This window comes from Mytilus californianus, unplaced genomic scaffold, assembly GCF_021869535.1.
Source record: "Mytilus californianus isolate M0D057914Y unplaced genomic scaffold, xbMytCali1.0.p SCAF_2, whole genome shotgun sequence".
NCBI classification, from domain to species: Eukaryota; Metazoa; Mollusca; class Bivalvia; order Mytilida; family Mytilidae; genus Mytilus; species Mytilus californianus.
The window spans coordinates 17,574,889-17,635,836 of NW_026262668.1; the positions used below are offsets into that span (position 1 = coordinate 17,574,889).

At 32.8% G+C, this 60,948-nt stretch overlaps 2 protein-coding genes across 3 annotated transcripts; one reads left to right on the top strand and one right to left on the bottom strand.

The window, feature by feature from the left end:
• Window positions 1-26,798: 26,798 nt before the first annotated feature.
• LOC127729378 (membrane metallo-endopeptidase-like 1) lies at window positions 26,799-28,535 on the bottom strand. The gene has a single exon (XM_052237198.1). The coding sequence runs from the start codon at window positions 28,472-28,474 to the stop codon at window positions 26,828-26,830; it is 1,647 nt and encodes a 548-aa protein (XP_052093158.1). The 5' UTR covers window positions 28,475-28,535; the 3' UTR covers window positions 26,799-26,827.
• A 10,117-nt stretch (window positions 28,536-38,652) lies between these two features.
• LOC127729380 (uncharacterized) lies at window positions 38,653-51,747 on the top strand. Of its 2 annotated transcripts, none has more exons than XM_052237204.1 (10): window positions 38,653-38,700; window positions 39,674-39,984; window positions 41,007-41,174; window positions 41,636-41,808; window positions 42,655-42,825; window positions 43,983-44,095; window positions 44,450-44,507; window positions 45,159-45,389; window positions 47,232-47,364; window positions 48,587-51,747. In XM_052237204.1, exons 2-10 carry the CDS (start codon window positions 39,683-39,685, stop codon window positions 48,675-48,677), a joined length of 1,440 nt encoding a protein of 479 aa, XP_052093164.1. In that variant the 5' UTR covers window positions 38,653-38,700; window positions 39,674-39,682; the 3' UTR covers window positions 48,678-51,747. The 2 variants fall into 2 exon arrangements, with proteins under 2 accessions (XP_052093164.1, XP_052093163.1); XM_052237203.1 differs by lacking the exon at window positions 38,653-38,700 and adding an exon at window positions 38,852-39,017.
• Window positions 51,748-60,948: the final 9,201 nt, after the last annotated feature.

Below are 60,948 nucleotides of genomic sequence, written 5' to 3' on the forward strand. Positions count from 1 at the left end.
CTGCCTCAAATGGTCAGTTTAGAATTTTTGTCACAACAGTATCATCTCTAACCATATATCTGACATAATTTAGCTAATATATGAGCTGGAAGTGTTAAAACAAAGCCATATTTGCAATAGTTGTATGTATACAGATACCAGTCTGATGTATAAATTCACTTAAAATATTATAGAAATGACTGCTAACATCTAATTTTTGCATTACTTCCAAGCACAGTTATTGTTTTCTATAGAAGGACTTTTGAAATCATAAAATCATAGCATTTACAAGTTAAATTATTTGTTTTATGACCCAGGGGGTAGGCAATTTTTTCTGTTTTTTGCCCCTGGGGCCTCAAATTTCCTAAATTATTCTGCTGTTTCTAGCAGTATGAAATATTTAGTACATATTCAGGATAGAACACACTATTGTAAGTTTTGTTGAGATATTTTTGTATTTCTAGCTTGTATTTTTTATGCCGCTGTGACAAAAAAGCAGATTTAGGCGTTACGACTTATTTTTGGGTTATCAACAGGACAAAAACACCCCCACCAATAATATTCAGGAAGGATCTATGAGTTTCAATGACTGCGAAGAGTAAATATAAGCACTTCTTAACAATTTAACTTACAAATATGCATATATTATGAATTTATTTTGCATTCAGCGCTTTAAGTAAACTATGCATACTGTAAATTGTGAATTTATGCTGAGTCATCATAGTTAAAGCCCAGGATTTTCTCAATCTTCAAAAAATATTTATAAAACTTCATATTTGAGTTAATTTCTTTAAAGTATGTGAGATAAACCAAATTTGGCTAAATTCTGTATGTTCTCTTTTTCACCCAATATAGGTTGCATTTGTGTAAATATTGACAATGCAATTTCCCATAGGAACTCCTTTTACGGCTAAAACTGTATCACTTTTACTATGAAGTTTTGAAAATAATCATATCCTAGAATTGAAAGTTCATATGCACTACAATTTTTTTCAAAGGCCAAAATATAGGGTTGTGCGGCATATTTTCAACGTTTATATGCCCCGAACATCTAAGAGTTTAAACTAACACTAAATTTCTTAACTATCCCTACCTTGACTGTAGGATTATCACAGATTTCTATATAGACAATATGCATATGTATATTTACTGGTAACATTCCCAAGTTTTCTAAGACTTTCTCATCTTGCAATAGTATTAAAACATTTTACTTTTCTACACTCTACACAAATATTCCCCATTCCAAACTAAAAGACAAATTGAAAGAGTTGGTATTACTTTGTTTCATTAATAAGAATGGCGAACGTAGATACAAGTATCTTGTCTTGGGGAGGGATAAATCCTACTTTGTAAAGAATCACTCTGATTCAAACAAAAAATTCACTGAAACTGACATTATGAAGATGCTTGATTTCTTGATTGACAACATATTTGTTACGTTTGGAGGAAGTGTTTTTCAACAGACTGTCGAAATTCCAATGGGAACCAATTGTGTCCCTCTTCTTGCCGACTTGTTTCTTTATTATTATGAGGCTGACTTCATACAAGAACTTCTTAGGAAGAAAGATAAGAAGTAAGCAATATCCTTTAACTTTACGTTCCGCTATATAGATGATGTTCTCTCACTAAATAATACAAAATTTGGTGACTATGTTGAAAAAATCTATCCCATCGAACTAGAGATAAAGGATACTACAGATACAGTTAAGTCTGCCTCATATCTTGACTTACATCTAGAAATTGACAATGAGGGTCGGTTGAAAACAAAACTTTACGACAAAAGAGATGATTTCAGCTTCCCAATTGTGAACTTTCCATTTCTATGTAGCAACATTCCAGCAGCGCCTGCATACGGAGTATATATCTCCCAATTGATACGATATTCCCGGGCTTGTATTTCCTATCATGATTTCCTTGATAGAGGATTGCTGCTCACAAGGAAGCTATAAAACCAAGAGTTCCAAATGGTGAAGTTGAAATCATTCCTTCGTAAGTTTTACGGACGCCATCACGAGTTGGTTGACCGTTATGAAATAACCGTTTCACAGATGATATCGGATATGTTCCTTATGTCGTAACTACAATACCCTTCCCTTTTCACGAATGTGACCTACCGAATTAGACTATTCACCGGATTTATAATAACATAAGCAACACGAAGGGTGCCACATGTGGAGCAGGATCTGCTTACCATTCCGGAGCACCTGAGATCACCCCAGTTTTTGGTGGGGTTCGTGTTGTTTAGTCTTTAGTTTTCTATGTTGTGTCATCTGTACTATTATTTGTCTGTTTGTCTTTTTATTTTTGGCCATGGCGTTGTCAGTTTGTTTTCGATCTATTAGTTTGACTGTCCCTCTGGTATCTTTCGTCCCTCTTTTATGTCTCTATGAGATGAAACCTAGAGATCATAACTGGGAACCAGTATGTAAACAAAATTAATTATCTATGAATATTCTATATCTCCCCAAAAGAGGCGTGGTTTGAGAAACAGCTGTATTTACAAAGTGCAATCTACATGACCTACATCATTATATAAGATTGTTCCATAATTCTGAGAAATTTTTGTTAATTCTTTATTTTATTTATTCATAAAAATGGTATCAGTTTTCACTAATGAAACTAGTTAACCATGAAATTAGTCGTGCTGGAGACGGAGTCATATGAAGTAGGTAAAACTGAATGATAAAATGAAAGAAAAACATGCACTTGGTATAAACCGTGAAAAGATGACATTAACTGGTCACACATAAATGGTAAAAAAAAATATGATATTTAGATTTAGAAGTACCTCATGAAAATGATTGATTGTTATTTGCGTAAAGTCCAGCGGCAAATATTTCATTTATGTTCAGGAAGAGAACAACTAAAAATTTAATCAATAGGGACATGAAGTTCCTGTAGTAGCTCAATCGAAATGAAGTGAGATAAATACGGATATTTGGACTGCCATTAGAAAAAAAGTTTGTTTAAATGTTCCTTTGGTATCGTCCGCCTCTCTGTTGGATTGGCAAGAACTTGAGCCTTGCCAGAGGCTACCTGTCGACCCCTCAAAAATTTGATGCACGTATTCTTTAATTGCAGAAAGCGTGGCACTCTCTCTACTCGAAGCAATCGATTGAACGTATACCTTCTTAGGGACGAAAGATACTAGAGGGGCAGTCAAACTCATGTTCGAAAAACAAACTGACAACGCCATGGCCAAAAATAAAAAGACAAGCAGACAAATAATAGTACAGATGACACAACATAAAAAACTAAAGACTAAGCAACATGAACCCCACCAAAAATTGGGGGTGATCTCAGGTGCTCCGGAATGGTAAGCAGATCCTGCTCCACATGTGGCACCCTTCGTGTTGCTTATGTTATTATAAATCCGGTTAATAGTCTAATTCGGTAGGTCACATTCGTGAAAAGGGAAGGGTATTGTAGTTACGACATAAGGAACATATTTATACATCCTGTACAACCAAACAGACGCTCCCTTTGGAAATGGTTTTACTATCAAACTTTAAAATGACGAGTATAGACTTTTCTTACTTTGGACCTTACTTTTTACATATGGAAACCTGTATCTCAGCGTTAGGTAACAGGTACCTAAAAGGAGATTGCATGGATATTTTTATAGAATCAAAAAACTATAACACGATTCGCGAGGAACTGTTTATGAATATCATAAAACTATATTTGTAACTTTTATAATTTTCGAGGCAGAATAAATTAGTATTGATTTATTTTAGTTATTCCATATTGGTATTATCTAAGTATGTGTTTCAATATAAAATGGATTTTGAATATGCAAGGGATAGGTATCGAAAGATACTGTTTATAGACTGTGTATATGAGTATTGTATTGCATGTTAACCACCGACGGTAGGCATAGGCAGTAACTGTTTGAAAACTGTGTATAGAAGCATTGTATATGCATGTTAACCACCGACGGTAGGCATGGACAGAAGCTGTATCTAAACTATGTATAGGAGCACCGTATTGTATGTTAACCACCGACGGTAGGTACGGACAGTTACTGTTTGAAGACTTTGTATAGGAGCACTGTATGGTATGATAACCACTGACGGTAGGTATGGACAATTACTGTTTATAGACTGTTGATATGAGTACTGTAATGTATGTTAACCACTGACAGTAGGTATGGGAAGTAATTGTTTGAAGACTATGTAAGGGAACACTGTATTGCATGTTAACCACCGACGGTAGGTATGAACAGATACTGTATATAGACTATGTATAGGAGCACTGTATTGTATGTTGTACGACTTTGCCCCCTGCAGAGCTATAGAAAACAGTACATTAACGGGTGTTACACAGACACTTTTTAGATGATACACGGACACTTTTTAGTTGTTACACGGACACTATTTATGAATAGAATCACTCGTGCATGATCAGTGAGTTCATGGGCACTTTTAAATTTCAATTAGATTTGTACTATTTGTTTCACCGACATATGTCCTGTCTTTTTTATTAGAATATTTACGTTGGCATCAATAACTATATTTTTTTCAAACAATTTCAGTATTATTACTATTCATATCAGTACACTAAGGGATTGACCATTTAACTTCACAATGGGGGTTATGGTTTTTTCCTAAACAAATAAAAAAATATTTTTTTATAAGAAAAAATAAATTGTGGTCAAGCAGATGACAAAATAAGGTTCTGATTCCCGATTTTTTCCGAATACCGTTTATAATAGTGCTTATCTTGAAAAAAAAATATTTCAAAAACTAAATAATTTTCCTGCTCTCTTAAAAACATACCCCCCCTTTTGAAGATAAATGGTCGGTCCGTAAATGTATTTTTTTTGTTTTCAATATATGGATATGATAAGTATTCTGGACAATGCTGAAAGTAAAGAAATGCTGGTACCGACGTTTATATTTCAATCAAAAAGACAGGAAATATATATATAAAAAAGTCAAATCTAATCTATTCAAAAGATAAAATACCTATCAACTCACCAATGCACGATTGATCCTATACATGAAAAGTGTCCGTGTAATACATGTTCAAATAGGCAGCAAATCTTGAAGAAAACCATTCAACTTATGTCACCAATTTTGGACGGTAAGCTGCGATTGGATCATATTGTGACACGTGTTTAATATTGATCAACACTATTAGAGACATATAAAAACCTATAAGCATGAATTTTTTTTTTAAAATCCAAAATATATGCCTATATATATCTAATAACAGACACAATCCATTTTTTCATAACATTTCATTCACTAATGAAATAGGAAATTCATTCTTTTTATACATTTATATTGAATTCATTCTTTTTATACATTCATATTGAATTCATTCTTTTTATACATTTATATTGAATTCATTCTTTTTATACATTTTTATTGAATTCATTCTTTTTTAATTTTATTTGAATTCATTCTTTTTATACATTTATGTTGAATTCATTCTTTTTATACATTTATATTGAATTCATTCTTTTTATACATTTATATTGAATTCATTCTTGTTATACATTTATATTGAATTCATATATATTGAATTCATATATTTGGGAGCAAATGTACGATTTTTATTATTTTTCAAGGGGGAATGGGGGAATGAAATGGCACATCCTGCATTATTTAAAAAAAAAAGAAACAAGCCTATCCCAAATAAAAATCAAATGTTAGCTTGCTTACCTCTGAAATCCTTTTTATACATTACTTACTTGCGAAGTTGCATTTTAAAAAATCTCAAATGTGTACGACATTCACCTTTTCCTTGACATGGTTCTTTTTTATAAAATTATTAGATTCTTGAATTTCTTGAGAAAATAACTCTCGGCTGAAGGGAAATAAAAAAAAAGTTTGTTTAAATTGTAACTTACATTAACTGGTATATGGCCATTTAAGTTTATAACCTGTTTAATTTTGCTACTTCTTCTAAATGCAAAATGTGCTACTTTTTTCTTGAAACGTCGTACAAGTCAGATACAAAACAAAGGTAACAAAAAAAAACAGGCCGGAAACAAACTGCCGTATAGTTCTTCTGCACTTGTAGTCAGGTCGAGGTCGGCTCGGACCTTTACCTGACTACTCGTGCAGAAAAACTATCCGGCAACGGTTGTTACCGACCTGTTTCTTTGTTACCTTTGTATTGTATCTAATACTTAACCACCGACGGTAGGTATGGACAGATACTGTATATATAGACTGTGTATGGGAGCACTGTATTGTATATTATCCACCGACGGTATGAATGGACATAAGCGGTATATAAACTATGTATAGGAGCACTGTATTGTTTGTTAACCACCAACGGTAGGTATGGACAGATACTGTATATAGACTGTGTATAAGAGTACATTATTGTATGCTAACCACCGACAATAGGTACGGACATATACTGTATATAGACTGTGTATATGAGCACTGTATTGTATGTTAATCACCGACGGTAGGAATAGACAGACGCTGTATATAGACTATGTATAGAATCACTTTTTTGTATGTTAATCACCGACAGCAGGTATAGACAGATTAGGTATATAGACTTTGTATTAGAGCATATTATTGTATGTTAACCTTCTTCGACGGTAGGTATGGACAAATACTGTATATAGACTATGTATAAGAGTACATTATTGCCTGTAAACCACCGACGGTAGGTATGAAGAGATACTGTATATAGACTGTGTATATAAGCACTGTATTGTATGTTAACCACTGACGGTAGGTATAGAGAGAAGCTGTATATAAACTATGTATAGGAGACTGTATTGCATGTTAACCACCGACGGAAGGTATTGACAGATACTGTGTATAGACTGTGTATATGAGCACATTATTGTATGTTAACCACCGACGGTAGGTATGAACAGATGCTGTATACAGATTATTATAGAAACACTGTATTGTATGTTAACCACCGACGGTAGGTATGGACATATACTGTATATAGACTATGTATAGGAGCACTGTATTGTATGTTAACCACCGACGGTAGGTATGGGCAGAAGCTGTATATAAACTATGTATAGGGGCACCGTTTTGTATGTTAACCACCGACGGTAGTTACGGACAGTTACTGTTTGAAGACTTCGTATAGGACCACTGTATGGTATGATAACCACCGACGGTAGGTATATACAATTACTGTTTATAGACTGTTGATAGGAGTACTGTAATGTATGTTAACAAACGTTAGTAGGTCTGGGAAGTAACTGTTTGAAGACTGTGTAAGGGAACATTGTATTGCATGTTAACCACCGAAGGTAGGTATGGACAGATACTGTATATATACTGTGTATAGGAGCACTGTATTGTATGTTAACCACAGACGGTAGGTATGGACAGATGCTGTATATAGACTATGTATAGGAGCACTGTTTTGTATGTTAATCACAGACAGTAGGTATGGACAGATACAGTATATATACCTTGTATTAGAGCATATCATTGTATGTTAAACACTGACGGTAGGCATGGATAAATACCGTATATAGACTATGTATAGGAGCACTGTTTTGTATGTTAATCACAGACAGTAGGTATGGACAGATACAGTATATATACCTTGTATTAGAGCATATCATTGTATGTTAAACACTGACGGTAGGCATGGATAAATACCGTATATAGACTATGTATAGGTTGCACTTCTGTAAATATAGATAATGCAATTTCCCATAGGGACTCTTTTTACGGCAAAAACTGTGCCACTTTTACTATGAAGTTTCGTAAAAAAATGTATCCTAGAATAGAAAGTTCATATGCACTACTATTTTTTTCAAAGATCAAAATAGAGGACTGTGCGGCATATTTTTAACATTTATATGCCTCGAACTTCTACGAGTATAAACTTATACTTAATTTTTGTACTACCCCCCCCCCCCCCCCTTCACTATGGACCTTCCACAGAATTCAATTTAGCCGCTATCCATGTGTATTTATACTGGTAACATTTCCAAGTTATGTCTCTACGAGATGAAACATAGAGATAATATCCGGGAACCAGTAGGTAAACAAAACAAAATAAATATAAATATTATATATCTCCCCAAAAGAGGCTTGGTTTGTGAAACAGCTGTATTTACAAAGTGCAACCCATAAGAGCACATTATTGAAATGAAATTAAAAGAATGAAAAGAACTTTTTCTTATTTTTTGTGAAAGTTGATCATATATCAAACTCCGATAAAAAACAAACTTAAATCAGTTCAAACCATTAATAGTTGTTTTGATTTATTAAGTACAGTTCTATAGATTGTCAGTTAATGTAACAAAAACCAAGGAACTCCACAACTGAAAATGAAAAAATTATAAATTGATTCGGTTCTAAAGCAGCAAATATTATATGCTGCACTTCTTTGTTAAGTTAATTTAGAAAAGAATTTATTAATACAGAAGTATAAAATGAAAGTTTATACTTCATTTGTGTTTGAATAACAAATATTCACATTCCCGAGGAGAATCAAGTATTATGAAAACGTTATGTTCATATTGTGATCATTTTTGAAACGTTGTTTCAGTTATTTGCGAAGGTTTATACTATTTGAGCAGCACAATATACTGCACAAACAGTTTGTAACGTACTGTTACTGACAATATAAAACCTTTTATTTCACTTCTTAAGAAAATTTCGATATTTCATTGGCTGAGAGCAACTCCTACTAATCATAATTGCTACCTATTGAAGGTATAAGTGCTATATACGATCAGTAGAAATAACAGCGTGTTTTGAATTACTGACAACAAAATCCTAAATCGTCAACGTTTGCAGGTACATGTTTGCAACATGTCACGAGTACTAAAAGGCCATCAGCGAGATAAATTTGTGAGAAATCGCCTCATTTGTATAGACACCCATAAATTCACGTATACACTGTATAAGTCACTAACTCACTATATGGCGGTTACAATGTTTGTCCGAATAATTTTTATCCGTATTTATGGTGTCCGTAAAAAAAGTTCATGTACAACTTTAATCTATATACATCTTTAATGCCTTTGTGTTAATATTTCAATTCAGTTTTAAAGATTAAGCACATTTATGAAACATGTTTGACAAAATAAGGAAAATAAGAGATTGTCGATTTTTTTATTTAGGAAGTAGCGGAGAGTGCCCCAAGGCCGTGTTCAATAGTTGATCTTGGCTGTGGAAACGCAGAGAAGACTTTATTCCTAGACGAATACCTCAAAACGGAAACCTCGCTGTTCTACATACCTATAGATATTTGTGAAGGTTTGCTTTGTCCAAACACTTTCTGTCAAAAGCAAGACCCGTTTGAACTCCCTTCATTTGTATCCATGCTAATTACGTCAACAGAACTATGAGCTCTACAGGAGTCTTTCCTTGTTTAATATATGTAACCCGCCATGACATTTCAAGGCTTATGGAGGTATAACGTCATTGTGAGAAAAAAAGGCGTTAACTATGAACATTACGTCAAATTTTGTTTACATACACGTTTATTGCTATACGGATTTAAAAGACTCGATCCTTTTTAATCAATTAAATGATGTTGAATTGTCGCTGAAAAGTATTTGTGAAGAAGGTATAACACTTGTCTATGATTTCATTCCTTGATGACAAGTACATAGATATAGGAAGATGTGGTATGAGTACATTAATGCTAAAATAGTTTTACGTTTCTTGTTTGAGTTGGAAATACCTTTTCCTGCATACATTGATAAAAAAGTTTTTAATGGGTTTAAAATTTAAAATGTTTTGCTCTTTAGAGTTTTCATAGAAATAACCATTAAAATTGCATCATTATAATAAATGCAGCGTATCAAATGCATAATATGAGATGTCATTTTGTAACCTACTTCTAAAACTGTCACGCTTCTCATGTTATGCGTTGTAGAGAGATACATCACTAAACTGTCAAACTTAAAAGACAAAAAATAAATAAAACTACTACAAGCTTCCATTGATTCAAATTTGAAACTAATTTTATTACAAGTGTAAATTACATTTTCTGAAGAAAAAAAACAAAGAGGTGTTTTGTTGTAAAATTAGTACATTTGAAATTTGTGTTCAAATAGACTGTTAGAAATTACCCAAACGCCAATGAAATATATGTGTATTCTATAAATTAATGCGTATGTTAAGCAAAAAGTCGCCATCGAATACTCCTTATACCGATTTACCAAAAGACCCATTTCACTGTTATTTCAACAAATCTGCCGTTAAAACTTGACAGGATGCTTTCTTTCAGTATGTACAGAATAAATATGCCAAAAGCCCATTTTAGACTAGATAACCCCTATAAGCCTGGAAATCTCGATGCTAGTCACATATATGGTACAAGTGTTTCAGAACAACTCACAAAAACAAGCACTAGGTTGACATAACTCTACAAGAACCAACTAGTGATTCAGTCAATGGCAGGAGAATATCGTGATGTAATACCAAAACTGTTGTGAGTATACATTATGTCATAGCTACATATATGTATTCGTTAACTTAGTGTATTAAAAAAATGTCAAAATCAAGACCATGGGTATTGTTCCAAACGGCATTACCGCGTTGAAAGATAGCAATTATACATTTAAGAATATCCTTACTAATTGTAATATAATGTGAAAAGTAAAACATTAAAACCCCGAATGATATGATTTCCATCATTAGGGCACATTCCTGGAACTACCTTCAAAAGGCACACTTGTTTCAAAAAAATTGGTGTGCCATAGATAGTATATTGGTCTTGTAAGAGCATGAAACACAAAATAAACAAGCGAAAACCTATCAAGATAATTTCCATTCTTAGTTAAATTTCATGAACTGGACATAGAGAAAACAATTAATTCAAAGATGGCGTTGAGTTACTTCGACTTGTGTATAAAGTGATAAAAATAATAATAATTTTGATAACAAAAACTAAAAAAAAAAACCAACAAAATTGATATAAATGTGTTTTTTTCAGGGAATACCATGGCAGGAAACTTATACTTTGGATTGGTGGTGCTTTCCAAAATAGCAATTATCCAAAACAAATAAAACTTCTATCTCTGATATCACAAAACATGAAAGGCGAGTGTATAATTATATAAAAATGTCAATGAAAAAATGTTACTTATGCGAACCCAGTATACCGACGGCTATTGAAGTCAATGTACAAAATTAACATGCCAAAACTAGGCTGAACACAATAGTACAACTCCAAACAGAAGTAGACTAGGTGTGTCGGCTGGGTAAATATCTCCTACTATACTTGCACCATCCATTATACGATTCGAAAGTAACATACAGTAACATATAGTAATTGGCACATACAAAACTTCACGAAAGTAGTTATATTGTCGCATGGATAAAAATGGATAAGTGGGAGGGTCAAAGTATGTATAGCAAGATGAGATTAAATCCAGACACTGGACCTATCCATATAAATTAAAGGCAACAGTTGTTTATTTTGATTTTGCTATTTGATAAGGGACTTTCCGATTTGGATTTTCCTTGGAGTTCGGTATTTTTGTTATTTTACGTTTTATTGATGGTCAACTCTCAAAAATCTATAAAGAAGATATAAATCAAGAAAAAAAACAAAAACTGAATGAATCACATACATTCCAAATGGAGCAAGACCGGGAGCGTCGACAGGTTAAGCATATATTCTTGTATATAACGATCAGAGACCGCGAAAACATGTCTAGTGTGTTGAGACTAGTCGTGTTGACACATCGTATTGATCAACGAATTCGTTAAAACGATATAAAAGTATAACATAACGAGTTCAGTGCGCATGACATATGTTTCTTGAATATCCTTCACCAGGTACACTTGAGACTTAATGTTGAGAAGCTAAAATATTCAACATTTAAGAGCATCAAAACGAGCATAAAATGACCAGGTAATAGTGTATAATGTCAACTTTGCCTTTGTCAGTTTATCTTAGTTTTGGTTTAATTACATAATTTATATATTATTCTTTAATTTACAAATATCGTGCTAGTACTGGAACACTGCTTACTACGTGATAAGTACCATCAAAGACTAATAGTTAAGTAATTATTTCCGCCGTTCTACCTCACAGCCTTGCTGGAGGGGTTTTATTTTACACAAAACCGATAAAATTCTCTAGCTTATCGTTTGAACCGAGATAAATCAATGCCAAAGGCTTGGGCAGGTGGCATGCCTATATTCAAAGTTGGAAATTTAATAGAAATAGAAAAAAAAAGAAATTTGTCAGGTAATTTAGTTTCGAGTTGCCCATAAGCGTCAATTTCTAGATAGAAAGCAGAGTATGCTGTCTCTGTAGTGTCCTTTCTTTCTAGTTCACTGGGAAGGAGTACTACTTCTTAGCTTATAATGGCTTTAAAATTTTTTTGATTTGCTGCAAGTAATCAGGTAGGTATTATATTTTAAGCTATTATAGATGCAAGTGACAGGTATGTTAACATTACCTTGGCACATTACCATGCATTTTCCCTCACTAAATAACTGAAATATGTTGAATTCAGATATAGGGTATAAGTCAACGAGAAAGCAACCCAGTTACATAAAAATCAAAAGACATCTAGAGGTCTACCTAAAAACATAAAAAATAGACACATTGTCTATACAACTTTTCAAGTTCTACATTGTCCCTAGTATAGTCATCAATACCAAATACTTTCTAAAAAAATCGCTGAAAAACAGATTAAAAGACACCAAAGCCAAGGAAGCAACGCAAAACAACAAGCAAAAAGAAGAAAGACAACACAATGACAAAAGAAATAAACGGAGATGACAAACAACATTTTGATCAATTGGTGTCCATCGTCGTCGTCTTTCTTCATTCGTAAACCTACAAAAAATCTTCTCCTTTGAAACCACAACGCAAAATGTTTTGCGGTAATGATGTATATTATTTACAAACGATCCTAAATTTTTTTCGATCGATCGAATGAAAAACATAGCCACCACAGGTAAAATAGAACAGGGAGAAAAGCTACATTGATATTAGTCCTGAAAGTATGTCATGCATTTTCAATGAATGTCTAATAAGGACAACTTTGGATTGAGCATATGCAAGTCGTTGTTGATCAATCTAAGTTGTATCTTTAGAAATATCCGAATTGTCTACAAAGAATATGTCCACTGATAATGGGTATTGTTCATTGTTGAAGGCAATACGATGACATATAGTTGTTTCAATACACATCATTTGGGTTCTGACTTGATAGTCGTCTCATCGGCCATAATATCACATCTCCTTATTTTATAATTAACGAAATTAACGAATTAACTATACATCATTGCGCCTAAATGCTTATTGTAAAATACGATCGTTATAATGGTTTTGAATAATAAACTTCGTCATTCTTTTTTTCAGAAGACGACCAGCTCCTAATTGCAATTGATATGGCACAGGACAAAAATACAATAGAAAAAGCTTATTTGGACCCAGCAGGTATCAAACGCTATCTAATAGACTAAAAAGGGTAACATAAGATCAAAATACCACTCTTCTACTCTACAATCGGATACCCAGTCGAATCAAATCAATAATAGAAATGAAATTCTCTATCATAAAAGATCAAAAAGGACCAAATGGTATGTTTAGATTGTTTACATCTGATTCTGTGGTCACTAAGATTTACATTTCTATGTTATTTACAGATTTTGACAGCAAAAATGAATCCAATGATCTCATACTATTTTCATAATATTAAAACAGAAATGTTTATAGCAATAAAAGATTTTTTTTAAATCACAAAGTCGTGTAGAAGAATTTTCGAGAAATCTTCACATAAGACGATAAAATTATTATTTTGGAAATACTGTTTTTAATATGATATATTCTCTTTTTAGAAAGAGGAAAATATGGAAAGTCATAAGTAGAATTTCACTCGTTTGCAGGTCATCATAAAAAATGATACTGGAATACTTTAAACAGATTGAACCGGGAAATTGGAACTAATATTGACATGACAAAATCTGTATTAAAAGGGGAATTCATTACTGACGATCAAGATGAAAAGCCAGGTGCCATGTTTATATGGCTGAGATCACTAACAAAACAGTCGTTTATGATAGATAAAATACAAATAAATTAAATTTGAGGACGTATTGTTAATAAATAATAATCCCAATTGAATTTTCTCAACATTAAAACATATGTTAATGTATTATAGCAATCTCAGTTTGCCCAAAAACTTATTACCACTATAAGTCTCTAACATGAACCTTGGTTCTGATATATAAGAGAGAGGTGTAAGATAGCAATGGATATTCAACCTCATGAGTCGAAGACAAGCTGACAACGAAACGGAAAAAAATCAACAAAAAGACAAACAGTAGTCTACAAAACAAAAGCAAAGAAAACTAAAGACTGAGCAACACGAACCACATCAAAATCCGATGGTGATTTCAGGTGGTCCGGAACATTTTTAAAATTAAAATTGAACCACAAAATGTTTAATAATCTTCTATTCCTGGCTTTCTAATACATAAAGCAAACTGTTTTTGTCATACATGTGCATATGTATGTAATCAGTATCTTCCATAGATTTGATTTTCAAATGTTAAAATGGTGAAATAAAATTCGTTTTTGTGTATCCATGGCAACATTCTGCATTCATCTACCATGAAATATTGCATAACGGGGAATGAGATGTTACATATTCTCCCAAAAATTGATTTAAACTAGAATTTCAATCCCTTTGAGTGATACATGTTTTGAAACTATTGATATTAATCTACCAATAGAGCCAATAAAAATTGGGTTTCTTTCGCCTCATTTTTTCGTAAAATTTAATCACAAATTTCGTGCGACAAAATGTTTGTAAAAACATTCCTAATTTCCGGACAAATGTCTGATATAGATATGAAAATACGGACTGTCATACAGAAAACAGCCCATAATACACACATTACACAATCTTGATGTTCCTACAAACCCACTATGAAGGCTATACTAGTATTAATCTTCAGCTATCCAAAATTGAATTTTATTGCACATTAGCACTCATATTTGAAAAATCTACAGGCGCCAAAATTCGAAACTACACACCTAACTGTGTAGTGCTAACATAGGAGTCAAAACGATTTGGAATTCAAAAACAAAAATATATATCATTTGGGAGTGCATATGCTTACGCAAGGTGCAACCTTAGCAAATTACATAATCATCGACTGGAAGCGTCAATAAGAATGTATAAGTTAAAACATAATTAGAACCGAAGCATTAGCTGCGGAACAGACGTGGAAATGTTACAATCAGATATATGACTAAATTGGTAAAATTTCAGATCAGACGACTACTTTAGTATCTTAAGATCTAACACTGCAAACACATGCAACTAGTCAGTTGAGATCACCCCCAGTTTTTGGTGGGTTCGTGTTGCTCGGTCTTTAGTTTTCTATTCAAAGAAAAAGACAAACAGACAAACAAAAGTACACAAAACACAACATAGAAAACTAAAAACTGAACAACACGAACTCGACCAAAAACTGGGGGTGGTCTTATGTGCTCCGAAAGGGTAGGCAGATTCTGCTCCACAAAATGTATTACATGATATTTTAAAATTATCTTTGTTTGCAACTACCTCCTCAAGATTAGACCTCAAAAACTAAAAATTCTGAATTGATATACATTATGTTCGTAATTTCCAAAGATACAGCACGTATGTTCTATTTGAATTTATTTGTTTGGTTCCAATTAAAACTTTCTAACTTTTCGTGTTATCAATTTTTATTCAATGTTAAGAAAATTTGCATTACCTACAATTAAATGATTTTGCAGCTTCTGTTCAATCTTTCATCCAATTATTGCAAAATGATGATACTTCTTTCCTTTTATCGGTAATTGGAAATGACCACCTCAAAGAAAAAAAAAATCAGGAAGTTTTCAGATTACCATCAACACAACGTGTTATTGGAAACGCCATATTTAATGGTAGTATAGGGTTTCCAATAGAATACGTTTACCTTACCATACATCTAAAAAGGTAAATAATTCAACTGTATATATCCTTTTAAATCAAAGCTTGGATATTGAGATGCAAAACAAGAAACTCATCAAAGTTACCATGCATCAGTAACGATCATGATTCAAAATTGTTAAAAAATTCGCAGTTGAAGAGCATTAAAAACTGGTTATGCCTTGGGTATCAAAACCCTTGTGTTTCGAATAATTCATATATGGTTACCAAAAGCAACTCTAAATCAGAAAAGGACAGATTTGTCTTTTTCTAAAATATCCTATCTCTTGAATTATGTAGGGGTACATGTAGGATTCATAGATTTGCTGTGAACTCTTATCTAATTTCTTTATCTATTAGACATTTTAAAATATCAATAACAACTCATCAAAGATACCAGGCTTATAATAAACCATTCTTGGAAACTTAGTAAACAGCATTTTCCACCACTTATGTTATTTTCAAAATTCAAGGTTTGGGGGAAAACCCCAGTTACTATGCGCGAAATACTAGGGTATCAATTATTTGTGAGCTAACAAGACAATTAGTTGCACAAACATTAAAGGCCAACATATATGATTTATAAAAGGTATTATTTGCTTTAATAGGGTGTAACGCCGTTCTCTTGACAATTCCTTGATAATCAGTATCATTAGTAAAGTGAACGGGGGACTATCCACATTTAGTGGGTAACCAACATACCTTTCGCATACTGTGAACTGAGCGGACTTAGTCTTGTTCTTCAAGTGACTTGGATGTAGCAGAGAGCATTCCATGGTGGTTACTGGCTGGTAAATTTAGAAAAACGATCTAAAACCATTTGATATCCCTTGTCCCTCAAAACTGTAAAATTTCACTGAAATCGGGTAAACTGGTTTATTCACGTTTTTTTCACCTTTTAATTTGAATTCATATAAAATGGAATTTGCTTCGTTTATTTTGATTTAATTTATATATATATTTGAAGATACAGATAAACTGAAAATGAATGTTGACCTTGAAGAAAACGAAAAGATTTATCTTAATGAAGGAGGTGGTGTTACTTCTAAATACACAGAAAAGCAGCTCAATAATATGTTCCGAAAGTCAAATGTAGAAGTGGTTAAAATGTGGAAAATCTAGCATATAGGAATGGTTCTTCTTAAACCCGCTCAACATCGAGAAGAAATTATACCATAAGCAGTGGAACTATCTACGGAAAAAGAAGACGTGTAGTTTATTGATAGTTGGAAAATGAAATTTAAATTATGTACTGATATGAAATTGTTTAGTAATTGCGATAAGATATTGATTTTTTTATACGTTTTTAGTTTAAAAAACTGTATGATACACTACGTACGTATTTTTTACATGTTTAAAAAAAGAAAGTATGATAAGGTCGCTTTTCTGCCCATTGAATTCGAAAATTAAATCTAAAGCTAACATATTATTTCCTTCATAAGTTGTAAGATATTAGTCTGCCACATGTGGAGCAGGATATGCTTACCCTTCCGGAGCACCTAATTTCAGCCCTATTTTGTTTTGGAGGGGTTTGATTATTCATTCCAGTTGTTATGTATCGTTTTGTTATTGTCCGTCCGTCCGTCAAAAGAAAAAGACAATTCATCATATCCTCATAAACCACTGAGCCAAATTGAACAAAATCTGTAATATTTGGAAGGGTGTCTTTAAAAAAAATCTCATTTCTTTCAGAATGATCGCAGTAAAAACATGGCTGCCAGAGGCAATTCTTTATTCTGATTGTTCCAATTTCCCAATCATTTCTTCTCTGAAACTACAATGTCAAATCTTTTCAAACTTTTTCAACATAAACTCCCACGTCAAAAAGGACATCCTGAATAATCAAAGGTCTGTTCTATGCTCTATGGAATTTCAACCAAAAATGAAGAACTGGATCCTTCGTCACTGTATTGGATACTTCAATTGCTAAAGTGTCCTTACAAACAATATTTTGTTGCTGGATCTTTCAAGTGCTCCACAGAACCTAACTTTAAATTTGTAACACAAATTTTATCAGCAATCAAAGGAGAGCTTCATTATTCAGTTATTATGAAACTACATATTCTAGGTGCGATGTGAAACAGATGTGGATACTAAAAATTTCCAAAGATCTGTTTGAGTACATACAATCTAAGTTTCTTTCCTAATGCAATAGTATCAAAATATTTGACTCTTCTACCATTTACACAAGTGTTCCACATTCTAAACTAAAAGACAAATTGAAAGAATTGTTCTTGCTTTGTTTCATCAAAAATAATGGCCAACGTAGATACATATATCTTGTTTTAGGGATGAATAAATCATGCAAAATTACAAAAATACCGAACTCCGAGGAAAATTCGACACGGAAAGTATTTTATCAAAAGGGAAAATCAAAAGCTCAAACACATCAAACGAATAGAAAACAACTGTCATATTCCTGACTTGGTACAGGCATTTCCTTATGTAGAAAATGGTGGATTAAACATGGTTTTATATCTAGCAAAACCTCTCACTTGTATGATAGTCGCATAGAATTCAATAATATTGACAATAATGTGTGAGCAAAACAAACAGAAAATAATTGGTAAAAATGACAAAAAATGGGGTACAGCAGTCAATATTGTGTTATAATCTTAATCACTATATAAACAAACAAAAACCACTCTGATTCAAACAAAAAATTCTCTGAGATTGACATTATCAACATGCTTGAATTCTTGATTGACATCATATTTTGAATTTAGTTGTAGGTGTTTTTTTTAACAAAAAAGTTGGCATTCCAATGAAAACAAACTGTTCTCCTCTTCTTGCCGACTTGTTCCTTATTCATATGAGGCCTACTTTAAACAGCAGTTTCCTACGAATAATAAAAAGAGGCTAGCATTATTATTTAACTTCACGTTTCGCTATCAATATGATATCCTCTCACTGAATAATCGATATTTGATTACTATGTTGAACGCATCTATCCAATTAAATAATAAATACAACAGATACACTTAAGTCTGCCTCATGTCTTGACTTACATCTATAGGTTGACAATGAAGGTCGGTTGAGAACAAAACTTTAAGACAAAAGAGTTGATACGATATTCCAGAGCTTGCATTTCCTATTATGATTTCCTTGGCAGATGGTTGCTGCTGACAAAAGAACCTATTAAACCAAGAGTGTGTTTAATATATGCTGAAGAAAAATAATTGTGTTAGTGATTGGCCTTAAAATAAATTATTTTTTTCTGGGTAAAAAAAAAAGATGGACTTGGGGTACACATAATTACCCTCCTCCCCCTCAGAGAATCAAATGGTTATTCCCTTAATTTTCTATGTTGTGTTTTGCAGTTTGGCTTTGTCAGTTTGTTTTCGACTAATGAATATGGTTATCCCTTTGGTATCATCCGCCTCTCTTAAAAAAAAAATGATGATCGGGATAAAATTCCTCATTTTAACTGTGAATTGCAGTTAAAACGTCAGTTTTTTTTCGAAAATGGTCCTGGTTTTTCAAAGAAAATTTGAACGAGAAAAGCGGCATTCCGGAGTGAAATTACATGCGATCAAATTAATGTATCAGTTTTATTCATGATTGCCCAACTCTTTTATAATTGTAGGCATAGATTATTGGGTTTTATAGTAAATATTAATCGCGAGTCACAAAGTAAAACCTTTTTACGAGTGATCAAAGCGACCGAACAAAATAGCTTCACATTTTGTCGAAAAAGGCTGATATTTTACGATATCTATACACAGAATAAAGTATAACAAAAATATCGAACTCAAAAGTCAAATTAAAAAATAGGGAAGTTCGTAAAAACTGACCAAATGAAAACCCTATCATCTGTTTATCATGGTATTTCTGGTCTATTCCCTTTCCGTAAGACAGATTAACGCGTGACAAAAGTGAGCTTGATAACGTTTCTTTGTCCTTACACTTTGAGACGTCGCAGAGAAGTTCTATCCACGTCTCAAAGCCGTTATATTTGAGTTACGGAACGATTTTGAAGAATGGTACAGGCGAAGGGAAAGACAAATACTATGTTATCATGCTAATTAATTTTAACTTTCACTTACAAATATAATGTGTTTGCATTAGAGTAGTCGGTATTCAATTTGTTATTGTCATTACTAATCACCCAATTTCTGAAATACACTGTTTTCATCATAGTTTATACATTCTATCCTTTAAAGAATATAGAATCGAATTCTGAACATATGTATCTCTCACCAAAAATACAAAATCTCTGATCAAAATATATATGAACAGCAAGAAATAAGTTACTTAAAATCAATCACTGTAAAAAGCATCTTGTAAAGTTCATTATTTTTCACTTTCAGATAATAAAACAGAGATGTAAGAAAACTTTGAAATGTGGGATTTTGAGTATCAGAATATGGAGTTCGTGCGATTCCTTCAGTATTGATTTGTTACCTTCATTTGTCCCGTTTCAATCGATTTTCGTGATGTGAACATCGGTAAACTTCTGTCGCAGTCATTTAGACTGATTTTTTTGTTGAGAAAACCGGAAATGAAAGGTTCTGCTCGTATTATACGCAAACACAAGTATTTATCATTCTCTAAACTGTGTCGCTAAGTGATAAGAAGTAACTATTGACAGAAAGTGATGTATACCCTACAGTTAACTTTTACAAATACATGGTATTTATAGAAACAAGATAAAATAGAGTGGCATTGCAAACTGGTGCTCACTGAATTCCATGTTTTTCAGATAAGATTAATATTTTAGTGGAAAAAAAAAATCTTTTGTTTAACGAAAAAGATATATTGAAGAATAGAGTTAAAAGAAGAAAAATTAAGAAAAAGGTAAAAGCTGAACGTATCATTTAGATATCATTTCTAATATTTCAACAAGAAGTTGCGTTTCGCGTCTTTGAAGGCATCTAACAATTTATATATTCATTGGCGCACTTTCAATTACTATTAACAATGCATCTGCTGATTCAGTCACATCCTGTACATATGCATCTCTAATAAAGAATACAAAATCTCCAATCAAAAAGTTCATCAAACGCAAGCAATTTAAAAGAAAATTAATATCTTAAATATCTATCTTTCCCACTTTTAACCAAAATCTACATTTTTTATTTGCCAATGGATTCATGACAGAAAAATGTGGACATCGAAAAGTTAACGCTAATTCGTCACTGTTTTGAAGAAGACCATTAACCGTCAGAGCATAAGACTCGATAAATGTAATTTTTCTGAGAAATATAAGTGAATGGTTGACATACTAGGCTCTTTCCATGTTGATAAAATAGAATTGTTCCCCAGAAAATGGCAGTTTTTGGTAATCTATTGTTAATATTTTGTATTTGTTTCCATGTTTTATACCTGAAAATTTCAGCTTTTAAACCAACGGAGACGCTTACTTTGTCGATGAACCCTTTCCCAATCATATGGTGTTCATGGGATTTCCTTAGTTTTTGTTTGTTACCTTAATTTGTCTCTTCCCAATTGGTTTACGAGATTTGAACTTCGGTAAACTACTCTCGCCTTAATTTATATAAATCAATCTTATTATTAACAACCAGTGATTCTCCAATATTTTCAAGATAGCTTTGAAGAAAATCTTTCGAAGAAGCTCCAAAGAATATCAATATTTTATCACGGATTAACTACATTTTTCTCCAAATGAAATCGTTCGTCTTTTCCATCAGACAATCGTTTATGTAATCATATTATGTTACTTTCAGACTGACTGGCATGCTAAATATATATATATGTGTAAATATCTTTATCCTACCTGTATCAAAAGCATAAAAAGTAGCAACATAGGTAACTTAAATGTAGTTGACACCTGGGAACGATGTCTTTATGATAGAGGACATTTTCATTTAAAGAACAAAAAAGAACGCCTTGTATTTCAATTTTTTTTAAAGACCAGTATGTGTTTGACGTTCAAAGCAATAAGTATATACAGTCAAAATTTAACATATGTATATTTAAGGGCATACGATACAGTAGAGATCCCTCGTTGATTTTTTCTTGAAATTTTGAATGAAGGTCAATTTCAATGTGTACTTTTGAAACATGCAAAGAAAAAAATACCTTCATGACTTACTTTTTCAGATATTTTGGTTCGAAATTTGCATATTTGAAGGAAAAACCCTGAAATTTCATAAATAAGGACTTTTAAGGAAAGTAGCAATACTTTTGAACGAACAGTCATAACTTAACCGGTTTTTTTGTAAAATGTTTCATTGATCCATGGCATCAACAAGCTGTAACAAGTATGAGCTTAAACCCAATTGTTATTTCCTGAATTTATATTACTATTAGTGAAATAAAGAAGTTGACAATTTTTTTGCGTCTACTCAGAAGTACAGACAAAATTCGATCGTTGATTTTTTCTTAAAATTTTGGCGGAGCGTTCTTGAAACATTACTTGTTTGATATCAAAATAAAAAAACTGGGGATCCATGTGCTTGGGTTTTCAATAAAAGCATTAAACCTTGAATTCTAATGGCAAACGGAACGTTTGCCAATAAGAGGCTAAATCACGTTGAAATAAGTTTTAATCGCAACAACGTCGTGAAATCATTCCCGCCGTTCACGACTACGCTGTCAAGTTCAGTGCATGGTATAGCAAAGATTTTTTTTCGAAAGCAATGATGTTAATCATCAAAATTTATAAAGCTGGTAACTCGTAAAATAGCATAAAATATTTGCCAAACCTTTATGAATTGTTACGAAACTTGGACAGAAACTTCTTTAGAATCATGAAATATCATTTTAAAAAGTATTCTAGTAAATTACTTTTAGAAATGTTCGGAAAAAAAAAAGATAAATCTGATAAAAAAATTAATTTGCATCTCTGTCCGACATTTCCTACAATTCATGTAGACAACACAGCTTGAACATAGTTTTAATTATTCAAAAGGCCCCGACATGACAAAATGTGAAACAATTATACAAGTAACTGGGATAATATAAAAATAAGGACACTTGGTATGATTGCCAATGAGACAACTATCCACCATAGTTCAAATGACGAAGATAAAAGCAATGAAATGTCACCGTACGGCATTCAACAATAAAAAAAGCCCCGACATAAAAAAAATGTGAAACAATTCAAACGAGAAAACTAACGGCCTACTCTATAGCATAACTATGCCCACATTAACTCGGGTTAGCTTAGAAACTATTCTGAACATGTTTAAAAAGTGAATATTTAGAGCTGTTTCGTGCAAATTCATGTCATAATTGTCTCAATAGTCCGTTACGGTGTAGTATAACAGTACAGCAGTCGGTATTAAAGCATGAAATTGCATGATTCTATATCAATAGATAGGTTGCCTAAGCTTGTCTTCAGGGTATTTTTTTATTACGGTACATATGATTATTGACTTAATTGTCTGTAATACACCTCCAATCTAGGAATGGGGCAATATTGCAACCACCTTGTTTGTCCGTCCGTCCAGTGTTCCAACAAATATTTTGTTACTTTTCTGAGAAACTACCTTACAGATATACTTCATATTTGGTCAGCAGCTTGACATCAATGAGTCTTTTCTGGACTGTCAGATACCTAACTCGTGTGTGTCGATAACTCGATTTTTCTCTCTCAATGTGTGCAAGAGGGGATATGCTTAGAACGTCTTTAACGTGCTTAGTGCGTTTTTGTTTTGGTCGATAATACGGGGTTTTATTATAACTGTGTCTTTTTCACCGACAGTTCTTCTTCATACACATATATATTCCACTGGGTTAAATTCTAAAATACCGCTAAAATCCGCAACTTGTTAATGTACCTTTTCAAAATCAGGACCAGTATGAGGCGTTGTATTTATTTATTATGTTATTTTGTTATTTTGTTGATAGTCTCTGTTAAATTTATCAGTACAATTCTCCATACGATTTAGAGCTTGCCAAATAGTGTAGATACTATATATTGATGAAGACAGTGCGTTGATATCTAAATTACTTATGGGGCTTTTTTTTTTTAAGTTGGGTTTCTGTCTCATTGACGTAATATTATTTACATATCTTTTTATTCATTTCCTATATGAAATAAAAACACATACAAAATTATAAATGTGGATTTGATTCTTTTTTACATTTCAAGTTAATACTGTTGACTTCATTATTAATGAATGAATATAACAATTCTCGTGATATGGCCGTCTTTCTTAGCAGGTACTTTTTTTTTAAATTCGCGCAACCGGATTTATGACGTCAGTGGATTTTCTGCAAATGTGACTACATCTAAAGCGACGTCGCGAAATGTTAACGTTCTTATTAGAAACATCGCTAAATTACAACGTTATGATTAACAACGTCGCGAAAACAACACGAAAAGTTTTGAAAACGTTATTATCTGCCCCTGTTACTGTATCGTATGCCCTTAAAATAATGAATTGTGTTTGTTTCTAAAATTTCACACAAAATGTCTACACTAAATAGCCAAATAATTTTGTTTTGACCAATTATTAAGATAATTATTAACTTATGCAATGCTAGACAACATATCACCTCGCTCAAAAAAAAAGCAGGATCATCTTCACAACAGTACTGGAAGTACATTTATTAAATATTCCGAATGCATTATAATATGAATGATCCCATGTGTCAAAATAAGATGTCACAAATTGTATGTATGATAGCTTGGAAATATACAAATTGGTTATGATTTTCTTATGAAATATATGTTTTGGTAGAATTTTCGAAAACTCAATGTATGAGTGGGGCTGTTCTTAAACCACAGTATACCAAAATGTGTATGGTGATCACCTCCGTGAGCTGTTGTCTTGTATTCGTGTTACCTTTTTTTCACTTAAATGTCAGTTTGACTCGAATTTACAATTTTTTGAAATTGGTTTTCAAATAGTATACCACTTCCTAACTGTGCAAGAGTTTTGAAATATGGCAGATCGATTTCCTGACTGTGATGGTCAGACAGTTTATCAATTTTCGGAAAAGGTATCAAATGTCCAGAAAACCTATTAGGATTGATGTAGTTGAATTTAATAAATTGAAATAGAAAGAGAATGAAATAAACAGGTACATTCAGATAAATAATCTCTTTTTTCTCCTGTTCTTAACCTAGTTCTGTTAACTTTAAAAGAAATATATGTAGATTGATTTCATGTTCCAAAAAATTATGTAGGACATTTAATGCTTTCATTAGTCACAAAACAAGTTTAATGTAGTCGTGTATAGCTAGTCTATATAGTGTATCGCCTGTGGCAATTTATTTCACAAGCTTTTCAGAGTGAACATGATCAACTAGCTTTGCATAAATGTACATCAAAATAGTATAAAACCATAATGTATGAAAAACTCTTTGACCTAAAATGTCATTTTGATAGAAAAAACAAGGGGACAAAAAAAAAAAAAAAATTAAACGCTCCATTAATTTTCATTAGTACCATTATATCGTAATAAACTAACAAAATCTTAGTTTAATGTAGAAATACAATTACTGATTTAAAAAAAAATGTAAAGCAGTTTTTGGAGACAAATCATAAAAATAAGTGAAGTTTTATGGTATAGTTTCTTATATATTCCAAATGTGTCTGTTCTTTTCTTACTCAATGAAATCGTAAATAAAACTCGTTCATTCCTTAATTTTTATAAGAACAAGACGAATAAAATGCAAAACAGGAATTATATCAGGTACTTTAGAAAGGGTTGTATTCTGATCCTTAAGTTGCAAACGTTATATTAATTATACTTTACATCGTTTATGACCCATATCGGATAAACGATGTAAAGTAAAGTGCCATAGACTATTATTTCATCCTTTTTTATTATTTCACTTGAAGACGACCGAACAACTTCTGATGGCGACAGCTCACGATTTAGAAGTTTCTGTGATATTGATCTGTATGATGCAAACTTGTTTATACCAAGAACGGGAATTTTACCACTTAGAAAATCATTTATGTCTTAAAACTTTTTTGCCTTTCGATGTTTCAAAGTTTATGGAATTACCAATTGTCGTAATGGACTAGATATTTGGTTCATTGGGATCGACGACCTTCGTTTATCTTTAGAAATTTATTTATTTGACACATAACCTAAGTAGTGAAAGGTGATTCTGAATGTATAAGGATTTAGTTTAGATCTTATAATTCCATGATACCTGATTGAACTCTCTTTAAAACCAGTAAACAAAAACATAAAACATAAAAATAGAAGATGATGTAGTATAATTGCAATAGTGACTATCCATCAATACCAAATGACTTACATGTGAGTAACCTCGTGGCCTTCAACAATGAGCAAATCCCATACCGTATAGTAGGCTACTAAAGGCCCGCCATGACAAAATGTAAAACAATTCAAACGAGACGCAACATATCTGAAGATATGTGTTTATGTCTTATTATTTTGTGCATCTTCGTACTTTATTTTGCCTTTTACTTTTGTTTATTCGAGTGTCACTGATGAGTCTTTTGAAGAAGGAACGAGCGTCTGGAGTACAAAATTTTAACTTTGGTATCTATAATGAGCTTATATAGATGCTTTCTGATTCGCGTAGATAAAAAGAAACTTTTCTATAACCTGAGAAAAATTGGTAATCTGGCTTGAAACGAAATTAATTTTACAAGAAACTTTATTACTCATAGTTCCACTAAAATGCCCTGCCCAAATCAAATAATTTATTAGCATTTACAGAAATATTCCGTCAATGTATGAATTATAACTTGTGAAGTCCATACAAGACCTTTTGGGTGCCTTGAGGATATAACGTGAAATATGATCCTCGGACTTTATTCCGTTTTCTGTTGTAAACAGTTTTTTGCTTAATGTTTAAACTATGGGTTACTACTGCAGTCATTTTGAGTGTTGAAAGTGGAATTTTCTTTAGGCGTGATGTGATGCAACAAATCTTGATGAGGGAACAATCAAATGGGGTCCATTTGTTAGAAAACAAATCAAGCTATTATTGAATGATTTTATTTGTAACTGATTAATTACAATCATATCTAAATAAATATCTCGCTTATTAATGTTATTGCTGATAGAAACTGTCTACCAAAACCCACATTTGTTTATGGGATTCATAAATGAACCTCTTGGACACTGAAATGTTGATGCGAATTCTGGGCTGTTTTGGAGTGGACCAATCACTCTTAACCTAGGGAGAGTGTGATGATCAACTAAAGGCACTTTTCTGATAAATAAAGGTGATGAGTTAGAACACCATATTCTTGCCATATTTATAAAGAACAGTTGGTCGTCTGTAAACGGTAGTCCTGGCACTTTCTCACTTATGTTTCTATCGTGCTTAAATTTTTTATATGCATAAAATGCTGCTCTTACGCCTATATGGTCACACAAATTTTCATTTAATGTTTTATTTCCATTGGTAACATATAAATCGGCTTCCGGTATATAATATTGCGAGTATTGACGTACATAACAGTCAGCTTTATCGGCAAAATTAAACGCAGATTTATCGGACCAATATCTTCGAATTAGTCCGTTCCAGTCAAATTTCATCCCTATAACTTCAAATCCATGAGCGTATTCATGTCCAATTAAAAATCCAATGCCGCCAAAATTCATTCCAGCTGAATAATAGTTTTCGAAGAATGGGTCACTCATTGTTCCCAATGGTATTTCAATGGATGTTGTGGCCAAATTATGCCATGCATTTACTGCCCCAGGACGGAGGAGCCATTCATTCTTAGGTGGGTTTGTAAGTTTTAACAGAACAATTTTGTAATTTTCTGTTAGTGATTCCACCATGTTTTCAAAAAAATATTTTCCCATATCAAAATGTCGGTAATAAAAATCGAGAAAACTGTCTTGTAAAATTTCTTCTGGGAATCCTAATTTATCTTCAATTGATTTCATTTTTCTAAGGACTTGCAATTTTGTTCTGTCTGACAACCATTTTGATTTACTTATCATATCTGTTAAAATAAACCGAACATATCCTCTTATCTCGTTTACGTATGCGAGCGTTTGGTCAGAATCTGTTTTATTTGCTATGAATATTCGACTAGTCACCCAGTCCATCTGTTCAATAACTATATCAGTACAAAAGTCAGACCTTTGTGGTAACTTTGGTTCACTTAATCCGTTGACAGTCGCAATGTATCGGAGGTTTACATATTGTAGATTTTTACTTACACTTGGCAATAAAGGCTGAATCGCTCGGAATAAAATATAATTAGCCAAAGTTCTTTTTGATGTTTTAGTAATAATTGAGCTCAACTGATCGAAGTAGGGAGAAGCCCATAGGACAACCTTAGTCTGATAAGTTACATGGATATTCGCTATGGCCAGAATTTTCCTTAAAAACCGTAGCCAGTCAATTTTTGGATACCTAATTGACATTTCAAGAATACTTATCTTATTATATCGAATATTTACTAGTCTTCTTTCTTCCTCGAATAACATTATTTTTGCTAATGCAGTTTCAAATTCTACAACATCAAACATGTCCTTTTTGGCGATGTTAGGATGTGCCCCGAGGGAAACTGCAACATCTACTAAATATTCTTCATAGGCCTTGTTATATAAGTTGTGTCTCCCAAGTCGATAAACCTCCTGGTTTGGTAATCCAGAAAAATCAAACTGTCCTAATCGAGGCTGGTCTAAATATATAGCATATGGACCTTTTTCACCAAAATCCTTTTGCACCGTCATACCAATAATTACTCCAGACATCTGGTAATGAAATTGCCAGTCTTTCAAAAGTGGTTTTGTTACCGCTAACAAGTCTATATAATCAAAGATCTTACTATCCCAGGTTCCTAGCACAGGCCACCCACCAAGGGCAGACAAATACTTAAGGATAGGTTCTACTCCTCGGATTTCTGTGGTTTGCTCATCCATGCATGACTGGAATAGTTGTTTTGCTTTTTTCAGTGGAATTTGGTCACTTTGTTTAACGATACTTTGAATTTCCGCCTTGACAGCATCTCTGATTCTGTTTCGTGGTCTGCCGAAAGCCCACTGATCTCCGCTTGGCGGATTGGTTTCTTTAATATAACCACCGCAAGCAAATTTAAAGAAATTGTCACAAGGATTCACACTCATATCGAGAGATTTTAGAACAGTCTCCGTAATTGTTTGTCGCATAGTTGGATTTGGCTGAGTATTTGGTTCATGTTTTATCAATTTATTTTTATTGTCCTTTTCAAAAATGGAAAACTGGTTTTCAAAACGTTGCACGCTGCCGGATTGTACAAGAGTTTTCAAGCAAGGTGATCCCGGTACTTCGCCACGTACATCTGAATTCATGTGTGTGTCACCGATGTGAACATTCTGTATTAAATCATAACATCCCACATATCTAAATGCCAAAAGTAAACAAAATAAATATACAAACATGTTTCCGTTACATAACATAATTATGAAACATGCAAGACAAGTCACATTATACACAGAAATAAAATACCTGTCAATGTTACACTGAAGAAGTTTTTATTGTCGCCGATCCATTACAAATCAATCGAGTGTCATGGTATAAATATATGGTATAAACCTTAGTACTAGTAAATCAAACTTTTTTTACAAATAAATGTGTGAACCCAGGCTTCCATTGTTTGGTGGTCGAATGTTGTCAATGACGTCCAGGTGCGGATTCTTGTGGGTGCAAGCAGTCGCGTGCATCTTTAAAATCTATAATTCTGTTGTGTTGTCTGTAAGGTGAATATGGACAGTTTTACATAATAAAATAGTAATACAGATACTTCAGTAAGTCACAAAACACTAACGATGAATGATAATTCTGCTCAGTCCGAAAAGAAACACTTGAAAATTACCATGACCGATGTGGTTCTGCAAATATGCTGCATTTGGTATTTGATTTTGCCTAAACTCTCAAGAATAATCTGAAGTTTAAGGATTTAACATACAAGTTGGTCGAATCCTCTGAAATATGAATTGAATGCAAGTTACAGTATCAATATTTTAGAATATCAGTGAGAATTCTCAGTAATGATACTGAACATGCAATAAATGAATTCAGCGTCTGTCTGGCCTTGTCGGTTTCATCCCATTTATACTGTTAAAAATGTGAACATTTATAATGGGATTCGTCAGTAGGCTTTGCCTTTGGAACTTCATTTCAATATGCATAGACTCCAAAGGCCAAACTGAAATTTAAGGATTTAAATACTGAGTAAAAATACAAATTTATTGACAGTTTTGAAATATGAATTTAATATTTATATCTATGAGCAGGATGACAGTTATCTATTAATGTTTTTGCAAGATAATGTTTAGTTGTTGAAAAGTAGAACACTATTTAGTTGAGTTGTTGAGGAGCAGGTGGTTATATAGTTGTCGAGGAGCAGGACAATGTTTAGTCGTTGAGTATCAGGATGATGTTGAGTTGATGAGGAGCAGGTGGATATACAGTTGTTGAGGAGCAGAACAATGTATAGTCGTTGAGTAGCAGGATGATGTTTAGTTGTCGAGGAGCAGGTGGATATATAGTTGTCGAGGAGCAGGACAATGTATAGTCGTTGAGTATTAGGATGATGTTCAGTTGTTCAGGAGCAGGTGGATATTTAGTTGTCGAGAAGCAAGACAATGTATAGTCGTTGAGTATCAGGATGATGTTTAGTCGTTGAGGAGCAGGTGGATATATAGTTGTCGAAGAGCAGGACAATGTATAGTCGTTGAGTATCTAGATGATGTTTAGTTGTTGAGGAGCAGGTGGATATATAGTTGTCGAGAAGCAGGACAATGTATAATCGTTGAGTACCAGGATTATGTTTAGTCGTTGAGAAGCAGGTGGATATATAATTGTCGAGGAGCAGGACAATGTATAGTCGTTGTGTATCAGGATGATGTTTAGTTGTCGAGGAGCAGGTGGATATATAGTTGTCGAGGAGTAGGACAATGTATAGTCGTTGAGTATTAGGATGATGTTTAGTTGTCGAGGAGCAGGGCAATGTATAGTCGTTGCGTATTAAGATGATGTTTAGTTGCCGAGGAGCAGGACAATGTATAGTCGTTGAGTATTAGGATGATGTTTAGTCGTTGCGGAGCAGGTGGATATATAGTTGTCGAGGAGCAGGACAATGTATAGTCGTTGAGTATCAGGATGATGTTTAGTTGTCGAGGAGCAGGGCAATGTATAGTCGTTGCGTATTAAGATGATGTTTAGTTGCCGAGGAGCTGGACAATGTATAGTCGTTGAGTATTAGGATGATGTTTAGTCGTCGGGGAGCAGGTGGATATATAGTTGTCGAGGAGCAGGACAATGTATAGTCGTTGAGTATTAGGATGATGTTTAGTCGTTGAGGAGCAGGTGGATATATAGTTGTCGAGGAGCAGGACAATGTATAGTCGTTGAGTATCAGGATGATGTTTAGTTGCCGAGGAGCAGGACAATGTATAGTCGTTGAGTATTAGGATGATGTTTGGTTGTCGAGGAGCAGGACAATGTATAGTCGTTGAGTATCAGGATGATGTTTAGTCATTGAGGAGCAGGTGGATATATAGTTGTCGAGGAGCAGGACAATGTACAGTCGTTGAGTATTAGGATGATGTTTAGTTGTCGAAGAGCAGGACAATGTATAGTCGTTGCGTATTAAGATGATGTTTAGTTGCCGAGGAGCAGGACAATGTATAGTCGTTGAGTATTAGAATGATGTTTAGTCGTTGAGGAGCAGGTGGATATATAGTTGTCGAGGAGCAGGACAATGTATAGCCGTTGAGTATTAGGATGTTGTTTGGTTGTCGAGGAGCAGGACAATGTATAGTCGTTGAGTGTCAGAATGATGTTTAGTTGTCGAGGAGCAGGTGGATATATAGTTGTCGAGGAGCAGGACAATGTATAGTCATTGAGTATTAGGATGATGTTTGGTTGTCGAGGAGCAGGACAATGTATAGTCGTTGAGTATCAGGATGATGTTTAGTTGCCGAGGAGCAGGACAATGTATAGTCGTTGCGTATAAAAATGATGTTAAGTTGTTCAGGAGCAGGACAATGTTTAGTTGTTCATGAGTAGGACAATGTTTAGTTGTTCAGGACCAAGACAATAAAATTGAGAATGGAAATGGGGAATATGTCAAAGAGACAACAACCCGACCAAAGAGCAGACAACAGCCGAAGGCCACCGATGGGTCTTCAACGCAGCGAGAAAATTCCGCACCCGGAGGTGGTCCTCAGCTGGCCCCTAAATAAAATTGTGTGCTAGTTCAGTGAAAATGGACGTCACACTAAACTCCAAAACATATAAATGAACTAAAATTAAAAAAACATACAAGTTAACAAAGGCCAGAGGCTCCTGTCTTGGGACAGGCGCTAAAAATGCGGCGGGATTAACATGTTTTGTGAGATCTCAACCCTCTCCATATACCTCTAGCCAATGTAGAATAAAGAAACACATAGCAATGCGCACAGTAAAACTCAGTTTAAAAGAAGTCCGAGTCCGATGTCAGAATAGGTAACAAAAGAAACTAAGCAAAATGACAATGATACATAAATGAACAAAGGACCACTAGCAGTTACTGACATGCCAGCTCCAGACCTCAATTAAACTGATTGAAAGAGTATGTCTTCATCATATTAAAATCAAGTACAATCCCTCCTGTTAGGGGTTTAGTATCATACCATCATAAAATATATGAGAAGAACATAACCCGTATCATGCCAACAACTGGTTTTAGAATAAATGTATTTATTTCCGATGCAAAGACCTTATGAGTGAATCAATATTAATACCAAAATATGCAATCCTTAATGACTTGACAACAGTATCGTAACTATATCCTTTCCGAATAAGTCTGTTTAAAGGTTTGGTTTGCTTTTGAGGTGAATGTCGACATGTTTGTGCTTTGTAAAGAATATTACCATAAAATATTGGATGTGAAATACCTGAACGTCTGCATGTTGATTTATATTTACGAATGATGTCCTTGTACCGATGATAAAATAGTAAATGTTTTGACTGGTTTGTGATATCCAAAACCCTGGTGTAATAATTTTTCAGTAATACAGAGATTTCTTTCGTTGAAATCAAATACGTTGTTACATACACGAGCGAATCGAACAAGTTGAGATATGTAAACACCATAAGATGACGACAAGGGAACGTCACCATCTAGAAATGGATAATTAACAATAGGAAATGAAAAATCGTCTCTTTTATCATAAATTTTGGTATTAAGCTTCCCGTTAAAGATAAAGATATCAAGATCCAGGAAAGGGCAGTGTTCATTGTTAGTATTAGCTTTATTTAAAGTCAGTTCGGCAGGATAAATCTCTTTAGTGTACATACTGAAGTCGTCATTATTGAGAGCCAATATATCACCTAAATATCTAAAAGTGCTATTAAATTTTTGAATCAGATGTTGTTTCGGTGGGTCTTTGCTGATTTTAGTCATAAATTGTAACTCATAACAATACAGAAACAGGTCCACAATAAGTGGTGCACAGTTAGTCCCCATGGGAAGTCGGATAACCTGACGATATACGGAATCTCCATAGCGAACAAAAATATTATCTAGTAAAAATTCAAGGGCAGTTATAGTATCAAAGCAGGTCCAATTGACATAGTTCTTTTGTTTGTTGTTACTAAAAAATGACCTAAAAGAGTTTGAACATATATATTCGCATTCCGACTTTTTAAATGCCCATTAATTAGTTGTTTAGGAGTAGGACAATGTTAATTTGTTGAGGAGTAGGACAATATAAAAATAAGGAGATGTGGTATGATTGCCAATGAGACAACTATCCACCAAAGTTCAAATGAAGTAGAAGTAAGCAATTATAGGCCTTCAAAAATGAGAAAAACCCATACCGTGTGGTCGGCTATAAAAGGCCCCGACATGAAAATATGAAACAATTCAATTGAGAAAACTAACGGCCTAATTTATAACAAAACAGTTTACGAAAAACAAATATGACAGACATGAACCAACGACAACCACTGAACTACGGCTCCTGAATTGGGACAGGCACATAAAGAATGTGGCGGGGTTAAACATGTTTGTAAGCGCTCAACCCTACCCCTAACCTGGGACAGTGGTGTAACAGTACAACATAAGAACAAACTATAAAAATCCGTTGAAAAAAGGCTTAACTCATCAGATGGATACAAATAGAAATACATCTAACAAAAACACAAAGTTGACATGAACGGGTACTTGTACATCCCAAAAACAAAAAGACAGTAATATTTAGTTGTTCGGTAGTAGGACCATGTTTAGTCGTTCAGGAAAGAGTAGATATTTCCTTAGCAAATTGAAACATCGTAAAGGCCAAATACGCAGGGCGTGTGTCGACCGTATAACTAGTAAAAGAATACACCAGTTTGTAAAATCCCCATTATAGAACATGCTCGTAATATGCCTTTTGTGTATTGGAAAAATTTATGAGGTAAATATGTCTGCCATGACATCCGAAAACTTGGTTGTTCATTAACAAATCCACATCGTAAAGGCCAAACACGCAGGGCGTGTGCTGACCGTAGAACTAGTAAAAGAATACACCAGTTTGTAAAATCCCCATAATAGAACATGCTCGTAATATGCCTTTTGTGTATTGGGAAAATCTATGAGGTAAATATGTCTGCCATGACATCCGAAAACTTGGTTGTTCATTAACAAATCCCATCTGTTTGTACCGTTGCTGTAAAGACTGTCAGAGTAGATTCTGGCGTGAAATTATCTTGCAACAGCACGTTGGCGTATTCCTGCCAGCAACATTCTTATGGCCTGAATCAGATTTTCAAAGCTCGGTCTCGGCAATATGGAAATGCAACGTGTTTTACTGATTTTATTGAGGTAATGGAATCAAAGAAATGTTTCACGAAAAAACTTTAAAAAATCATGCATTGGTTTCAAATTTCGCTTTTAAAAATTCGTTCGACGTCAATAATCCGGTATGTTCGGCCAAGTTACCTCAGTTAAGTCAGGTATTGAATTTTTCTAAACAGACAGAAGTATGGTACGAATATAAAGCAATTACATGGATATTAATCATGATTTGGAAAAAAATTCACCATAATGTTTGTTGCGTTTAGTTTATATAAGATCGTTTTCATTTTTCGTTTTTGTATTCTGTAATATAAACAAAATATATATGAATGATAATACAAAAATAAGATATGGTATGATTGCCAATGAGACATCTCTCCACAAGAGACCAAAGGACACAGAAATGACAACATTAAGTTTTGGGAAAGGAGGAAGTTGATTACTCTCAAAACTTGTATAGACACCCTGTCTCAAGTCTCGAATGTCGTTACTAGTTTTGTCTTTTTATGTTAGACTTTAGTGACAGTATTTTTCATTTATCCGTCTATTGAATTATTCAAAAAGTGTGAGCGATTGTCAATTGCCAACAACTCATGTTACATGCTATCTGATAAATGTAACAGATTGGACAGAAAGAATCTTTCTTTCTAAGGACCATCAGGGATTTACCAACAATCGTTTCATCAGCCAACCCTGTTCAGGGAGTCATGGCTGCCCTAAAGGCATGCTCTAAAAGGAACTAGGCAACACCAGTTGTGCATAATTTAAATTGTATTATATTGCGAATGTTTTTTTTTTAATGTAAATAGCCAAGAGGAGAACTTTCTGTGTTGCCCGACACTACGCAAAGTTTTGGCGCGTAACCAATAATATTCAGTTTTTGAATCAGGTTCCTTACCTGGAAGAAGAAGAAGAAGAAGAAGAAAGAAATTATCAGTCCTATTTATCTATTCCCTCTTGGAAAGGACTGGTTACTGAAATAATAACAGGGTATGGATCGCAGGCCCGTAGCTAGGATGTCTCTAAGGGTGTGGTATATTTTAATGCCATGACGCTCTGACTGTAATAGTCATGCAAACTTCATTATCACTGAACTAGTATATATATTTGTTTAGGGACCAGCTGAAGGACGCCTCCGGGTGCGGGAATTTCTCGCTGCATTGAAGACCTGTTGGTGACCTTCTGCTGTTGTCTGTTCTATGGTCGGGTTGTTGTCTCTTTGACACATTCCCCATTTCCATTCTCAATTTTATTCAATTTGAATCTCGGCTTTAATGGTTAATAGTATTTTTTTTTGTTTTTAGAGGGGGCCCGGACTTGAAGTCCGAACCCCCTGGCTACGGGATGGATTCAGAATTTTTTAAAGAGGGGGGGGGGGGGCAAGGAGGGGGTTCCAATAACAGCAAAAAAGCAAATTGATTTGGCTTATACCTGATAACATGGAATTGAAAAGGGATAAAAACAGATAACAGTAAATGAATAATTAAAATCAGTCTGTCCAGTACAAATCCAGTATATAACTGATTATAATCCTTTGTAATGAATTCCATTTTCTATGAACATGATTTTATAGTTATATATCTAGAATTGGTTTATTCAATGTATGATAATATTTTTTTGTTACAGAATACTTTTTTCAGCATTTATTACTTGTAATTTAAATAGTGAGTGTATTCTTAGAAAAGAATCACAGAGCTGAGTCTGTGTTCCTTATTATATAAAAGGTGTTTAGGTTATAAACTGGTCGTATGGAACTAGGACTTAATTGCCATCCTCATCAGGAATCCCTTTGCCATATGTTTTCCTTTTTGTCGAGTCTGCGACTTTTGTATTTTACTGATAAATGGACTTAGTTTTTCTGCCAGTTACATCACATTCACTCTGTGGTTAAAGATTTAAAAATTTTAATAACTTTCTTATAAACTATCCCAAAGTTGGTTTCCGTTCTCTAACTTCAGTTTGCCCCAACCAAATGTATGAAACTTATACACAATGCTTATTACCACAAAACACAGATCAAGTTTGAATGTTGGTCGTGTCACTGTAACCGTTCTAAAGTTATGCCCCTTTACAAACGAAAAAATTGCTGAATTTTTCATTTCTGTTCTCTAACTTAAGTTTGCCTCAACCAAATGCTATGAAACTTATACACAATGCTTATTACCACACAATATAGATCAAATATGAATTTTGGGTTGGGGCGTCACTTTAACCGTTCTAGAGTTATGCCTCTTTATAAATGAAAAAAATGCTGAATTTTTTAAGTTTCCGTTCTCTAACTTTAGTTTGCCTCAACCAAATGCAATGAAACTTGTACACAATGCGTATTACCACAAAATTAAGATCAAGTTTGAATTTTGGGGTTGTCACTAAATTTTCTAGAGTTATGCCCCTTTACAAATGGAAAAAAATGCTGAATTTTTCGTTTCCGTTCTCCGAGTAAATTAAGTTTGCATCAACCAAATTTAATGAAACTTATACACAATACGTATTACCACAAAACTCGGATCAAGTACAAATTTGGGTAGGTTCACTTTTACTGTTCTTCAGTTATGTCCCTTTATAACTGTATATGATATGCAAGCGGGGGCATCATCTGTGTTCCATGGACACATTCCCCATTTATTTTATAACTTTTTACCCATTTTGTTGAGCCTGCGACTAACATCAAAAGTAGGCGAGACACTAGTACTGGGTTCCGTGGAACCCTTAAGAATTTTTGTAATATTTTAAAAGAATTGTTTGAATTTAATATGCACATACAGGGAAACAAGGATCGTTATCCCTATACGTAAAAATCAAGATAATTCTAAATACATGTTCATAGAAAAAGGAATTTATTACAAAGGATAATAATAATATATAATGTAATGGTCCTGGACTCAACTAATGTTAAAATGTTTATGTGATTAAATATAAGAAGATGTGGTATGAGTGCCAATGAGACTACTCTCCATCCAAGTCACAATTTGTAAAAGTAAACCATTAATATAGGTCAAAGTACGGTCTTCAACACGGAGCCTTGGCTCACACCGAACAGCAAGCCATAAAGGGCCCGAAAAATGACTAGTGTACTGTAAACCCATTCAAATGCCTATATGTTAATTGAATCCTTCTCCGAATACGGGACCACCATGTTACTTGTGGAAAGATCCCAATTCAATTTTCTGAAGATTGGCTGTCAAAATGCTAACATTCCAATTTTCAATAACAGTTAACAGCAAATACATTATCTGTTATTATGAGAATGTATTTGCTGTTAACTGTTATTTTCAATAACAGTTAACAGCAAATACATTCTCATAATAACAGATAACAAAAAAACTAATAGTCCAATAACAACTAACAAGGAATAAGACAATAACAGCTAACAGCAAATACATTTTCAGAATAACCAGATAACAAAGAATTAAATTGTCCCAAAACAGCATAACAGTTAAACCCCTTGCTCCCCCCCCCCCTTTTAAAGGGTTAATGTAAAAAGTTTATTTTTGTGCAGTATTAAATTCATGTGATATATTAATTATCATTGTTAACAGTATCGAAGTGAAATGTATAATGAGAGAAACAACTATAATGTCAATATATGAACTGTGTATGATTAATGGCTTATATTATAATATGATATATAATCAAGATATTTGAAATGATAACTTTATAGAGGAGGCATGATGTCAAAAATAGAATTGTAATAAATATTATACGTTTATTTTTTTTCCATGCTACATGTCTGTATTGTTTTCTGTCTATCATTTTGTTATTTATATGTTTTTTCTTTAGTAACAATCCTATTTTTTTATTTTAAACTAATAAAATTTTTATTCCTATTCGTTATTCTTATCATTTTCATTTCTATTTAAAGTTGTATAAATGTTTTATTCATTTAATAAATAGCCTTATATTCGGCTTTTCCGTGGCCGAAAATATATGGATGTTGCCATCAAAATGCCCAAACCCAATCTTCAGTACCTTATGATTCCCTTAACAAATGCTTTAGGGTTTCTGGGTTTGCGAAGCGAGGGCATTTTAATCTTATGACCTGACAATTTTGTGTCAGCAAAGCGCTTTTTGTAACGTGTGACTTATTTTACAACTGAAGACTTTTCACGATGCAACCAATGTAAACAATAAAAAGAAGAAAACGTGCAGACTGCAGTGAACACAGGTAGTTAACAGGTAAACATGCAATAAAACGTTGTTAATTAAATCAAACATCGAGAGATAAGTGCATAAAATTAAAACAACTAAATAAAACTATATATAAGTGTTTGTAGGTGCACTCAGGTAAAAAAAAAACGTGTGTTTTGCTTGATTAATCAGGGGGTATTGTTATTGTTTATGTGTCACTGTTGGTTACGCGTGGCCGATTGACCAGTTACGACACATCTAAAGAGAAAGATTAATTAATAAATCAATACTTCCACATGATAAGAAACGACACGTCCGAAAGTCCCAGTAATTCAAGCCAAGTTATTTTAGTGAGAGAAGCAAAGGTGAGTACAAGTAATATTCTAATGAATGGCATGCAAGTTTAAAATTCGATTTACTATTTCATCAATATACATGTATGATCAGCTGATAGTTACATATGTGTGTAATCTGATGTAGAGAATATGCAATGTTTGGTGTCTATACCTTATTGACAAACGTATAAAAGTCTTAATTAAATTTCAACAGAAATATACAATATGCCAGCGGGGAGGAGATATAATATATAATAGAGGGTATTTAACTCCAAAACATATATTTTGATGAATGGTATAAAGCAAAAAATTAATTTGGGCTTCTTAAAAAAAATATTATAGGTTTTGTATTTTTGATGAGTGTTTACCCTCAAATGTGACATGGCATATCATTTACCATTGTCCTTTATCATGTTAATTGATGATTGTCTAAATGTATGATGTAAATTTATCAACATGCAAAACTTTACCTGTGGCTTTATATTTTTGTAAAGTGTGGCCATAGGTCAATCTGAAAAATAGGGGTGGGGGATGGGGGCAGCAGTAATAAATTTGGAAATGTATTAAAATAAGACAAATTTCTTCCTATCAGGTAATTGCTTAAACTATGATACATTGTGATATTTGCCATTGGGGACCGAAAATTAATTTAATTTTGGTTACATCCATATCATATTTGATTACAGATTAACACAATGGCTACACAAGAAGAAGTTGAATTACCTAACATGGTGGGAGAAATGAAGCTTGATAGCAATGAAACAAATGATAGCCCTGTGCTGGAAGTCAACTCATCAAACCCTGACCAGCCAGAGAGTCAACAGACCACTGACACACAACAAACACTCAATGATCAGAAGAAAAACGGCATTAATAATCCGGTATTTTCAGAGGAGGGAACAATAGAAGAAACAATTCCCCCTTTGACCTATGTGGATTTTCTCCCTCAGAAAACTCATGCAGAAATTGCAACTGATCCTACATTTTCAGATTTTAGGTGAGTCAGTTGATCAAACAGGGCTTAAAGATAAAAAAAATCAGACAGGGTTCACTATAAAACAAGGAATTGATTGAATCTGGAATAATTTTGAATTCTGGAAAACTGATAAGAAATGTTTGATGAAAACTAACACAACGAAAGTGGGTTAGCCATGCACACATTGTAAAGGTTCAAGTTACTTTCACTGATATTTCAGTATGAACTATTTAACCCCCCTTATCCATTCATGCATGGCTAACCCTCCTTAATTGGGTTAGATTTTATCATACATATCTTATCATTTTTTCAGAATTCAAAATTATTCCAGATTCAAATAATTCCTTGTTTTAATTCTTTTTGATAGAAATTAATTTCATATTATATTAACCCTAATTCTTTAAATTGGTATTAATTGCTTCTGCCCTATCTACATGTACCTGGAATTAAGCAATGAGAGCAGAGACCTTATAAATCATTGTTTGTGAGGTTATTAATGTGTTTGCAAAGAGGTTTTTCAAATCGTTGTGAAATAAATTCGTTGATTGTTGATTTCTTCCCAAAATGTTCAATTTTGGACAGTTTTAAAAACTGTAGTACAAATAAAACAACCATTCAATGTCTACAAACATAAGTTGAATTTGTTCATTGTCCGAAACAGGAATGAATGCTCATGCAGCAAAATCTCCAATTTTACCTGGTTTTAAGCTTTTTACAAATTAATTTTCTTTCTTTTGAGACTATGCATCTTTATATCTACTACTGATTCATTTATTTTTGTGAGTACCAATTTTCGTGGATTGCAGAAAACTTGCCTTTTCATGGATATGCCATTTCGTGGTTTTGCCTAGTCTGCATATAGGCTGATAGAAAAATTGTAATTCGTTGAACATTTACATTTGTGGTTCACCTGTAGCCATGAAAACCATGAAAATTGGTATCAAACAAATAATAATGAATCCACAGTAGTACTTGCTGTTACTTTCTTAATTTTAGACTAAATAAACATGTAAGTAATGGCATCAGTATGTTTTTATTGACAGCTCAATCATTGAACAGGCCAATTCCTGGCTACAACTGAACCCAGAATACAGTTTGTGGAAATGTGAAACAGTGACATTTAAAATAAAGAATGATTTTACCTCTGACCAGGATGACCCTGTTTATATGGAATCAGCATTTGGTCTAAACAGATATTTATCAGGGTTAAGGTAAATATATCTATCAGTATTTTTTTCCCCGATTCTTTCGTAAAGGAGATATAAAAGTACCAAGACAAGAAACATCACAGACAATTGTAATCTCATACAATGTCGTCTGAGATTGCCTTGTTTTGCATTTTCAGTTTTTGAATCAGCTTTCTACCTTGAATGCATACAAATATAAAAGAAAATTTGAAAGTCTATATAGGTCACTTTTTCATTTAACTTTTAAGTGTTTTTTGTATACAATGATTAATTGATAACTGCTACAAATGTTTTTGAAGCATCATGTTTTTTAGTAGTCAGTAAACTAGTGATTTTTTTTCATAACCATAATTTTCTTAGGGATAAAGCAAAAAGTGAAGTAAAGCTTTTCATTTAATGTATTCAATGCATTTACATGCAAAGGGAGATAATCCATCAAATTTTCCAATTGTTGCTATATACTGAATTTTCTATTGCTTTCCTAGGTTATGGTTAGTTCCACAGATGAATTCCACATTACCTGTAGCACAGATAGGTTTTACTACAGCGTTACCAGGGAAACTGGATGAATATAGTTATGTCATTGTGTCATCTAATAGTACAATTCAAGATTCTATAGAACAACTCAATAAACAATTCATTAAAAAACCATTACCAGGTAGGAACTTATTCTAAGATCTTTGATTGAAGAAAAACAATTGATGATTTTTATTTTCCTTTTTTGAAATGAAAAAAAAAGATTTTGGTTCTTTTTGTATCCTTTGGCTATTGTTTCGACCTTATATACATTGAGGTAAGGTCAACGTCATTGTAAGTGCCTTCATTAAAAATAGGTTTTATTTTATCATGCTTAAAGAAATACATTGTATAGTATAATACACACAAGTGATAGGGGTACCTGTGCTCATCTCCATTTTAGAAGCACTTTAATTGAATTGTAGTTATGACCTATTTCCAGATGTAAAGGATATTTGTAAAATTTAACTTTATTGAAGGATCAGGTATAACAATAGATATACATAACGATGGTTATGAATATATCTTATATACATGTCATAGATTTCTTTGGAAAACTGACATATTATGGACATGATGTTTTCAATCTTTTGGAAAAAAATTCAAAAATATCTATTGGTACAAGAATATACCTTTTTGTTGAAAAATTATAAAATTTTCATTTAATGTTTCAATTAAATTATCATAATGTTACAATAAACATTGTGATGATGTAAATGTACAATGAAACTAGATGAGAAATAAATGGCAACTCACTTGAATGCAGTGAATTCATGTTACTTGGTTTTGAAATTAATCAGTTAATGAAATGATTGATTGATTGTTTGTGGTTTAGCATCCAGTGGCAATTGACTGCAGTCATAAGTTGTATATTTTGATATTGTGACTGTTATAATGAAGTTTAAATAACTACTGTTAAGGGAGAAATTTAACTTTACATAAAAATCTATATGTATCTTGAGGTAATATTTTTATTTTTTTTTCATAGGTGTGATTTTAAATGTAGAAATGATTGAATTTCATGAGAATGAGTCAACTGGTTCCATGTCAGTAGATCCTAATAAAACATACTGGGAAGAAAAGGGAACAGAAAACATCGTGAAAATCTCTGCAGTGAGAGTCTATTTCATCATAGGAAAACCTGAATATGTCAAGATTGGTAAGTTACTTGAAGGAAGAATAGAGAGCCTCTTTCTCACTGTGAAGAACCCAGGGAAGAAATAATTGGAAGGAGTAGTAGATGGAATGCTGTTATGTATTTGTTTTCCAGTGATGGTCAAAATCTAAAGGCTACCTACTTATCAGATCCTGTCAATCAATATATCTTTAACTTAAGATAAATAAGAAAAAATTGCTTTATACTTTTATTTGACACAGTGGTCTTGCTAGCTACAATAATTAATGCTCTTAGCCACATCCATCTGTTCTTAATATAAAATAAAGAAGATGTGGTGAGATTGCCAATGAGACAACTTTATCCACCAGAGATCAAATGATGTAGATGTTAGCAACTATAGGTCAATCATGGTACGGCCATCAACTATGAGGAAAACCCATAAGGCATAGAAATCTATAGATGGCCCTGGGATAATATAATGTAAAAGAATTCAAATGAGAAAACCAACAGTCTGAATTCTGTACAAACCAACAAATGAAAATCAAATATGATATACAGCAAAAAATGACAGCCACTGAACTACAGACTTGGGACAGGCACATAATAATGTGGCGGGGTTGAAATGTTAGGGACGCCCAACCCTCCCTTTAACCATTGACAGTAGTATAAAAGCACAACACAGGAACAAACTTATAAAAATCAGTTGAAATAAACAAATAGAGAAACATGATATACCTTTATGAAACAGAAATGTAATATACCAGGCATCATAGAATGTTGATATGTTCTTGGTCATTAATTCAATTTACTATCAAATAATCTCTGTTTAGCAATTTTAGGAATAGGGACTAGAACTGTATAACACTCCAATTTGATGTTCACTTACACCGGCAATGTTAATGATGAAATTAATTGACATGTCCTAACTTTGTACAGTGCACTATCACTTTCTCATTTAACAGTTCAATACAGTGGAAAATCTCAAAACAAAGTACCCACTAACAGTCAGATTACAAAGTGGGAAATTGTAACACTTAACTCAATATGATATGAGGTTTCATAGTATTGTTAGGTCCAACATTCCTAATATTCTCATAGTTTTCTATATTTTAAGGCTATTTTCAGTCCTTCAGATTTTATCATTTCCCTGTATTTCTAAATATTACTTATCAAACTGTTCTGTTATTTATGTTTTTTAGGTTATCATGATGAACTTCCCAGCATGCAGCATATACCATTTTCTACTGTTGTAAAGTTTGGACCGTTCAAAGATGTAGTACACAAAATGGGATATTGGTTGAAATCTCAAAAGGTATGTGACAGTTAAAATATCATATATGTAAGATAAAAAATCTTATATGATTTGTTATAAATAAATTTTATTGCAATTTTATTAGAAGAATGAAAAAGGTATGTCAGAGCATAATGATAATATTACAAGTATATCACTGAGAAGTCCCTCCGTGATAATTTATACAATAAGGGGGAAAAGTATATATACTGGCTGATCAATAACAGTTAGTGTATTTTTTAATAATCTAGTTAGATTAGAAACCAGAGCCAAATATTTTGTTAATCTACTGCTCAACGGAGCACAAGTCAACTTTTCTTGTAATTTTAAAAAGTAAAAAAATCATATTTGCATAATTTTCTTATTGTGTTTCAGGGTATAAGAGTTGTAAATTTACAAAGTATTAACGTTGTAGTGAGTTACAGCAGAGACGGTAAGAATAATATTATTTATTATTATTTTAGATTGTCCAAATGCACAATTTGTCCCTTTTTTTGTTATTTTGAAATACTATTTTTTTCTTTACATGATAGATGTACAAAAAATCTATTGAACAAAGAAGGTGCTAAAAATATATGGCTTACAAAAGGTGCAGAGACATTAGTTAATTGTCCCTTTTAAATTATCTCATGAATTTCAAGGGAAACAAATGAAAATGAATATTGGGAAGATGCTTATGATACAACATGAAATAAAATGAATGAAAATTTCTGAAATTATCACAACTTGACAAGTAATTACTAGTTAAGAATAAGAAAAACCTCAATAAAATGCTCCTGCAATAAGTTTACCCTCACATCAAAAGCCAGTAAATCATGTCACTTTATAAGTAGTATTCACATGTTACACCTGAGATTGGTCCTTTATTGAAGTATTATTTGACAAAATGTGTGCTTTTCATTGAAATTATTGTTAGCACAGAAGGCAAATTTTCAAAACTTTATACAAGACTGAAATTTTTTTTTGGGTCCTCGTGAAATAAATAACATAAATGTCTAGTACATGTACATTTTGTGTATATGTTTTCTTTATATATGCAAGATGTCGATAATTTTGTAAAAAATGTTTTTTGTAAATTTTGCAGTTAAAGCTTATTTAGATCCAACACAAAACTGCTGCACTGAAAAAACTGGTATAGAATCTAGATATGCAAAGGTCTTGAGAGCGTTTTACGTCCAACAGAAATCTGATGATATGCCATACTCCTCATTGAATCTGCATACAAGGCTTTTTGTACCTGTCTTGAGGGAAGGAAAGCTGTTTGAAAGCGTCTCAAAAACCATGCAGAGAACTATTAAATGGCTTGATTATACAAGTAAGTATGATACTAATTAGGGATATCACAATCAGATATAAAAAAACAAGGAGTTGTGGAATGATTACCAATGAGACAACTATTCATCAGAAACCAAAAGAAGGGGATGAAATTAACTATATTGGTCACTCTACAACCTTCAAACAATGAGCAATTTCTATATCATATGTACGCTATAAACGAATCAAACATGAAAAAATATGAAACTATTCAAACTAAAAAACCAGCAGCCTGATTTAAGCTAGAAAAATACACAATATTCTAAAAAAGACAAAAAACAAAAAAAGCAGACAGCAACCAACAACAACTGCTGAATTACAGGCTCCATGAGTTGGGACATCAAGGCATCATGTTAGATTGAAAATAAAAGGAGACGTATGGTAAATGTGAATCAGAGAGCAACCCAACAAAACAGTAAAAACACATCATGATAGGTTTTACTTTTTATATTCTTTGCTTTGTTGACTCAAAAATCTCAAAAGTTGTATTTCTTGAAATGTACAAAATACTGTCTGGTAATTTTTGTTCAGCCAATAAGTCTGTTCATATCTCTTGACTTTCAAATAGTCAAATGAAATTTCAAGTTGCTTTTATTCTAAAAGTTATTGCTCAGACCAGTTAAGGGCATACGATACAGATACAGGGGAGGTAATGACGTTACTAATGAAAAAAAAATAATTTTGCGACGTATAAGGATGACATATCGGGAAAAGATGCATTTTTCGACTGATTTAAATCATTAGCATGAAAACAATTATCTTGACCCCACTTTTCAAAAATGACATTTGGCTTGGTTATGTATACCATTTTTTATGAAATAATCACAGATGATATTTTTTTTTAAATAAGATAAATATACAGCAAAACAGGTTTTTTTTTTTTAAATCATGAAAATTTGATAAAAATGAATTATTTCCAAAGAATTGTTTTACAAATTTTTAGCATTCTTATGTAAAGATGATATGCCAAATGTTTTGACTAAAATCCACACTTGTTTATTCTTTGAAACAAAACATTAAGGTTTGTCTGTCCAAAAGATAGAAATCTTCAAGAAACCGAAACTTTAATAAATGTCTAAAATTTGGACCCAATTTATCTCTAAAAGTAACACATGAAAGTAATTTTTTATGACATATTTGAATGGACTAGGTGAAAAATAGCTTGTATGCAAATTTTGTCAAAAATTCACCTTGGGATCAAAAATGTATCATATGCCCTTTATGAGTGTATGATGTTTAGATTTCTATAAATTTACTGGAAAAGTTTAGCAATGTTTTTATTACAAAAAAAAGAATACAGTAAAACCAGTATATAGAGGTAACTCATGAGACCTATGAAAACTGACCTCATTAGGGAGGTGACCTTTGAACTGAGGTTCAAAATACATAGGTTTACTACCTAGGGACAAAAGGTATCCTAACAAGAAAAAAAATTTTCTTATTAGAGATGACCTTTATATAGATATAAGAAGATGTGGTATGAGTGCCAATGAGACAACTCTCCATCCAAGTCAAAACTTATAAAAGTAAACCATTATAGGTCACAGTACGGTCTTCAACACAGAGCCTTTGCTCACACCGAACAGCAAGCTATAAAGGGCCCCAAAAATTACTACTGTAAAACCATTCAAACCGGAAAACCAACGGTCTAATTTATAGCAGGTTTGACTACAGCAAGCCATTATTTACAGTTGGCATTTGAAATTCTGTATTTAATTATATTTATGGAGCATTCCTTGAAATCACATTATTTAATATAAAAATCCATTGATCAACAATACCACACAGCAACTTATGATGTTTTAATGAGTGTTTTCAGAATGCCACTGTTTTAACTTTTCAGGGGTCCCACCATTTTCGGTAGAAACAATACAGTACCAAGTCTACCTAGGTGGAGAATCTGTAGGAAATCTTGAGGACAAGGTAGATAAATCTGTCAGACGTACCAATGGTAGATATCAGCTAAGTACTTTCAGGTGAGTCTTCTGATAGATGGCTTCAATATACTCTTTTCTTGAGAGATATTTCAATTATGACAGTTAAATAGGCTATTTAACATTATGTTGTTTTGTTTATTTCAATGGGATACATGTCTTGAATTCCAATCTTAAGAACATAAAAAGACAACGTACATAAAAGATACCTGAGTGCTGAGATTATCAACGACAACAAGGTGACAGTCTTTACTGTCACTGATGATGGTCAAAGTATTCTTGACACTTCCTTACATAAACAGAAGGAGCAATCTGCTACATTTTGTGATACTGATAACATTTAATACATTTGATTATTGAAAATTAGATTCATAAATAATGGTAGTGCAATTCATAATTGATTAATTGTTGTTTACTTAATCTCTACTGTCAAATGTGTCTTGTGGTTGGGCAAAATATTTGCCCACTTAAAACAGAAACAGAATTGAAATGTGGGTTCAAAATATCAGAATTTAACCGGAGAGAAAATATTGTAATGCTTGAATATATATCAGGATAACTGAAGGCAGTAGAAACTAGATAACAATAAAAAATAACAGTGTTCTAACTAGACTATATTCAGAGGGTACAGTGTCTGATGCCCTGTGCCCTTTTTCTTTGTTGTCTTGGCACCCTACCCATTTTGTGGTACGATTGCCAATGAAACTCTCCACCAGACCATAAGACATTCACAACTATAGGCCACCATACTGCCTTCAACAATGAGCAAAACCCTACCGCATAGTAAGCTATAATAGGCCCTGAAATGACAAATGTAAAACAATTCAATTTTCATTAAAATTGAGAATGGAAATGGGGAATATGTCAAAGAGACAACAACCCCACCAAAAAGCAGACAACAGATGAAGGCCACCAATGGGTCTTCAATGCAGCGAGAAAATCCCGCACACTGAGGTGGTCCTCAGCTGGCCCCTAAATATAATTGTGTACTAGTTCAGTGAAATTAACTTACTTTCAAATTTGTCAGCAATTCTGTATTGTTGCACTGCTTTGTATTGTTTACTTCAAACATAACTGGAGAAGTATGACAATGAGTATGTCAAGTGTATATTTCTCTTAGTATTGAGCAAGGTATCAAAATTTCAAAGAACTAGTATATACCTCCAACAAACTTTACTCATAATCATTTCATTGGAATAGACTTGGTGAGAATTTATATTATAAATTTTGTTTAATTTAACACATTTTGACTTTTTCTTTGTAGAATTTATTTCCCAAGTGAGTTTTTAGAACCTCCACCAGAAATAGCACCAGAAGTTGATACTGCTGCAGGCTGGGGATGTGTTATATCATAAAATGTATCACAAATAAACCCAAAACGTGTTCGGACTTACAATAATAGAAATGAGATAATATGCATTTAAAAGTATTAGTGATGTACAAATTGGTCACGGCTTTTGTCAGAACAGACATGAAAATAAATGAGTTATTCAATGAATATACAGGGCATTGGTTGCTTTGACACAACCAGATGATAAAAACATAATATTGAATTATGTTTCTATAAAAATGCAGATACTATAAAAATTTTACGCCGCAAAAGTATATGAATCCACATCAGAAAATTTTTATTGTTTAAATTGAACAAAGTCACTATTTACATTTTTGCAACAAGTCATGCTTTGTTTTAGGGCATTATTTCTGTGGTTTTATAATACTATATATGTATAATTTAAGTTACATATTTAGTTCTTCAAAGGTTAAATTTTTTCAGCCTTTCTTACCAAGTTTGGAAAAAGTAGCTAAAATAATAAAACTGTGAAAAATGTTGCTTTCACAGTTTTGAAACATAAAATGTTTGTATAACTGAATTAATGAGTAGGATGTTAACATTTGAAGTCCAATAAAATAGTTGTCAATATATATATCATGTGTGAATAAACAGAATATTTGAATATAGACTCGTAACTTAAAAATTAAAGGTTATGATTGTTTAGTATCACAAGTGCATCATCTGCAATAATTTTCAAAAACACTTGCTAACATTTTCATTAAATACTTTTAGCAAATTTTTGAATTCTACGGCATTGCCAAAAAAAAAATATGTACATTCAAAGTATTATAAATGACATTAAGTAAATACTTCTGTTATGTTAAATTAAAATTTGTATAGACATAAAGTGTGTGTGTGTGTATGTTACCTCAGGACACTGGCATGCACCAGGCTAAAACTATTTTGTCCCCATAAGATAATTATTTCAGAATTCCAGATGGTAAATTTTTGAAGTATAATCATGGGAAAAAAAGTTTTATTCTTCTGCTTTTAACAGAAGATCACAGTTATCTAAATAGAAGTGCAATTTCTTTTTTTACATATTCATCATCAAACCAGGTCATTTTGAACATTTAAAAAAAATATTCCATTAATCAAATAAATTTAACATTCAGTTTTATTTTTTGATTTATTAAGATTTTGTCCAATTAAGTCATGAAAAACAATCATACATGGGTCATTATTTAAGATAAGAATATCTGTAGTCAAACCCTTATAGAAGAGGGTAGGAATGGGGTACCCCACATGACGAATGATGGTAAAATATTTGTTAAAAAAACATTAACGATAAACATTTTTCTCCATTTGATGCTAACGCTAGCTACAAAATGAGATTTGATGAATGACGATAAAAAATTAAGGCTCATTTGACGCTAATGGTAGCAAAAAAAAAAGGGATGTTTGTTGAAGCTTGACGATAAAAGGGCATTCCTACCCTCATAGAAAACTGATCTCATATGAGAGAGGTGAAATTTGAATTGAAGTTCAAAATGCATCAGTATTACTACAGATAGACTAGAAGACAGTGACCCGAGAAGACAGGTTTTTGCTTAATAGAGGTGTCACCTTTATGACATGTTTGACTATTGTTAAAGAATTCCAAATAGATCTCCACATTTACTGTCATTTATAAAGTGCTTTGATTCACAAGTAATTTACTTTGTATTTGTAACTGAATCATTGTTTAAACTCATAGAATGTTTTGTGGAAGCTACAGAGTGATTTCCATTGTGACAAGGTCTCTCTGAAATGTCTTTATGTGTGGTCAGTTATTTTATATGACAGTCATAAATTACTACATGTATAATTGCATGCATGCACCCTTTTGTCATGTTTCTCTCATTACTAGCACAAATGATTCCCCTAGTATGATTTCCAAAACATAATTTATCTAGTGCAATGTATTCTTGTATCAAGGGAGATTATGCTTGTTAAGGGGAGTTAACTTAATGAAGTTGAAACAGAAATATTCAAAGATAATCATTTTAAATCAGTTTGTTCATACTTATTAAATTTGTTTCAGATCAAACATTTTTTAAGTAACTGTTAAATCATATCTCATATGCCACTATAATTCACTTCAAAACTATTCATTTTGATAGAGCAGAAAACTTCACATGCACAAAAATATTGTTTTCACATATTACACATTCTTGCACATTTTTATCAATATTCAAAATCATATGTTTTTCTTAAATTCTGTAAAAAACATTCTTCAATTTATCCTACAGTAGTCTAGTACTTATATACTAAGCAAATATCTAATTGATTAACATTTGTTAGACCAATATGAACTTATTTTTTTATTATTAAAATTTCTACAATGTTTTGAAATATATAGAAAACTTTACATATATTTGATCAATTAGCAAGGAATTTTTTTTTGTAAAATGTTAAATGAAACGACAATCACTTACTGTATCATAACCAAAGCCCCTAGGAAAGAATGAAAAGCTTCCTTTTAGGTGAAGACGTAGTGCAAGCAAAGTGTCAGGTTGTCTCCCCTATTGTACATAGTAAGGATATACACCATTTTTGCAATACTACCAAAGCTTTACTAGTTTTTCTGATTGGCCAAAGCTTTTGGTAACTTTCTCTGATTAAAACTTATGTCTTCATCATAGGACATAACACCCAATTATAAAGAACCAACACACAGCACACATGAAACAAATAAAGATATGATTTAGGTGACGCAAGTTTTATTAACCCTAGAAAGTTAACCAGGGTGAATATATATAGCATTTAGGGGTTAATAAAGCATGGTATCCACCTCAATAAAAGTCATTAAATGTATAATGTTTTTGATTATTTTGATAAAATCTTGATCTTGTATGTATTTTTATGTGTATATAACAGCTGTTTCTGGTCCAATTTGATTATTGGACAATTTATTGAACTGATTTGATATAATACAAAATAATCTAAAACCGTCCTTGTTCTTTTTGTGTGTTCATAAAAAAGACAATATTGTTGATATTTTTTTGATATATATACTTTTTACTATGTATATTTATTCAGCTGTATCTTTATTTATTTGTTAATATTGATGACTATTTATCAATGTTCACTATTAAAATTGTTGAAAACAAAATTATTTTTGTCTGTCAGGTTTATTGCCATCAGCATTCCAAATACAATATTTTCTCTTGATCCTCACCTAATTTTTGTTGAGCCTGCGACTTTTGTCGCAGAAAACTCGACAGGGATAGTGATCCCGCAGCAGCGGCGTTAACTAACTTCTAAAAAGCTTGATATTTTAGAAGGTAGTAGACCTGGATGCTTTATACTTTGTATATAGATGCCTTATGATATGAAGTTTCCGTCTGTCATATGTCCATTGTCCTTGATCTCATTTTTATGGTTCAGTGACTACTTGAAAAAAGTTAAGATTTTTTGTAATGTTAATTTCTCTCTTATTGTGAGTAATAGGATAACTATATTTGGTATGTGCGTATCTTGGAATGTCCTTATGCCTTTCAGACAGTTTTCACTTGACCTCGACCTCATTTCATGGATCAGTGAACAAGGTTAAGTTTTTTGTTGTCAAGTCCATATCTCAGATACTAGAAGCAATAGGTCTACTATATATGGTGTCTGTAATGATTGTAAGGTGTACATGTCCAACTGGCAGGTGTCATCTGACCTTGACCTCATTTTCATGGTTCAGTGGTAATAGTTTAGTTTTTGTGTTTTGGTCTGTTTTTCTTATACTGAATGCAGTAGGTAAACTATATTTGGTGTATGGAAATATTTTACGATGTACATGTCAGTCTGACAGGTTTTATTTTGACCTTGACCTCATTTTTATGGTTCATTGCTCAATGTTAAGTTTTTATATGCTGGCAAAAAATTTTGCGGTCGTATATTGGTATCACGTCGTAGTCGTCATCGTCCGAGTTGTCTGAATACATTTGGTTTCCGGACAATAACTTAAGTATTAGTAAAAAGAAATATATGAAATTAAAACACAAGGTTTATAACCACAAAAGGAAGGTTGGGATTGATTATGGGGGTTATGGTCCCAACAGTTTAGGAATTAGGGGTCAAAAAGGGGCCCAAATAAGCATTTTTCTAGTTTCAAGACAATAACTTGTGGAACGGTGTATGGATCTCTCTGAAATTATACCACAAGTTTCCATAGCACAAAGGGATGGTTAGGATTGGCTTTGGGGTGTTATGGCTCAATCCATTTAGGAATTAGGGGCAAAAAAGTGAGAGAAAAAACAAGGATTTACTGGTTAATAGACAATTACGTAAGTACAATATTGTGTTTGAATTATCTCCCTTACACTGCTTTGAAATTATGTATAAAGAAATGTTGTATTGTCTTGAGGTGATTAGCTGTCTATTTATTTTTAGAAGTTACTATTTTAATAATTTTGAAAATGCTGATTAAGGTTTATTAATTTTAGCCATGATTATGTATGTCATTTTCTATTTTAAGACTTTCATGATGTATTTGAATGGGTTATTATGGTTGCAAACTCCATTGGAAATTTGAATTGACCTTATCTTGAGGGAAAGAATTTTTTTTTGAAAAGAGGAGGAGGTTAAAAAAAAGGGGGGGAGGGTAAAAAAAATTGGTGGTGGGGGGTGGGGCAACAGCATAGTGTATTGCACAAAAGCAAAAAATTGAATATAAATTCAAATCATATAACCAATTCTAAGTTCTTTGACTACAGTTATTCTGTGTCAGAGACTTATTATGTGTCAAATATTGAATTACAATCCAAATTCAGACTTGTATTAAGTGCGAATATTGTGTCCATTTTTGCCCCAACTGTCCAGGGTTGGACCTCTGCGGTTGTATCCAGCTGCTCTCGGGAAGCAATTTATTATGTTTTGGACTGTTTTTCTAATACTGTATGCAGTAGGTCAACTATATTTGGTGTATGGAAATATTTTACAATGTACATGTCAGTGAGGCAGTTTTTATTTACCTTGACCTCATTTTCATGGTTCATTGCTCAATGATCAGTTTTTGTGTTTTGGTCTGTTTTTCCAATACTGTATGCGGTAGGTCAACTATATTTAGTGTATGGAAATATTTTAAGATGTACATGTGAGTTTGGCAGGTTTTATTTGACCTTGACCTCATTTTCACGTTTCATTGATCAATGTTCATTTTTTGTGTTTTGGTCTGTTTTTCTAATACTGTATACAGTAGGTCAACTATATTTGGTGTATGGAATGATTGTAAGGTGTAAATGTCTGTCTGGCTGGTATCATCTGACCTTTACCTCATTTTCGTGCTTAATTGGTCAACTTTGTTTTTTAGATACTATAAGCAATAGGTCAACTATATTTGATGCATGGAATGATTTTAAGGTGTACATGTCTGTCTGACAGGGTTCATCTGTCTTGACTTCATTTTCATGGTTCATTGGTCTATATAGAATTTCCATGGTTTGGTACGTTTCTTTTATACTATAAGCAATAGGTCATCTATATTCTGTGTATAGAATGATTGTATTAAAGGTGTACATGTATTTCCGGCTTGGTTTATCTGACTTTGATCTCATTTTCTTGGATCATAAATGTTAATGTGATACTTGTAGTAAAACTTTATAAGTAGGACTATCAACATAAAATCAATGGTCAGTATAGTAGGCGAAACATTTCAGCGTGTGCACTCTTGTCAGAGTCTAGTGGTTAATATCCATTTTTAAGTGAGTCAAGAGAAGAAAAAAATCCAGTCATTAATTTTTGTATGGCAGTGGGCAACGGGTGGGCTGCTATATTAAACAACTGTTACCATGCAATATATCTAGATCCATTTAACCACTGCTTTTCAAATTTTAATATGTTGTTATAAAATTGAGGTCATGTTGGATATTGACCATTTTCACTTGTACCGTTCAGCAGTTATTGCCCTTGGTATATTGGAAATTGATGTTTTATGTCGTTTCTGTGTAGTAACTTATGAACCTTCCAATCAATGCTTTTCAAATTTTGATATGTTGTGAGCGATTACAAAATGGAGGTCAAGTTAAATATTGACGATTTTCAATTTTAACGTTCAGGAGTTATGGTCCTTAATTTAGATTGGAAAATGGCACTTTATGTCGTTTCAGGTCAATAGCTTGTGAACCATTCAATCAATGCTTTTCAAATTTTAATTTCGTCCTGAACATGCATGAAATATTTGCCACTGGACGTTAAGCAACCAACAATCAATCAATTAGATTTTAATATGTTGTTAGTGAATACAAAATAGAGGTCAAGTTCAACGATTTTCACTGTTACCGTTCAGGAGTTCTAATCCTTGATAGAGTTGAAAATATGTAAAAAACGTAGCAGGGCAAACAAGCCTGGCAGCTTTTACAATACATAAAACCAAGTTTTCTGTCAACTTGACGTCTCTTTTCTTGTTCATGATTAAAGTATTTCTCAATTAATATTTGTGACATTAAAATATTTTCGTTTTGGAGTTACTGATTGAACATTTGATAGACCTAGACTACATACTGAGGACAAGTACGACAATCACGCGGCATTTATATTGGTTTCCTTTTACATTATTTTTCCTAGTTCAATGAATTAAAGCCTGGTAAGTCTATGCTGTTAGAATCCCTTTACTAGATACAGCGGATTTGCATGTTTATGATAAGTTATGAAATTAGGGACAATTAATATATTAAAGAGCATTCCTAGTGATTGCCAATGTAATATTCATTGACAGAATGTCATCAGGAGAATATTTATAGTCATTTTTACTTCTTATGTATAAAATTACTGAATGCCTATATTTAATTAGTGAAAAGGACTATAAATGTATCTTTTGATGAAGGTAATCTAGTATATGTAAGCATATATTCATGTCAATCAATGAGTATCAACCATCATGCTTTTATCAGTTGTGTTATTTTTGAAGTAATTTTAACCCTATCCTCTGTGATACCGAACAAGTTTTAATCTAGAAGAATCAGAAATACCTTAAGAAAATATATCTACCTTATTGGAAACTATGATTATATGATGAAAATAATGTTATAATATTTTCATCAGATCAACAAATGCACAAACAAAACAAAACAAACAAAAACACCGATGAAATCTAAATGTTACCAAAATCTTTTTTTTTTTAAATTTAAACAAACTGATCTTTTAATTGTTGTTTGCATTTATTTTGGCCACTTACTTAGTGGACCTTTTGTCAATGATTTCGTGATTTTTTTATAATCCTTTATTGGGTAATTTTTATATTTTCATTATGTGGCTTCGGGTATTTTGTTATAAAGCAAGATTTTTGAAATCGAGTTATGTGACCATTTTTTTCTTTCTCTTTTCTCAAACATGAGTTTCCATTAGAAACATTATTTATTTATTTGTTATAATTGGCTTTTGAACTAGCCTCAGTAACTGCGAGTACTCTTAGATCTGTACTTTCTGTCCATAGTGTTTTTGTATGGGTTTTTTTTTGGTGCTTTTTGTTGAGCTGATGATTCAAGCCTTTTTTCAACTGATATTCATAGTTTGTTCTTATGTTGTACTGTTACACCAATTTCGAAGGTAAGTAAAGGGTTGAGCACTCGCTAACATATTTAACTCCGCCATATTCATTATGTGCTTTTCCCAAGTCGGACCCTTGTAAATTCAGTAATTGTCGTTGGTGGCTGTTTTTCATACTTTTTTCAATTTATTGTTTTGTACATAAATCTGGCTTTTCGTTTGAATTGTTTTACATTTAGCCATGCTGATGCCTTTATTTTAGCTTACTATACGGTATGGGCCTTGCTCGTTGTTGATGGCCTGTTGTTTCTATATTACAACTCATATTTTAGTTCAAAGTTCTTTTTTTTTACAAGTAATAGTGGCTTTTCACATATTACCAACACAAAATTGTGACAATTTTGCAGACCCTGAAGCTTGAAAACAAGCACGGTAACATGTACTTTTTATCATATCTAAATAAACATTTTGGCAAGTTAATATACACATTATACCATTGTTTATACTCCCATATTACCATAAGAATAAATTCCCTTATACCTTGGCGATAAAAAAAAAACTAAACATTTACAGTCCTGTCAAACTGCGAAAATTGGTTTCTTGATCTCTATGTATATAATGAAATAAAACTATGGACCTTTGAATATCTCGTGAAAAAAAAGACTAAAAATTTACAGTCCTGTCAAACTGCGAAAATTGGTTTTCTTGAACTTTATTATACTATAATATGATAAAATCAGAGACATATAATACAATTGTATCATATGTCTCTGATAAAATAAAATAAAAAAAATTTCAAATATACATGCAATATTTTTATATATATATTCCAAAAATTAAAAAAAATTGTACAATATTTTATATATAGATGTGGTAAAAAGTACATAATTCAATAATATTGCATTCTGGGTAATATTTATAATTACGGATTTCATTGGATGTTGCAATTTAACGAGTGCGGCACAACACGGCCTGGAGATAACTCGGACCGACTAACTAATAAGTCAACTCGGACCGTTTATAAAGTCAACTCGGACCGTCTATAATGACAACTCAAACAAAGTATTACAAGAGGAATTGAATAGACTATATAAATGATCATACATCATTAAATGTTATGTTTTACATGACAATATCATTTGCATGTTTCTGAATTTGCAAACTGTGACATAATAAAAATAAATGTAGAATCTGTCATTGGCCAAAGATGCCCCCGCTTGTAAATATGCATGAGTCAACTTCCACATACAGTTGAGACCGTTTTGTGGTAATAAGCATTGTGTATAAGTTTTATAATATTTGGTTTAGCCAAACTAAAGTTAGAGAACGGAAACCAATTATGGGGACGTACGGACAGACGGACGGGACGGACAAGGGTAACACTTAATGCCCCCTCCGCTACAAAAAGATGTTAAATTTAACTTTTAATGATTTATAATCATTTATATAGTTCAAATCCTCTTTTAATACTTTGTCTGAGTTGTCATTATAGACAGTCCGAGTTGACTTTGTAGACGGTCCGAGTTGACTTATTAGTCGGTCCGATTTGACTCTGTCCGAGTTATCTTCGGGCCGAGTTGTGCCGCTTTCGTTAAATTGCAACAGCCAATGAAATCCGTTATTACAAATATTACCCAGAATGCAATATTATTGAATATATTTTTTTACCACATCTTTAGATAAAATAAGAGATAAAATATTGCACATAAATTTTATTTTTTGACTATATGTAAAAAAAAATATTGCATGTATATTTGAAAATTTTGAACATATATTTTTATTTTTTTATTATACATGATATATATAGAAAAATATTGCATATATATTTGTAAGTATTAAACATAAATAGAAATATATTGCATATATATATTTGTAAGTTTTGAATATAACTAGAAAAATATTGCATATATATTTGTAAGTTTTGAACTTAATTTTTTTTTTTGAATCAGTATTTTTTTTGAATATTGAAACGTTTGACGTGCAATAATCGTCCGAGATTCCATCCAATCATTTCAAATTCCTGTATAATCATTAACTTAAAGCTCTCTGGAAAAGGTAAATGTCGGTCAATCTAAATGAGTATTTCGTTCCATGTAAATATTATGCCAATGTCTGTAAACAACATTTTCTTGTATTTCTATATGAACCTATATATATAAGATAACTTAAAACACAACGTAAAATAGTTGCAATAAAGATATGATAATAAAAGAATATTAACAATGAAAAGGTTGGGTTCGTGTTGCTCATAACAGTTTACGATTTTATATAGGATTTGTGTTATCATTTCTTCGTGAACATGGTGAAGTTTGATTGTTATTGTGTTTTTTTCTTCAAACAGTTATCGTCACAGATTATACAAATTTTATAACATGACTTCTCAAGACTCATCAGTATAGCACTTGAACTCAAAATTTGGTTTTTACTTCCAGTTTATTTAAACACTTGATTGCATAATTTTTACCTGTTCTATCGGAGAAGGAGATCTTTCGAAGGTCATACAATTTCTATTATATTTTTGCTCCTGTTGGTCTTGCAAGTTAGATCTGTCTTGTTTTTTACATGCCGTCTACGCGATTAACTACTCAACATATCCATCAAAAGAGTGAGTCTATTCAGAAACTCCACTAAAACCGGACGTGAATTCTGGTCCATAAGGGTAAGCAGTTCCTGTCCCACTTGTGACTACCGTCGTGTTACTCATGTTAAAAAGTAAACAACAATTCGGTGTGTGTTGGTCATAAATGAAGGAGACAGTAGTTTTCCGATGTTCAAATATCGTAAATCGATAAGGAAGAGCTAGACAAATTAAGGTATAAAAAATGCAGATACTGAGAGAATCGTTTGAACTTCAAAAAGGAGCGAGACCAATTCGTCGACAGAGTAAGCGTCTCCTGCTATGAATGCATCACGTCATGCCATGCGAATCCATACTCTTAAATATTTCACAATTGGGAATAAGACACAATCGGTAAACTATGCTGGTATGTGAAGATCTGAGACCGCGAAAACATGTCGCTAGTGAGTTGAGACATCGTATCGGTCAACCAATTCGTGATGATGACCGTACAACTTATATATTGTCGATTTCTTCCTCGTAACTCTGTTGGTTTTTATGTAAGAATCACGCCCCTGCATACACGAGAATAGAGGCACTGGGCTTTAGCTGCAAATGAAACTTATCCGGCTGTGGTCATTTGTGACAAAAAATTTTGCATCGCGGTCAACCAAGTCAAAACGGCGTCCTAAAACTTTCGAAGAGATGAATTAAACTTTACGAGAAAGAGCAGTTTGGTTAAGTTGCTTTCTGTTAAGCAGCAACCTTCGATAAAGGGTATCTTACTGGGAAAAGCAAGCTCTGGAATATTATATCAACTGGGCGATCTTTGTAGTGTTCTTTTTTATCAAAAGTTACTGCCCTTTGCTGTTGATAACTACTATGTATTCAGTTATTTTCATTGGAACCAATTTCCGTGGATGGAGGAATATTGTATGTTCGTAGATATTTCACTTCATTGTTTTGCTAAAGTCTGCATACAAACCTTTAGGAAATTTGTACTGCTTTAAACATTTAAGTTGGTTCAGGTTCAAGAAGACGAGCACAATTGGTTTTCACCGGGAATGCCGTCTGACTTCAGATAAACACGCAGTACAACAAACACAACACATACGTTGTCAATAAAACATTCAATCATCTATATGACGTCGATAAGCTTGTCAAATTTTAAGACTACGTGAAGAAAAATTGGAACGAAACGGAGACCAAGAAAACTATTCCAACCATATACTACTGTATATTTTGGTTTACCAATTTTAGTTGGACTGGAGAAATAGAACAAAATATTGATCTGATCATAAACATCTGTCAGGCAACCAAAATTAATCATAACTAATTTTTCTCTGCATGGACACATTTTTTTTCTTGTGGGTCCCTTTTGAATTCCATTGATAACTGACTTTGATCAGATCCTTGATCTGAAAAAAAAATGGAAATGGCAATATATTTTTCTGAAGAAGAGAGTTCACACTCAATAGAAACACCAAAAATGATATCATCGAAATGCTGTATTTTTTAATCAACAACATATTTGTCAAGTTTGTTAGATTGATATTTGAGCTAAGTCGGTTTCAAATACTGTAAATTCAGAAATTATTGCGAGGTTTTTATTAATGCGAAAAATGCGACTGGTTGAGAATCGCAATAATAAGTACTCGCATTCTGATATCTAATTCATATATCTGTATGCATATTTTCCTGGAATCGCAATAATTAATCTCGCATTTCCTCCGTTCTTTCAAAGAAAGACGAAAGATACCAAAGGGACATTCAAACTCATACGTCGAAAATAAACTGACAACGCCATGGCTAAAAAAGAAAAAGACCAACAGACAAACAGACAAACAATAGAACACAAAACACAACATAGAAAAACTAAAGACTAAGCAACACGAACCCCGCCAAAAACTGGGGGTGATCTCAAGTGCTCCGTAGGGGTAAGCAGATCCTGCTCCAGGTAGGTCACATTCGGAAAAAGGGGACGGGATTGTAGTTACGACATTAGGAACATATCTGTTATCATCTGTGAAACGGATATTCCGTATCGGTCAACCAACTCGTGATGGCGTCCGTAAAATTTACGAAGGGATGATTTCAACTTCACCACTTGGAACACTTGGTTTAATAGCTTCCTTGTGAGCAGCAACACTTTATTTAGGAACTCATGATAAGAAATACAAGCCCTGGAGTATCGTATCAACTGGAGGATATATACTCCGTATGCAGGCGCTGCTGGAATGTTGCTACATAAAAATGGAAAGTTCACAATTGGGAAGATGAA

Coding starts and splice junctions, on each gene's coding strand:
- LOC127729380 (XM_052237203.1), top strand. CDS start 38,949: ATGATAAGAAACGACACGTCCGAAAGTCCCAGTAATTCAAGCCAAGTT. Junction 42,826..43,982: donor ACCTGAATATGTCAAGATTG/GTAAGTTACTTG, acceptor TATGTTTTTTAG/GTTATCATGATGAACTTCCC. Junction 44,508..45,158: donor AGTGAGTTACAGCAGAGACG/GTAAGAATAATA, acceptor TAAATTTTGCAG/TTAAAGCTTATTTAGATCCA.
- LOC127729378 (XM_052237198.1), bottom strand. CDS start 28,474: ATGTCTGGAGTAATTATTGGTATGACGGTGCAAAAGGATTTTGGTGAA.